The 72089-nt window shown below is 32.8% G+C and overlaps 3 protein-coding genes, 1 long non-coding RNA gene and 1 pseudogene across 13 annotated transcripts in view; 1 reads left to right on the top strand and 4 right to left on the bottom strand.

The window, feature by feature from the left end:
• LOC102629920 (disease resistance protein At4g27190-like) overlaps window positions 1-938 on the bottom strand; it is a 4964-nt gene extending 4026 nt beyond the window's left edge. The window contains exons 1-2 of one of the 4 annotated variants that reach the window (XM_006471072.4): window positions 771-932; window positions 1-474 (exon numbers count right to left, since the gene is read on the bottom strand). The exon at window positions 1-474 is cut by the window's left edge and continues 2356 nt beyond it. In XM_006471072.4, coding sequence (XP_006471135.2) covers window positions 1-470 — 470 coding nt within the window. In that variant the 5' untranslated portion in view covers window positions 471-474; window positions 771-932. The other 3 variants (XM_006471073.4, XM_052441893.1, XM_006471074.4) reach the window with 3 other exon arrangements.
• A 3857-nt stretch (window positions 939-4795) lies between these two features.
• On the bottom strand, window positions 4796-11652 carry LOC102629256 (probable disease resistance protein At4g27220). 7 transcript variants are annotated; one of them, XM_052440947.1, is made up of 7 exons: window positions 11410-11652; window positions 8323-11215; window positions 7702-8177; window positions 7114-7558; window positions 6935-7004; window positions 5384-5956; window positions 4796-5047 (listed from the first exon to the last, which is right to left on the bottom strand). In XM_052440947.1, the coding sequence occupies exons 2-3, from the start codon at window positions 11128-11130 to the stop codon at window positions 7755-7757; spliced, it is 3231 nt and encodes a 1076-aa protein (XP_052296907.1). In that variant the 5' UTR covers window positions 11131-11215; window positions 11410-11652; the 3' UTR covers window positions 4796-5047; window positions 5384-5956; window positions 6935-7004; window positions 7114-7558; window positions 7702-7754. The 7 variants fall into 7 exon arrangements, with proteins under 7 accessions (XP_052296907.1, XP_052296906.1, XP_052296908.1 ...); XM_052440946.1 differs by having other exon boundaries at window positions 5384-5945; XM_052440948.1 differs by having other exon boundaries at window positions 5384-5931.
• A 12844-nt stretch (window positions 11653-24496) lies between these two features.
• LOC127902169 (uncharacterized) lies at window positions 24497-25789 on the top strand. Its single transcript, XR_008054706.1, has 3 exons — window positions 24497-24809; window positions 25536-25608; window positions 25735-25789. It is a non-coding gene; the product is annotated as an uncharacterized LOC127902169 (long non-coding RNA).
• Window positions 25790-27976: 2187 nt separating this feature from the next.
• On the bottom strand, window positions 27977-30262 carry LOC127902192 (uncharacterized). Its single transcript, XM_052441010.1, has 2 exons — window positions 29854-30262; window positions 27977-28392 (listed from the first exon to the last, which is right to left on the bottom strand). Exons 1-2 carry the CDS (start codon window positions 30260-30262, stop codon window positions 27977-27979), a joined length of 825 nt encoding a protein of 274 aa, XP_052296970.1.
• A 25575-nt stretch (window positions 30263-55837) lies between these two features.
• LOC102628975 (tetrahydroberberine oxidase-like) lies at window positions 55838-58057 on the bottom strand (annotated as a pseudogene).
• Window positions 58058-72089: the final 14032 nt, after the last annotated feature.

Here is a 72089-nt window from a genome sequence, read left to right as displayed (position 1 = left end):
CTTGAAGGAAAGTGCACGTACCCTCTGACACTGAAGCGTTCCATGGTCTCTGGATCAGGACGGTGGCCAACATTCTGTCTTTGCAAGATAATATTCCCCTCTCTTGCCGCCTTCGCTGCCTCTTTGCTGAGCCTGTAACGAGTCATCATCTTAGAGCACAAATCTTTGAAAGTACAGCGCTTCTTGTTAGCTTCGTCTTCACCTTCATCTTCAACCACGGCGTTTCCTACTCGTTTAGTCCATTCATCAAACTTGGTAAGCCATTCCTGAACATCTGAAAAAATATCGTCCCCTTGTCTGTCTGCATGCTTGACTGCTTGTTCCACCCTTTCTCCTACGTTTTTCAGCTCCTTCACATTGCTCTGGTACTTGCACACATAAGATATCTCTTCGCGAATGGGATCGAACAATAATTCTACAACTTTTGATGCAATGCCTGAAACAGCTGCGCCGCCTAATTCTTCTGCCATCGCCCTGTTCTTTATGATTTTGTTTTTTTTTTTTTTTAAGTTTAACAAATTAAGGCAAAATGGAAAACAAGAAACAACCCACTGTATATTGATTAGTTGTAGACTAAGCAAAGATCCAAAACAACCCAAGAAGAATGAAAAGTTTTCACTAACAGAATATAGATTTTTTAAAAAATGAAATTACGAATACTACTGGCTATTTAACATTTTAAGCGAAATCAAATCAGAAACAGGAGTTACAGAAATAGAACAATTAATTGGAAATAATAATAACTTCAAAAAAGATTAAAGCAGGTGCACCTGGGGAATCAGATTGAACGAAGAACTGTTTAAAGATTTGATTGCTTCTAAAATTTTGATACTTTAGGACGGCTGATGAGCATGGGAGAATAAGTTTTACAAGAGTCAACTCCAAGTCATTCTTATTGATTTCTCTCTCCGTCGGTCACCAGTCACTACTAACTTTTTTATTTATCTAATATACTTTATCACTTACAAATCTTTTTTTTTTTAATTTTTTATTTCATTTTGGGAATTTTTTCCCTCGCAAATATAAAATTTACTCCAATTTACATCTACGCGACTCACATACAGAGGAGCAGTCCCAGCATTTCGTACCCACGCGAGTGGTGATATTTAGCGGGGAGGATGGGTCAATTTCTCCAACTTATAAAATCAGTTACTCCGGACATCATAATTTTTATGATATTATTTTTAATTTTTTATAAATTTTTTTAATTTATATCTATTATTAATTGAAAAAATCATATAAATTAAATTAAAATTAAAATTTAATTACTAAAAATAATAAATATAGGTATCATTGTGAATAAAAAATTAATAATAAGATATTTTTCTAACACTTTTTATTATTTTAAATATTTTTGTAATAAAAAAATATTTTATTTCTGAGATCAAATATTAAGTAAATGACCAATTTAATCCTTTTTTTATGTCAAGAGAATTATTAGATATTATGAAAATAATAGAGGGTAAGTAAAATATATTAATCTCAATAAAGAGAAAGCTCGCAATCCCTCATATTTAATGGCTCATTTTATATCATCAACTTATACGGGAAAATTTGTGCTGAGCCAATAGAAATGGCCTATGATGCTTTGTCAAATAACAGGGCAGTGGGTCTTATAATGGGAACCATTGGTGGATTCCTACTTAGCTCAGGTTTCACCTAAAAAAACTGAGCCTATGCCCAAAAGCTCGAAAAATGTTTAGAAAAAATTTAAAGATATATATTATTTTAATTAAAATACAGCATTTAACATGTATTTAATTCGCCCATAATATATATTTAAAGTTTTAATTAATTTAATCCCAACTTTTAAAGCCTAATTTCACCCAAAAAAATAAATTTTATGAACTATTAAATTTGTAAAACATAATGAAACAAATTTTTTTAAAATATAGAATTAAAATTCAGGCTTTTTTGCGTGTCTTGGAAAAAGCTCGACCTGAATTGGGCCAACAAAAGACATGCTAGGGCTAGGCTTGGGCATTGCCAAGCTCAGACCAAGCTTGACATTTTGCCTTCCCAGTCCAATTGTATGAACTAATACTCTGCCAAATGATAGAATATTCATAAGCCAACTTTGTTTGGACTAGCCTACACAAGCTTTTCTCCAACCTAATTAATCTTTTTTTTGCTAATATTTATTTTATCTTTATATAAAATTACTTAAAAATAAAAGAATTAATAATTTTTAAGTACACTCACATTATAACTAAATTCCACAATAATATCTAATTTAGGTAGTCTGATTTTATAAACCCTAATTTTTTAATTTACCAATTTAATCCCTTGCCATTTTTCAATTTAAAAAATGAACACAAAATTTTCTTACCATATTTTAACCAAATATACGCTTTTTGCACCCAAATACCCGTTAACCACGCAAAACACAAAACAAAGAGGCATTTCTCCAATCACATAAGCTCATTCCCTACCATTGATAACATCATTGATGAAGAGCAAGAAATTGAAGAATTCTCGTTTGGAATTAAATTTATATATTTAGAAATATTTTAATTAATTTGTATTATAATTTAATTTAGTTGCCTATTTTGAGTTTATTGTTTAAACATTACTTATTTAAGTTGCATTTCTAATTTTGGCATGAGCCTTGTTAAAATATATTTTCTAGTCATATTAGGATATGGGATAAATTGTAGTTAGTATAAATAAGTGTCTTTATAACTTTTACAGAAAAAATTAGAGCTGACAAAATTTGACATTACGCGATTATCCGACATGAACACAGCATGAATAAATAAGTATGGATCGTCAAATTTGACACAATTATTAAATGGGTCGGGGTTGGGTCGACATGATTAAAGTTAAAGTTTTTGACCCATTTTCTCAATCAATGATATGATTATATTTTCTATTCCAAATTAATTTGCAAGTTTTTATTATCAAAACTCAAATATTGAACATGACTCTTTTTTTTTTTTAAGGAAGGATAAACATATGTACATTATTTTATTTATAGAGTTTTATATAAATTTAAAAATTCAATAGTGTAAATGTGTAAAATATTGGAGTGTATATATGTGTGTGTGTGTGTGTGTGTGTGTGTATAGTGTGGGCGTTCTCATTTATTTTTCATGCGGACACATTTTAAAATTGCGGGGTTTAAGAGAGTTAGTTTTTTAACTCTTAAAAACTGCATGGTTTTATAGTGCATTCAATAACTAACTGTTTTAAACCGCACGGTTTAAAAGTGTGTCCGCATTAAAAAAAATGCAGATGTCCGCACCTGAGAACCACCGATCGTTTAGGAAAGAGGGACAAAGCAAGTAGAGGCAAAGATACCACCATCTATACAATATTCGTTTCAACAACAAAGGCCTACGTAGAGATGGGTCAAGCAAAAGTGAGGAAGGTTGAAGAGAAACTTCGCCAATTCCATTGAAGTTGACCCAGAAAAAGGGAGTTTCAGTAGCATCTGGAGGATAAGCGTCAGAGCAGAGGCGGAAGTATTTGAATCATATTCAATTGACCCAGTGGAAATGCAGTATGTATATATGTATCTATCTATTTATCTATATACATATGTACAATGTACAAATGTTTGATGTAAATTTTGTTATATATATAGACATTAAATAGGCTATTGCGCAACCTATTTATTTTTCAGTATCGCATTTGCATTTTAATATTTTGATACGATTATTAAATAGGTCGTGTTTGGGTCAACATAAATTTAACACAACACGAACACGACCTAATGACCTATTTTACTAGCTCTGGACAAGATATTTGTTATTGATTATTTCTTTAGAATAAACTCTTAGCATGAGTTATATTCTTCTTATTTTTCGGTATTTTGTAAAATCAACAAGTTTTAATATCCTAGGTTAATCAATACTGAATTTATGTTCTTTCTTTATTCTATATCCTCACAAATCAACGAATATTGAAAATATTGCTATATCAAGTTTCACTACAAAACATTTTTTCTTTTTTGGTAAAACCACACTACATCAATCGCTAATCATAGTGCAACCAACACAAACTTCACACTCTCCGTTTGGTTTATAATTATTTAATTGATTGTTTGATTGTGACAGGAACTATTAAAAGAGACTTACCAAAAAATGAATGATGTATGAATTTGACAAATTGAAGTAGAAAATCACTGTTCTTTTGTTGGACTTGTATAAATCTTTATTGATACATGTTCGACAAAAAGATTAGCACTTGCGAACTACCAAAGATCTTAGTAAACTCATTCGAAAACCCAAGTCACTCATTTGTAATGTTTAGAGACCATATTTTTAGGTGCAATTTACTTGAGGGCAATGGCAGCGAGCTTTTTCCAATTTAGGGATGGCAATGAACTTGCTGCCATCATCCACCGCCATCACCCACAATTTCTTTGGGCAATGGGCAATATCACCGGCAACGACATTCATGGCCCAAAGTTTAGCTGCAGCGAATATGGTGATGGATGCCATCACCTTGGCAATAGCCTTGTTGCCCTAACAATGGGGTGACGATGACGTCCATCGCTCATATTCTCTGCAGCCAAACTTTACGCAATGAATGTTGTCGTCCGCAAGATGATGCCCATCGCCCATGGGTGACAACTTCCATGTTAGGCCAATTGCCTGGGTGACAGCCCTCATCCCCCAGGCAACGGTCAAATCCATTCAATCAAATTTCCATTCCATGTTTAATAGCCATCAACCATCTCACGTTGCTTACAAGTCTCAATTTTCCTAGAAAATTATTGCCGTTGATTTTCCAATACTGGCCTAATACTTTCAAATAATTATAAACAAAATTTTATGGAATGGCAACAAACTTACGAAAAACAACTCTTAGAGGCAATTTATCAGACAGCTAGCGTGCCAATATTTTATACCACCATTGTTGTGAACAACTGCTTCTATGGTAAAAAATCCAGCACTCAAAGTAGTCTCAGACCTCAAACAGATCAACAAATTTAAAGAAAATGGAAAGGAAAAAATGTTAAGACTTATAATTGCTAGCTGCTGACTCTCACATTTCCATGCGGCCTATGTTCTCAAGCCATAGTCACTTGTCGTACGAAGTCCTGCATGAAGGAAACAAGTAGCCTTATAAGCTGCCATCGAAAGAATTCTTGTTGGTCAGGTTTCATAATAAGGGTTGGAGGTAATGTGGGCATTGATGGTGTGATTAGGGATTGGGTATTTTTTGTTTTTGTTGTTTTTTTTTTTTTTAATTTAAGGTAATCCAGTCCAAAATGTGTGTATGTGTTTATAATTGTAAGACTCAATCCTCGGGTTTAGAACCCTATTCATTATAGAATAACAAATCTGAGAACAAGTATAAAAAGAAAACCGCACAACTGAGATTTGAGAGGGAAATGATGCACGGCAAATTTTGTGAATATTTAATAAATACATACCATTTCCTTGAACAATCGTTGTGTGGTATCATTGAGGTTGCCTTCCCAACACTGATCCTCATCTTCATCTGACTGTTGCAATCTTTGCAGATGTGGTGTTTGTCTTCCAGAAAAAAATTTATCATCTTTGGGCATTCTCTGACAATCAAACGTTCCCAAGGATGGGATAAGAGCATAATTCCCCAAAGAAAAGACTTGGCAAACAGTGAAGTTCCAAATACTTCAGTGACTGGAAACAATACGATCCTTCTTTACCTCTAGTCCAACCTGGCTCTACGACTTTTCCTATCCTTTTGCAATCAATTATAAGCATTCTTGTAAGTTTCACCAGAATTGCAGCAGTTGAAAGCGTCGCCAAATTCATCAGCTCATCATACCTTGATCCTTCAATTGTTGTCAGATTTTGAAAAGACACTGAGGACAGCAATAACTCTGCGGCATTCTGATATTTCTAGAGTTCTCAAAATTTGAAAAATCTTGCAGGACTGAGAATTTTCTTTAGCAGATGCAACAACTCAGGCAATTGAGACAGCTTCAACTCTTCTAGACTGGAGAATGCAAACTGCAATCAACCTAAGTATTAAATGTAAAAATATAGCTTGTGTTCAAGTCAGTATCTGATTCCCGGATTCCAAGTAAGTTTGAATCATATAATTGTTATATGAACATAGCAATTCATAAAAAGTTTGAATCATATAATTGTTATGTCAAGATAGCAAATCATAAATAAGTCAGAAAATGTCTAGTAGAGAATATTTTAAATCTGAAATGCATCCAAGTCAGAATATGTATAGAAGAATATTTTAAATCCGAGATTGATCTAGTTAAATATTTTGAAACCACTGCATGTCCATGAGGGAAAAAAAGAATGCATTTAGCATTTGTAAACAGAGAAGATTTGCATGTTTGTATTATTCAACTATTTTACTGTCATTTTTCAGTTCAATGCTAGTTTTTTTTTTTTTTTTTATAATACTCTCAATAAATCCTTCCGAAAAAAAAAATTGATAAAAGACAACAACCAAACTTAAAAACAAACAATAACAACAACATGAAAGCCAGACAAAACCAACCCAAACCCCTTTTCACGTGTTTTCAAATATATATAATGAACATTTTTCTGAAAACAATACTGCCTCGTTCAAACGGATTACTATGAATATTTGTGAAGCACTATTCCTAGGCTTGTGTAAAGAATTCTGTTGAATTAAAAAGTGGCAGTAAGTTATGACACTGTGCTCAATCCTTTATAAAGTTTGAACTTGTTCAGTCAAAATGCAACTAATAGAGAAAAATTTTTAATTTGAGATTAATATTATTTTTTTAAAATACATTAGTTTCCGAAAGATGTTCCAGCATCAAGGTTTTCAACTGAAAATAGGGGACTTTGATTGTAAGATTAATCAAAAGAACTTCAATTATTTTGTATGTTGTTCAATCATGTTTGAAACATTGTTAATTTGAATGCACTCAAAATTTGCAGAGATGTGAACTAGGGATTTTACTATCAGCATTCATATGGATCATAAGGACCTAAGGATATAGAATTACCTGTCATGATGCAATATTTTATTTTGGAGAACACTACCTAGTACTTCTGAAAAAATATGTTTGCCATTACCTAGATTAAGTAAAATATATTCAGCAAGTAAAATATATTACACGTGCTTCATTTGTAATACATGATGATAATTGGGGTATTTTCAGAAGAGAATAATATGAAGTCAGACCTTATCAACCAAGAACAAGGAATATTGGCCCTCTTGGTGAGATCCCTAGGCTCAGAGCTTCCGAAGCAAATATTTACAGTTTGTCACATCTCCTCTAACCTTTTTAACACGAGCCACTGAAACATGCATTCCTGAGCAGAATTTTTAAGTCTTGGTAGCCATTCCAGCAAGGTTAAATGAGGAAACATAACCAGGGATATCCACTGGGTATTTAGGGCTTACTGACTTATCTCTTCCAGTGAATCACACCAAATTACCAACAAATGCTCCAAAACTTTCATATTTCTCAGTGTATCAGCTGGAAAATACATTCTGCAGACTATAACAGTGTCTTATATCCAAGTAATTTGCTAAAAGAATCCAAAGCAAGCTCCCAGTTGTCCCATTTATTTCTCAAGATTTTCACTGCTCCAATCGTTAATGCCTCAAAACTAGGGAATCCAACCTGGAGACAAGAATTCAATATTAATTGCCTTAGTTAATAATTTAAGCATCACTAATGTATAACTGGCAACAATAATAAAGATATCTATTTCGCAAGGAAAATATGACATAATAGATTAAAACCGGTCTGCAAGAAAAATCCACCTTGTCATCAAAGAGAGGTTGCATTTCAGTAATGTGGATGTTGTCTTCCATGCTCACTTCTGCACATTTACAACCAGAGATGAATCTTCCAGATTAGGGCAATCATCAATAAAAAGTTCAACCAAAGAGGGGAATTGAACAGAATTTCCAGTGGCAAATCTTGTTAGTTTTGGAAGACCATTGAGCTCCAGGAAGACCAGTCTAGGAAAAACCATTTCAGTCATCTTTGCCTCTTTTGCTAACCCAGTGTCGTTGACTACCCCTTCCATTGACACACAGTCACGTATCTTAAGTTCTTTGAGTTGCACCAGACTATTAACCATAGAAGACGAACACAGAAATTTTAAACCCCCACAGCAATCCACTATCAAATTTGTCAAATTTTGGCAGCCAGAAGTTGCCAGAAAACAATCTGGCCATATCTTTTTGATGTTTGTTGAGAACAATTCCAACTTCTCCAGGCATGAAAATATGACCTGCATGCCAAAATGGTTCTTTTTTTCATTCATAAGTTGATACTTTTTTTTGTGAAGTTGAAAAAAAAAAAAGAGATAAGAGAAACAGAAACTAATTGTGGGCAAATATATAACTTCCTCTAACCACAAAACATCAACAACATACCTTATCATTGAAGAGTGCCTCATCACAATCATCATCTCCAACGAGTTTGGTAGTAGTTGCTGTCTCAAGGTTGAGTCCTAAACTAGTAAGCTTTGGAACTTTGCGTAGTGCTAGGGAATGCAAATGAGTAAAGATAATTCTTCTAGCACTTTCATTAGCGGGAACGTGCTTTTCACTTTCCACACCAACAAGCATTTCTAGGTTATTGCAATCAGTCACTTCTATTTCTTGAAGATTCAATAGGTTTTTGGCAATAGAGAATGAGAAGAGATGCTTCAATTTACCACAATTTTGAACTTTAATGATACTTAAGGATCTGAAAGAACAATCTTCTGTGAGTTGTCCATGGCATAACTTCTCCAAGTTGATTAAATTATGAAGAGACAATGATTCCAGCAAAGGAAAGGCATTACAAGCAGCCCCTTCCACTGAACTGACAATATATAAAATCTCAAAAGCATTTTGTACAAGGAGATGCTTCAATCGTGGGAAACCTTCCCCATCTAATTCATGAAGAACATTCTGAAAGCCATTCAGCTTATCTAGATGGAGATCTTCAGTCCTCCTCAACAGCATTTTAATCCCATGTTCCAAGTACATGGGATTATCAAGTTTGAGCTTCAATGTTCTTGAGGTTTCATACTTTCCAGTCCAGCTCCACACATCTCCTAAAAATATTTTATATCTTTCCAACCCCACAGAGAACAATTCCCGTGGCATTACTTGAGCATCTAGAATATGCATCTCTAAAGTGGTTAGTCTTGACAATTGATTTAGCTCGGCAAGACTGGCATTATTCTGTCCTTCGATCTCCCAGTGAGTGAAGCTATTTCCCATGTATAGTTCTTCTAATCGAGGCAGGTTTGATATAACATTTGGTCTGATTGATTTAAGTTTTGAACAGTTGCTCAAGTCTAGCAACTTCAAACGAGTTAACTGTCCAATTTCTTCCGGCAACTGCTCAATATGAGAATTCCGAAAGCTAAGAATCACCAATTTCTTTAGAGCTCCAACAGTTGCTACATCTCCTAGTACGCAGCATTCAAAAGACAATGTTTGAAGGTTAATTAAGCAACCAAGTGTTGAAGGTAATGAGGGGAAATGAAATCCATTCAATGACAAAACTTGCAGACTTGGCACCCCTTCAAAAAAGAGGTCTGGGATTACTAAAGAGAGTTTTTTTGAAAACAAAAAAAATAACTTGAGTTTTGGACATTCCAGCCTTTCAGGAAGCTCTTGAATATCTCTACAAGGAAGAGAAATAGCAATTGGATCTTTTTGCGTCAAATCTTCGAGCACTTCCTTCAAGTCAGAAACATTTTGTATATTAAACATATGTTTATCTCTGGCAGTCGATACAGCAATGTCATGAATGACGTCATGCATTTTCACATCATCTTTATTGTCACCATCTAACAACAAACACGAAGCTTGTAGATCATCAATCAAATGATGCATCCTGCTCCTTGCTTCTTCCAATGAGAAAACATCTGAAAATAAATCCAAACCCATGGCACACCTCAACAAGTCATCAATAGGTATTCGACTACCATCATTTAATAAACTACAGAGTAGAAACAATGACTGAGCTTCCAGGCTTTTCAAAAAGTTATAACTCAATTTAACACTAGAGTACACAGTTGAATCTAATCCAGAGATATCACGATGATTGGAACTCCTTAGTTGAAGCAAGGCATCCTTCCAAACGAAAAGACTCTTATTTCTCAGTGCTGTAGCAACTGTTGTAATTGCAACAGGCAAACCTCCACATTCTCGAGCTATCTTAATTGCTAGATTTTGAAAATCCAAAGGTCCTTCAAAAACACCTGACATCTTCTCAAACAACTGCACTGCTTCTTGATCGGATAAAACATTAATCAAGAAATTCTTCTGAGAATTCATCTCATTGTACAATAAATCTTTTCTTCTAGAAGTCAACAACATTGCGCATCGCCTCCGATCATCCTTTATTTCATTCTGATAGTTTTTATAAGGAATTCCAACAGCATCAAGATCAAGTCTATTCCAAACATCATCTAATATTACCAGAACCCTAGATGCTTTCAACCTTTGGCGTAGTAGATGAGCTCTCTCAGAAACATCCTCATGTTCGCCCAAAAACAGCCCTAACGCACCAGCAATTTCATTTTGAATTGCTTTATAGTCTGGCTTCTGACTTACCACAACCATAACCACCTCATCAAACAACTTGTCTTCCATCACCCGCCTTGCAACTTGTTTGACCAGTGTGGTTTTGCCCACACCACCAATCCCGTAGATCCCAATCACATTGATATTATCATCCTTCAACGCCTCCATAATATCCTGAAAAGTTGGCATTCTTGATTCAAACTGCTCGTAGCCTCTAAGGTGCAGGGTTTCTGTCCACTCTGGAGCAGGAGTGTAGGAAGTCGTATTAAAGTTACCTTTTGCCAAGAGATCAGAACCTTCTCTTGCTGCCTTACCTGCTTGCTTGCTCAGATTGTAACGCTTGAACAAATTTGGGCACAACCCTAAGAAACAGGGTTTCTTGGCTTCACTTTCATCGGCAAGAATGGCTTCTACATTTTCAGTGAATCTATCCACGTGACTTAGCCAGCACTTAACATCCTCATAAACCTCTTCCCCTTTTCTCATAGCATAGTCAACGGCAGAGCGCACGTCTTCTTTTTCATATTTCAGCCTCGTAAGTACTTGACTCAGCTCTTCCACATAGCTCTGGTGATGGGACACATAAGATATCTTCCTGCGAATGGGACCGACCAATTTCTCTGCAACGGCAGAAACAGAAAGAGCAACAATTTCCATCGTTTTTTTTTCTAATTTGTTTTTGGGTTTAACAAACTAAGCCGGCAACAAGCAAACCAGATAGTGCTCTTGACTTACAAAAGATCTGAAAGAAAAGTTAAACGACAAGTATTTGAGCAACAGATCACAAGTTGAGATAAATTAATATCAGAAATAATCCTAATAAGTTTTTAAGAAAAGAAAAATTGAGAATAATTATCTGGAAAGAAAATTATGATAATAAGATCAGAAACAGATATTTCAAACAACCAAAACAATAAAAATTTCCCAAAAGCTTACCTGATGAGAAAACTGATTGATTGCAGAGCTATTTATCGATCAGCGGATGGCGATTCAAGAAGATTTTCGTTTCCCTTCTCAAAGAAAAGAGTTGGATGAAAATGGTAGGGATAAAAAGAGTCAACACCAAGTCATTCTTTTGCGTTTCTCTCTCCGTCGGTCTGCCTCTTTCCCTCTCTCCACGCCATCCCCACCATTTAAATTTAATAAAAATCGACAAAAATTACATTAACAAATGTAATGCATACTAATGATAGAGATTTAATATGCGCTTCTTATTTTATAATTTAATATCTCAATTATATGGGACCCATTTGACGGCGGGGCCCGGCTCAAACTGATTCTGCGAGCGCCTGTCTTGTAATTCTGCATCGGAGTGAGGGTATTTTAGTAATTTAGATAGTCGATAAAGTAAAAGCGAGCCACCGTACTCACTGTAGAGATAAGGAAGGACCCTGTCGCTCGTAAGACTTGGAAAGATGCCACGACAACGGTAAAATACCCTCAGCTTATTTTATTTATTAAATAATAAATTTTATAATTAATAAATATTATTAAAATATTCGGCAAACCTTTGAATTATATGCATTTTTTTTAGTAGGCAAGTATATATAGATATATATTTAAAATTCTAGTAAATATTATATTATAATTAAAGAAAAGTAATAGATAATTGGAAATCACTTGAGATAGTAATAGTATGTTGATAAACAGGGAACTCGAAACTCAAGTGCTACAAGTCGTTTAGAGGATTCAATCTCAGCTGACTTGTCGCTTGGGGAGTTCTTCAGAGTAAAACCGACATCCTCTCTTCCGTCATTCAACCTTTAAGTAATACACGTGGTTTACACGTGTGATGAAGCTGAAATCTCATTAGCTCAAGAACGACGTCTGTGATTGCCGTTTCAAGCTCACTTATGCCAACTTGTGACAAGCACGTGAGAGAGGAGTTTCTTGGTTAGATTTGGCGGGAGGGGTAGTTAGTGTAACAACCCAGAAACAGAGGTTAAAAGGTGCAGGCTCTGTCATCGTCTACACACGAATTGGGAAACATTGAGAGTAGAGAGAAGATAGAGAGAGAAATGGGTTAACAAGTTCTTGTTCTCTGTAAATCAATTTCTATTCTTGTATTGTTTTGTGATCTCAATTAGTGAAAGACTGTTGCTTTGTTTCCAGTGGATGTAAGCACCACTTCTTGGTGCTGAACCACTTATACTTGGTGTCGTAATTGTTTCTTTAAAGCTTTGATTCGTGTGTGTGTTTGTTGCTGGATAATCTGTGTTAATCATTCTTAAACCATCGATACATAACTAGAGTCTTGGGGAGAATTTGGTTAGTCTTTTCAAAGCCAAATTCACAACAAATTGGTATCAGAGCTTTCTGTTCTGTATCAAGGTTCAAGAAATGACTAACAAGGTGGATCTTGAGAAGTTCACGGGTCAGAATGATTTCAATATGTGGAGGATCAAGATGGAAGCATTGTTAATCACACAAGGTCTGGGAGATGCCATTGATCCAATCATCAAGAGTGAAAATGCAGAAGCTTCTTCTTCAAGAACTCCAGAACAGATGGCTGAGATTGACAAAAAGGCAAGAAGCACCATCATCCTCAGTCTTGGTGACTCAGTGATAAGAGAAGTTGCCAAGGAAAAGACTGTTGCTGGGCTCTGGGCAAAATTGGAACAATTGTATATGACAAAGTCTTTAGCAAACAGACTCTACATTAAGAAAAAGATGTTCTCACTGAGGATGATCGAAGGAGCATCACTTGATGAACACATAGATGAGTTTAATAAGGTTTGTGATGAACTGGAAACAATTGATGAAGGACTGAGTGATGAGAGCAAGGCTTTGCTGTTAATTAGTTCTTTACCAAAATCCTATGAACATTTTGTGGATGCCTTGTTATATGGAAGGCAATCACTCTCCTTGGAAGAGGTTAAATCTGCTCTTGGTACCAAGAAGTTAAAAGACAAACAAGACAACCCAGAGAGTGAATCAAGTGAAGGGCTAATGGCAAGAGGCAGATCTGAAAAAAAGGAGTACAAAGGAAAGAAGCAAGGAAGATCAAAGTCAAAGCAAAAACACTTGAAGTGTTTTCACTGCCACAAAGAAGGGCATTTCAAGAGGGATTGCCCTGAGAGAAAAACAAAGCAAAATGAATCAAAAGACACATCTGGAAATGCAACAATAGCCACATAAGAAACCAGTTTTGAGACAGCTGAAGTCCTCATTGCCACAAAAGAAAAAACTCAAGGTTAGTGGATACTAGACTCTGGATGTACTTTTCATATGAGTCCAAATAGAAATTACTTTACTACATATCAGTCCTGTGATGGGGGTATGGTGCTCATGGGAAATAATTCAGTTTGTAAAGTAGTTGGGATTGGGACTGTAAGCCTAAAGATGTATGATGGCATGGTTAGAGAACTAACTCAGGTTAGGCATGTTCCTGAACTTAAGAGGAATTTGATATCTATTGGCATGCTTGATCAAACTGGATGTGTCATTAAGGCTGAAAATGGGACATTGAAAGTTGTAAGAGGCTCAATAGTCATAATGAAAGGTACCAAACAAAATGGTTTGTATGTGTTGAATGGACATACAACTGTTGGAGAGGCAAGTGTCACTGAGAAGTGTGAAGATAAAGCAAGACTATGGCACTTGAGGTTGGGGCACATGAGTGAGAGAGGACTGAAGGAGTTTCAAAAGAATGGGGTGTTTGGAAGTGACAAGCTAAGCTCTTTGGGGTTCTGTGAAGACTGTATCCTAGGGAAGGCTTCCAGGCTCAAGTTTGAATCTGCAGTTCATTCTACCAAAGAGAAGCTTGCATATATACACTCTGATCTGTGGGGACCTGCACAAGTAGATTCTCTTGGTGGCTGTAGGTATTTTTTATCCTTCATAGATGACTATTCAAAGATGGTTTGGGTGTATGTACTCAAAACAAAAGATGAAGTTTTGGAGAGGTTTAAGAGGTGCAAAATTCTGGTAGAAACACAGACAAATTTGAAAGTAAAAGCTCTAAGAACAGATAATGGATTGGAATTCCGCAACAAAGAGTTTGGAGACTTCTGTGAAAGACATGGGATTATGAGGCACAAAATAGTCATACACACACCTAAGCAAAATGGTCTTGCTGAGAGGATGAACAGAACCTTAATGGACAAGGTGAGGTGTATGCTGCTATACTCAAAGCTGCCTAAGTTACTCTAGGCAGAGGCCTTAAATACAACATGTTACTTGGTAAACAGAAGTCCATCTACAACAATAGAATGCAAAACACCTATTGAGCTATGGTTTGGAAGGGTTGCAGATTACTCTAAATTGAGGATTTTTGGCTGTGTTGCTTATGCACATGTCAAACAAGGCAAATTGGAGCCAAGGGCTTTAAGGTGCAGGTTTCTGGGATACCCTAATGGAGTCAAAGGCTATAGGCTATGGTGCATTGATCTTAAGCCACCAAAATGCATTATCAGCAGGGATGTAACTTTCAATGAGTCAGAAATCTTGAACAAATCTAAAGCCACTGAATCCAAAGATTATAGATCAGAAACAAGACCTGGGAGTGTTCAGTTTGAGGTGGAGTCCCATGAACAAGATAGGACTGAATCAGAAACTGAGGAAGATACAGGAAGGGTTGCTGATGGATCTGATAGTGTTTAGGAGTCAGAGCCAGTTGAGAATGAAAATAACTCTTATTAGTTGGTCAGGGATAGAAAGAGGAGAGTTGTAAGACCACCTAAGAGGTATGTAGTAGCAGATTTGATAGCTTATGCATTAACAGCTGCACAAGAGGTAAATGAGGAAGAGCTAAGAACCTATAAAGAAGCTATAAACAGTAGGGATAAGCTGAAATGGAAGAAGGCTATGGATGAGGAAATTGAATCACTGATGAAAAATGGAACTTGGAAGTTGATAGTTAGACCAAAGAAAAGGAAGACTGTTAGCTGCAAATGGATCTTCAAAATTAAAGAAGGAATATATGATGCTGAACCTAGTAGGTTTAAAGCTAGGCTGGTAGCAAGAGGTTTCACACAAAGAGAGGGGATTGATTTCAAGGAAATCTTCTCTCCAGTTGTGAAACATGCCTCCATCAAAGTCATATGGAGGGTTAAAACAGGAAGGGCACAAGCTGGTGGGGTATGTTGACTTAGACTTCGCTGGAGATATTGATAAAAGGAGGTCTCAGACAGGTTTTATATTCACTTTGGGAGGCTGCACTGTGAACTGGAAAGCTACTCTGCAAAATGTGGTAGCTTTGTCCACAACTGAAGCCGAATATACAGCAGCTGCAGAAGCTTTTAAGGAAGCTATCTGGTTAAAGGGAATGGTCTCAGAGTTAGGAGCAAAACAAGAAACAGTTGAAGTATATTGTGATAGCCAGAGTGCAATATATTTGAGTAAAAACCAGACCCATCATGAAAGAACAAAACATATCGATGTAAAGCTGCATTTTGTTAGACTTGAAGTTTCAAAGGGAACTGTGAAGATGCTCAAGGTTCACACTGATCAAAATCCAGCTGATATGTTGACTAAAGCTGTGCCATCTGCCAAGCTTAACTTTTGTTTGAGCTTAGCTAGAATTTGCAGTTTCTGATCAGCTGCAAAGGAAAGGGAATGAAGTAAACAGGAGTAGCTAGAGTTCTGAGTTCAAGGTGGAGATTGATAAATAGTGAACTCGAAACTCAAGTGCTACAAGTCGTTTCGAGGATTCAATCTCAGCCGACTTGTCGCTTGGGGAGTTCTTCAGAGTAAAACCGACATCCTCTCTTCCGTCATTCAACCTTTAAGTAATACATGTGGTTTGCACGTGTGATGAAGCTGAAATCTCATTAGCTTAAGAATGACGTCTGTGATTGCCGTTTCAAGCTCACTTATGCCAACTTGTGACAAGCACGTGAGAGAGGAGTTTCTTGGTTAGATTTGGCAGGAAGGGTAGTTAGTGTAACAACCCAGAAACAGAGGTTAAAAGGTGCAGGCTCTGTCATCGTCTACACACGAATTGGGAAACACTGAGAGTAGAGAGAAGATAGAGAGAGAAAGGGGTTAACAAGTTCTTGTTCTCTGTAAATCAATTTCTATTCTTGTATTGTTTTGTGATCTCAATTAGTGAAAGACTGTTGCTTTGTTTCCAGTGGATGTAAGCACCACTTCTTGGTGCTGAACCACTTATACTTGGTGTCGTAATTGTTTCTTTAAAGCTTTGATTCGTGTGTGTGTTTGTTGCTGGATAATCTGTGTTAATCATTCTTAAACCATCGATACATAACTAGAGTCTTGAGGAGAATTTGGTTAGTCTTTTCAAAGCCAAATTCACAACATATGTTAATTTTTAAAACAAGAATAATTGAAAAAGAAAATAGTCCCTGACTTTTGCGGAAAAGACACATGCACCCCTCATTTGCAAGTAAAATGACTTATGCACCTCGTCTGTTTACTTTCTGTTAAGTAAGCTGTTAAAACGACTTTTAATCTACACAATGACTTTTATACCCTCTATCCCTCGATTGAAAATCATTTATTAGAAGTTGATTTTTTTTAATAAAAGAAGTTATATATTTACATGATTCTTTATATATTTAATGCCTTTTATTTTATTTTAGATAACGATGTGAGATTTATACTAATTTATTACCTAGTATTGTATAAAATAAATTAGTGCAAATATATCTCAGTAATTGTTTGTCTTTTTTTATAATATTGAATCAAATAAATGAGTTTAAACAAAACATATAATTTTCAAGAACAAAATAAAAACAAATCAATTGATATAATAATCACTAAAATATATACTTTTTAATTTAAAAAATCTACTTTCTTTTTAATTAAAAAAATCAACTTTAGACAGATATTTGTCAATTGAGGATATAAAGGTCATTGTACATGTCAAAGCCAATTAAAACATTTTATTAAAGTTAGCTAATGGGCTGCGGATAAGTCCTTTTCTAAAAATTATGAAGTGCATTTATCATTTTCGTTAAAGTTTGGCGGTGTATATTTTATTAAAACATATATCTTTTAATCAAATATATTTTTACTCTAAATCCACCTTACTTTTAAAAAATAATTATAAAAATTCATATAATTTCTAAAACTAAAGAAGAATTTTAGAAAATTAATTAATTAAATATATCTCAATTTATTTTTTGTCTTAATTTTTTTATTGTATTTGACTACTTAATTTGATTATATTACTCTAGGTAAAAGTACCGAAAATTTATTTTAACTTTAATTTTTATTTTTATACAAAATTCATTGTTTCTAAATGATGTATCAATACTGCCTTATTAGTATGATTATTAATTTTTAACTAAACTAATATAATGTCTATGACAATACTCATGTAAATTATTTCACTATTAAATTTATGCCAGTCACATGTGGGGTATTGAAATTATTAGATTTCATTTAAATATATTAGATTGTAGTTTACAAAATTAAATACCTAAACTATTAGATATAAAAAAACATATTTTTTCGAGCAATTTGGTCACTTTATGTCATAAGGGTAAAGTAATCAAGTAAAACTTATGCTAAAGCAATCTCAATGGCTAGAGATGATTAAAGAAATCTAAGAGAGGAAAAAGTTATAATAAGAATTTAAATAATTAATTGTTCAATTTTTTTTGTTGATTTGTAATTATTACAAATAATGATAGTTTATTGTAAATATTTTTTAGAAACGGGGCAGCATTACACAAATAGTGGAGTAAAAATATACCCACCTGTAAAAAATATTTAAATTGAAAATCCATTTTTTTTCCATAAAAAGCTAAGGGTGGATAGTAGTTAAATAATTTTTTAATATATACATTTCTTAAGTTTAAAATTGGAAATTTTAAAGTGACAAAACATTTGATATTTTCATTTTATTTATTGTACATAATAAGGATAAGCACATCTACACCCTTAAGATTTACTCAAATATATATAAAGACTCTAAAAAGTTTCATAAATTATTTTACTTGCCTTCTTTTACTATCATATGCTTTAACTATACTAAGCCAAAATTGATTTAAAAGTTTTATAATGATTACAAATTTACATTTGTAATCAATTAAATTGTCTAACAAATTATACTAATGTTAAAATAATTTCGTTTAATTTTTAAAATAATTAAAAAAGTATATTTTTAGTTATTTTATTTATTTTAATATTAATGATAGGGATCACAATAATTGAGTTATAATTAATATGATATTTTATTAGTTATGAAATTTACTATCGAATAAATGAACGACACATGACACAGAACAGTTGAGACTCCATGTAAGAGTCTCCAATCATTATTGTTATTTTAATATTGTTTTTGTGTTTATTATAAAATTTTAAAATCAATCTATGGGTCAACATCTTTTAATATTAATATTAAGAATAATACTATACTTTCGAGGATCCAACTATGATGCAACTGTGGTATCATACTACAGTTACTTTCAGTCATTGGATTCAATTATGGTGAGAGATCCAATAACTGGGTGCAATTGTGGTATGGTGACACAGTTGCATAGCTAAGTCCTACTTTCTAACTAATATTCCAATATTTTTATTCCAACTGCTAAGTGGGTCCATAAGATGGAAAATTGAAATGGAATTATTTATTACTCCATTTAACCATATAATAGATAGACGTAATCTCTTTTGAAATGATAATAAATACAATACTACTTGGAAAATGAAATATTACTCTAATATTAATCTGTCTAATAGGTTAATAATATTAAAATAATTTTATTTGGTATTCAAAATAATTTAAAAATTATATATTATTTTATATTGTATTTACTGCTTTGACGTCAAATCTTTTGAGTTACTATAGTTAAATGATATAATAATAAAAAATAGGACTTATATGATTATTTATGAAATTATGGAGGCTTACGCATACGTTTAGACAAAGCTTTGGATCTAGTTATCTTTTTGCCTATAGACTAATGTGACTGACAAATTTTAAAACGAACTTTTTTTTTTAGAGTTTATTTTTACTATTTTGATTTTTTTATAATTTTCTAATACCTCATGATAAAAAATCTTTTAAAAAATAAATATATCTATTGCCATATAAATTTTCTTTTAGTTACCATTTATCCACTCAATCCCACTTCAAATTATTTCGGAATGATGTGCTTTAAAGAGGTACCTTTGAGGATTGACTCATTTATCAAAGAACTTCAACAATTTTAAAACAATTCTATGTTACATAAGATCAACATGACTTAGGCCTCTATTTAAAATTGGAAATCACATTAATAGAATTCATATATCGATGGCACCATAATTTTATAAGGAAAAATGATAAAGAAACCGAAGGAAGGCAGAAGGAAGTAGAATGAATTATTAAATTGTATGGTCTCAGTGTTAATTGATTATTTTGTCTTTTTCTTCTTAAGCCATGTGGTTTTATATTTAATTCTATCTTCCTTTTGTCTGTTTTTTCTGTTTAAATATCATCACTCATTTATGTGAAATAATATATTTACAAACTCTTATACAAATTATTTTTATTCAAATTGAAGTGGCATAACATGGTTGTTTGAATAAAATTATCACATGATCCACATAATTTATCATGTATAAAAATAATTTGTACAAAAGTTTATAATTATTTCATTAATTTTATTACGGAATATGGATTTAAAAAAAAATCAATTGGTATCAAGTAAGAAATCGATATATTGGTTTTCTCTCACAACTTTATCATTTCTTTTGTTCTTTGGGGGTAATCATCCTAAAAGTTTTGGGCTTATTTTATTATTTATAAAGTAAGGCACATATTTATTTAGACCAAATAATTATATTTCATATTAAAATAAGGAGTAGTGATATTTGATCTCTTATTATATCTTATCAGTTCTTACTTTTTAATTAATGAATTATATTTACCTCTTTACAAGTAAGGCACATGTTTATTTATAAAGTAAGGCACGTGTTTATATAGCCCAAATAATTATATTTCGTATTAAAATGTTGGCCCTCTTGGTGAGATCCCCGGGCTCAGAACTTCCGAAGCAAATATTTGCAGTTTGTCACATCTCCTCTAACCTTTTTAACACGAGCCACTGAAACATGCATTCCTGAGCGGAATTTTTAAGTCTTGGTAGCCATTCCAGCAAGGTTAAATGAGGAAACATAACCAGGGATATGCACTGGGTATTTAGGGCTTACTGACTTATCTCTTCCAGTGAATCACACCAAATTACCAACAAATGCCCCAAACCTTTCATATTTCTCAGTGTATCAGCTGGAAAATATATTCTGCAGATTAGAACAGTGTCTTATATCCAATTTGCTAAAAGAATCCAAAGCAAGCTCCCAGTTGTCCCATATATTTCTCAAGATTTTCACTGCTCCAAACGTTAATGCCTCCAAACTAGGGAATCCAACCTGGAGACAAGAATTCAATATTAATTGCCCTAGTTAATAATTTAAGCATCACTAATGTATAACTGGCAACAATAATAACGATACCTATTTCGCAAGGAAAATATGACATAATAGATTAAAACCGGTCTGCAAGAAAAAATCCACCTTTTCATCAATGAGAGGTTGCATTTGAGTGCTGTGGATGTTGTCTTCCATGCTCACTTCAGCACATTTACAACCAGAGATGAATCTTCCAGATTAGGGCAATCATCAATAAAAAGTTCAACCAAAGAGGGGAATTGAACGGAATTTCCAGTGGCAAATCTTGTTAGTTTTGGAAGGCCATTGAGCTCCAGGAAGACCAGTCTAGGAAAAACCATTTCAGTCATCTTTGCCTCTTTTGCTAACCCAGTGTCGTTGACTAACCCTTCCATTGACACACAGTCGCGTATCTTAAGTTCTTTGAGTTGCACCAGATTATTAACCATAGACGACGAAAACAGAAATTTTAAACGCCCACAGCAATCCACTATCAAATTTGTCAAAGTTTGGCAGCCAGAAGTTGCCAGAAAACAATCTGGCCATATCTTTTTGATGTTTGTTGAGAATAATCCCAACTTCTCCAGGCATGAAATTATGACCTGCATGCCAAAACAGTTCTTTTTTTCATTCATAAGTTGATACTTTTTTCTGTGAATTAAAAAGGAAAAAATCAGAGAAACAGAAACTAATTGTGGGCAAATATATAATTTCCTCCAGCCACAAAACATCAAGAACATACCTTATCATTGAAGAGTGCCTCATCACAATCATCATCTCCAACGATTTCGGAAGTAGTAGTTGCTGTCTCAAGGTTGAGTCCTAAACTAGTAAGCTTTGGAACTTCGCGTAGTGCTAGGGAATGCAATTGAGTAAAGTTAATAATCCTTCTAACACTTTCATGAGCGGGAACATGGTTTTCACTTTCCACACCAACAAGCATTTCTAGGTTATTGCAATCAGTCACTTTCTTGAAGATTCAATAGGTTTTTGGCAATAGAGAATGAGAAGAGATGCTTCAATTTACCACAATTTTGAACTTTAATGATACTCAAGGATCTGAAAGAACAATCGTCTGTGAGTTTTCCATGGCATAGCTTCTCCAAGTTGATTAAATTATGAAGAGACAATGATTCCAGCAAAGGAAAGGCATTCAAGCAGCCCCTTCCACTGAACTGACAATATATAAAATCTCAGAAGCATTTTGTACAAGGAGATGCTTCAATCGTGGGAAACCTTCCCCATCTAATTCATGAAGAACATTCTGAAGGCCATTCAGCTTATCTAGATGGAGATCTTCAGTTCTCCTCAACAGCATTTTAATCCCATGTTCCAAGTACATGCGATTATCAAGTTTGAGCTTCAATGTTCTTGAGGTTTCATACTTTCCAGTCCAGCTCCACACATCTCCCAAAAATATTTTATTTCTTTCCAACCCCAGAGAGAACAATTCCCGTGGCATCACTTGGGCATCTAGAATAAGCATCTCTAAAGTAGTTAGTCTTGACAATTGATTTAGCTCGGCAAGACTGGCATTATTCTGCCCTTCGACCTCCCAGTGAGTGAAGCTATTTCCCATGTATAGTTCTTCTAATCGAGGCAGGTTTGATATAACATTTGGTCTGATTGATTTAAGTTTTGAACAGGTGCTCAAGTCTAGCAACTTCAGACGAGTTAACTGTCCAATTTCTTCAGGCAACTGCTCAATATGAGAATTCCGAAAGCTAAAAATCACCAATTTCTTTAGAACTCCAACTGTTGCTACATCTCCTAGTAAGCAGCGTTCAAAAGACAATGTTCAAAGGTTAATTAACCAACCAAGTGTTGAAGGTAATGAGGGGAAATGAAATCCATTCAATGACAAAACTTGCAGACTTGGCACCCCTTCAAAAAAGAGGTCTGGGATTACTAAAGAGAGTTTTTCTGAAAACAAAAAAAATAACTTGAGTTTTGGACATTCCAGCTTTTCAGGAAGCTCTTGAATATCTCTACAAGGATGAGAAATAGCAATTGGATCTTTTTGCATCAAATCTTCGAACACTTCCCTCAAGTCAGAAATAATTTGGATATTAAACATATGTTTATCTCTGGCAGTGGATACAGCAATGTCATGAACGACGTCATGCATTTTCACATCATCTTTATTGTCACCATCTAACAACAAACACGAAGCTTGTAAAGAGATTGATAATTGAATGAACTCATCGTTTCCATTAGGATCAACACGTATAAATAATACAATTAATCAAAACATAAAGCACTAACTTCCTCCTATATTTCAGCAATAATCAAGCTGACCTATTCTTAAGATATACTAACAGAAATATCCTCAAGATTACATTCAAAAAACAAAAAACCAATTTGAATTGTAGAGGCTATTATACACCAGCAGTTTGCGGACGCTGTTATACACTAGCAGTTGTGACAGCTTTTATATGCCCCCTCAAGATAGGCCACGAGTAGAGAGATCAATCTTGTCCCGTAAAAGCAAGAATTGAGAAGTGGGCAGTGGCTTGGTGAGAAGATCGGCAAGCTGATCAGCAGATGAGACATGAGCTACTCGAAATAGACCTGATTGAACTTGATCTCTGATAAAATGATAATCAACAGCAACGTGTTTCATGCCAGAGTGAAAAATAGGATTGGAACTTAACTGGGTAGCACCAACATTATCACAAAAGACCATTGGAGAATTTGTTAAGCCAATACCAAGCTCTGAAAGAAGAGAGCAAACCCAGCAAAGTTCAGTAGCAGTGGCAGCAATAGAATGATACTCTGCTTCGGTGGATGAACGAGCAACAGTTTGTTGCTTCTTCGAATGCTTCTTCGAACTCCAAGAGACAAGGTTCCGCCCAAGGTAAACAAGATAAGCGCTGGTGGAAGAGTAATCGTCTTTATTACTAGCCCAATCCGCATCTGAAAAGGCATGAAGTGAATCAGAGAAGCCATGAAGAGTGAGGGGAGAATCACGATAAAGAAGCTGCCCCTTGTCTAGTGTGCCACTCAAATAACGCAATATACGCTTAACAAGAACCCAATGCTCTATGGTAGGTTGATGCATAAATTGGGCCATTCTATTGACTGCAAAAGAGATGTCTGGGCGTGTTAAGGAAAGATACTGCAGGCTACCAACTGCTGCGTGATATGGTGTCACCACAAGAAAATATACTATTGGCTACAAATTCTATTGCAACAAAACTTACTTTATTGCTAAAATTAATATCTTGCAACAAAAATTAGTCTTTATCGCTATAGCTAAACAAATTTTGTTCTTCTTAATGATGTGGAATAGGCAAAAAAATTAGAATATATGGCAACAAAATATTTCTTGCCCTACGCTATGTTTGGCAACAAAAGTGTTCTTGTTGCCTAACAAGCTTAATGAAAGCAAAATCTATTTCGTTGCTCAAGTTTTTCCACAACAAACACTTGAATCAGTTGCAACAAATAAAATATTGCAAAAAGTTGTGATTAGCGAGAAAATTTGTTTTGAGCTCTCAGAGTTTTTTGCAAGGAGATTAATTTTGTTGCGCAAAGGTTAACAAAAATATTAAATTTTCTAATATTGATAATAGCAAATTGTTGCACTAAAGAAAGAAGTGAAACGACGTTGTTTCACACCTTTATTAGTATTTCAACCTCTTTTTTCCCCAAGTGTTAAGTCCACACTCACTCCTTACTCTAAAACTTCTCTCTCTCGAATGTAGCTCACTCCTCACTGACAATGACAACCCTCACTGTCGTTGGCTCGCCGTTGACCCACCGCAGTCTTTCTTTGCCACAGCGGAATCAAATTCAGTCCTAAATCGAAACCAAAACCTTACCTGTCGACGACAGCCGAAATCCTAGCCATCAAGAATCCCTGAAAGCCACACTCATTTGCAAGCAAGCTTTACCTATTTCTCAGCGATTTCTAGCAAGTGATGGTGAGCTTCGCCGTTATCTCAACTATCTTCGACACGAGCTTCAAAGTTCTCATCTCTTTTAAACCCTACGTATGATTTTTTTTTTGTGGGTTTCAATTTTTTTTTTTGCATTATTGTTTTGTTTGATTGTTTCTCTTACTCGATTTGTGATTATAAATCTATATATAGTATAGGATGTTGTTCCGACTCTTGCATTAATGATATATTTTTTACATATGGGTTTTGCATTCCATGTGTTTGTTAAAGGTTCTATTACATTTCTGGGTAATCTTGTGTTTTAGTATTACAATAATTCATTATAGAATTTTCTCATTTATTAAATTTTAGAAACATTTCTTGAGCTGCTTTATTAATCGGCTAAATTGACCGAGACAGGGATGAGTAGAACAGTGAGGCCGGAACTGATAGCTTTATACGAATGAACTTTTCCGTTTTAGGATTCAAGAAATTTATAAATCTAGTTAATAATGTTCGTTTGGGCTTTTAATGATAGGATTACATTTTATTCTAAAATTCAGCCTTCTTTTGGATTGAAAAGTCTTGTACAACTTGTGACAATTGATTAAGTTGCTACTCAAGTAATGCCCTGTGTTTGCATTTTGGCTCGTAATGCTTGATCCTTCAATGGGAATGAAAAGAATATTGAAAAATTGCTGCAAAATCTAATTAATATTATCTGCAAAAGTTTCTTGAATAATTTGCGGAGTGAATCTCTTAATCGTCATTAGTAATTTAGTTAACTGCAGACTTTGAAGTTTGCAATTATTTATTCATTTAATATAATTTTTTCACTAGTGCAACATCAGGTGGAATTCTTAATAAAGCTATTGAAGCAGAGGAAAAGACGCATGGAGACTTCTTAAGGCTGGTGATGTTTCTTTCTTGTTCCTTTGATGCTCTTGTTGGTGTTTATTCACAATCCTGTTAGTCTTAAAATATATTTCAAAAATTTTGATAAATCTTCTCATTTGTTTGTTAGGACTATACATACCAGAACATATAAAGGGCTACTTGGAATTGTCAGTCAAGACAAAAACTTATTTTTGATAAGTGCGTATAAGATATTATGAAGAATACAAGTGGTTGTTATTAATAGACTTATTTCGAGTCACTTATTTCAGCAAGACAAAAGGTTGGGTGAATGAGGTGGCACACTTATGCCTTAATACAAATTAATTCCATGACCAATGGATTAAATTTCAACTGTTTAATTAATAAAATTCTTTTTTTTCCTTCATTTACTAACGAAGCTTTATGTATAGGACCAAATGGTAGAGATACAACAACAGCAACAAACCAATCCTGAAGAAGCAAAACCACTAACTCAAAGGGAAATATGCATTGAAGTACTTGGAAAGAAATCATGCTGTTTTCGAGGACTTGGCAACGGACCACGCCCAACTTCAAACCATGGTGTTGATACTTTTGAGGCTAACAGATTACATGGTATTATATCTTCACAACAAAGTAGATTGGATTCACAAGATGTTGAGCTTCAAGAGCAAAAGAAGACTATTGATCAATTGGAGTCCAGATTGTCCCAATTTGAGGGTATGATGCAGCAATTTTTTTCTTCTCAAGGATCCGCTTTTCGCTTTACAGATTCAGCTACTCAATGATTACTCATTTCAATGATGTCCTTAGAGTATCTTGAACTTGTTAGTATTTTGAATTGGTCATCACTTGATCTTAAAGTCAGTTTTGTATATATATATATATATATATATATATATAGCTTGGATACTGAATGAGCCTTTAACTTTTAAATTAGTTCAATGACATTAATGATATTTTTTGTTAGATTTCTCAACATATATTTCTAGTTATTATTGTCATGGTGGATTGGTGGGGAAAAAAATTGGTATCTTTCCCAACGAACTTGGTTTGCTTCATTTTATACCATGATATTATTAAAAAAAAATTGTAGTATTTTTAACGACAAAATTGATTTGTTTCTAAAAATATTTAAATATTCATTGCAAATTTGTAAAATATTCAACATAAAGAAATAAAGTAGTTTTGTTGCCTAAAATGATCTTAGCTAACAAACACCTTTGTTGGTACGCGTTTTTTTTATGAAATGTACTTTATTTCTTAGCAGCAAATTAGTTTTGTAATAAATAACTATATAGAAACAAAATAATTTTGTTGCGTAAAATTGTTTAGCGCAACAAAAAAGTTTGTTGCTAAATTATTTTCTAAACAAGTTGAAGACTTCTTCACAACGAATCTGTTTTGTTTCGAAAGAAAGTTTGAGGCGAGAAATGCTTTGATATGTTGTTAAACATAGAGGGCGACAGTGCTAGGCCGACGACTGGGCCGACAAGCTTGTTTTTGTAGCAATAACCTATGGCAACAAAATTGGCACTTTAGGCAACAAAATCTTTTTGTTGCAAAAAGCCATTTCTGTTGTAGTGTGTGGGGTCTGAGAGAGGCGCGCCTGAGGTTAAAGAGATGGCTGCTGAGCTGGTTGATAGGGGAGTGAGAACAAGTTTTGCATTATCCATATTAGTTCGTTGGAGTAAGTCCTGAATGTATCTTATTTGGGAGAGCAGAATGCCAAGGCGGTGAGGAACAACTTCAACTCCAAGAAAATAAGAGAATGAACCAAGATCTTTAAGAGAGAAACGTTGAGCAATACATTCAACAAATTGTGAAATAAGAGCATCATTGCTGCCAGTTACGACAATATCATCAACATACACAAGAAGATGCAGAACATGATTGCTGCTGTGACGAACAAAAAAAGAGGTATCTGAGTGTGAATTTTTGAAACCAGAAGCTAGTAGAAACTGACGCAATTCAAGATACTAAGCCCAGGGAGCTTGTTTGAGACCATAGATGGCTTTATGAAGTTTACAGACATATGAGGGATGATCATGGTCTACAAAACCTGGTGGTTGAGCCATAAAGACATTTTCAGAGAGCCTACCTTGAAGAAAGATATTATTGACATCCAATTGACGGAGAGACCAACCATTACTTACTGTTATACTAAGCAGAAGTCTCACTGTGGTAGGCTTGACAACTAGATTAAAAGTTTCATGATAGTCCACACCCGGTCTTTGATGAAATTCATTGGCTACAAGGCGAGCTTTGAACCTGTCAATAGAACCATCAGAGTGTCTTTTAATTCAGAAAATCCATTTGCAACCAACCAGATTAGAGATGCCATCAGGAGGAACTAGTTCCCATGTTCCATTACGAACAAGTGCATCATACTCTTCGGACACAGCTTAACGCCAATTATGGTCTTTGAGAGCTTGTGATATAGATGTAGGAGCAACATTTTGGGAAGTTGGTTTGTGAGTGTGAAGGTTGAGTTTTTGAATCGGTTTGGTAATGTTATTCTTGGCTCGGGTAGTCATGCTGTATTGAGAGGGAGGTGGAACTGGGATGTCTAGTTTGGTGGTTGGATGGGAAGGTGGAGGAGATGGTTGGCGGGCAGGTGGAGTTTGCTGTGGGGATGGCTCAGCTAGTTGTGAAGTAGCATCGGGCAGAGATAATCCTTGAGAGCTAGCTGCAGATAGAGTGTTGGCTGCCAGCTGGAGTGATGTGGGAATGGAAACAGTAAGTACAGGAGGAATCCAAGTGGATATGGTAGTAGAAGTGGGATGTGGAAGAGTGGTGTTTATTGAGGTGTATGGAAAGACTGATTCAACAAATTGAACATGGCGAGAAACATAGATTTTTTAGGTAGATGCGCAGAGATAAGCACTTTGAGACAAAGAGTACCCAAGAAACACATAAGGTTTAGATCGTTGATTACGTTTATGTGAGGTATATGGGCGAAGCCAAGGATAACACAAACACCCGAAAACTTTTAATTTAGAGTAATTGGGACTTTTGTGGAAAATTAATTCATAGGGGGAGGATAATTTTAGAGTGGTGGTTGGAAGCCTATTAATGAGGTAGACAACAATAGCAAAGGCGTGAGGCCATAAGGTGATTGGAAGTGAAACATGGGAGAGTAAGGTGAGGCTAGTTTCCACGATATGGCGATGTCTTCGTTCAGAGTAGCCATTGTGTTAAGGTGTATGCGGTGGAGTGGTTAAGTGGGAAATGCCGTGGAGGGAAAGATAATCTTTGAGTGCCATATATTTGCCCCCATTATCAGAGTAGAGAGTGATAATTTTTTTTGAAAAATAATTTTCCACAATGGTTTTGTAACGTTTAAAGACTTCTTGAACTTCAGATTTTCTTTTGAGGGGGTATAACCATATGTATTTTGTGAAATGATCAACAAAAATAACATAATATTTGAAACCATCTTGTGACGAAATTGGAGAAGTTCACACATCAGAAAAAATTATTTCAAGTGGCTGTGTTGAGTGAAGAGAAGAAATGGAGAAAGGCAACTTATGACTTTTATTGTTAAGACAAGCATTATAGGAAAATTCTTTTGATAAAGGTGAAGAGGAATCTAACTGATAACTAGAAATAATATGTTTTAAAATGGGAAAAGCTGGATGGCCTAAGCGATGATGCCAAGTTGATGATGTGGTTTTGACATGAGAGAATGCTAGAATTGGGGAAGATCCAAGTTGTGCAGCTGGCCACTCATACACTTCATCTTTAGTGTTGCCCGTCAAAAAAATTACCCCCGTACGAAGATCCTTCACATGAAAAGAAAATGGTAAAAATTGAACAGAGGCATTATTAGAGATGCAAAATTGAGAGATAGAAATTAAGTTCTTTTTCATGGTTGGGACACAAAGAACATCATTCAAGGTAAAAGTGGTGGTTGATGTTCGAAGAGAAGTAGAACCGATGTGAGATATGGATAAACTTGTACCATCGCCGATCATAACATCATCTGATCCGGTGTATGGTGCATTAAGAGACAAGTTGTTTAAGTTAGTAGTGATATGATGAGAGGCTCCACTATTTAGCAGCCATGACAGATTGTTGGTGGTAGTATTGGCAGCATAGTGAGCCCGTGGCTGCCAAGGTGTGGCAGAGTTAGTTACTGGTAGAGCACTTGCAGTGGATGATTAGATTGGTACAAGCTGAAAGGATGGACAGCGCTTGGCGGTGTGACCTTGAATGCCACAGATTTGGCAATATCCCTAGTATAGACGGGGTGGAGGGCGATTGCTGCGAGTTAAAGTACCTGAGTTGGTGGCCATAGGAGGATAGCCAGGGTTGGTTGTAGGTGGAAGCAAACTTGTGTTACCCGTAGAGGATAAGTGGTTGGGACGCCAGTTGGGGTTGTTCTTGTGTGGCCGCCAGTTGGTGTTTATGGGAGTGGTCTTGTTTGTAGGATTAGCAGTAATGGGAAGATGTATATCAGATTTGGTGGTGGCTGAGAGAGAGGCTTCAAAGGATAAGAGTTTCTCATGAAGTTCATCAAAGGATATGGAGGTGTCACGGGCTTTAACAGCACGGACAAGCTCTTTGTAGTCATCACCTAGTATATCCAAGATCTTCTCTATCAGATCTTCTTCCTCCATTGGGGCCCTTAGTATGGCCAGTTCATCTGTACGAGCTTTGACAGAGTGAAGAAAATCAGTGACTGTCATTGTGCCTTTAGTGGAATTTTTTAGAAGGTTCTTGATTGTTTGATGCGACCACAGGATGGTTTGGCATACGTATTTGCTAGAACAGTCCATGCTTCACTGGAGGTATTGGCACGAGCAATAAATGAAATGATGGTAGGTGGGAAAGAACCTATGAGAGCATTTAGGATTAATTGATCTTGGCAAAGCCAGAGGGTGTAGGCAGGATTTGGTGTGGCAACATTGTTTGTAGTTATAGTTTTGGGTGGACATGGTTTGGATCCATCAATGTATCCAAGCAGATCATAGCCAATGAAAAGTGTTTCAAATTGAATTTTCCAAGAGAGATAGTTGGAGGAGGTAAGTTTGAGAGGAGCTTGTGTAGCTGTGTTGATTGTGAGGAGTTGAGATTCATTGGTGGCGGGGAGAATAGATGTGCCGTTTAGAGTAGTCATCACGGGATGTAAAAGGGAAAAGAGAAAAAAAAAATTAGCAGGGAAAAAGGGGCTGCTCTGATACCATAAAGAGATTGATAATTGAATGAACTCATCTTTTCCATTAGGATCAACACGTATAAATAATACAATGAATCAAAATATAAAGCACTAACTTTCTCCTATATTTCAGCAATAATCAAGCTGACCTATTCTTAAGATATACTAATAGAAATATCCTCATAATTACATTCAAAAAATAAAAACCCAATTTGAATTGTAGAGGCTGTTATACACCAGCAGTTGTGACAATTTTTATAGCTTGTAGATTATCAATCAAACGATGCATCCTGCTCCTTGCTTCTTCCAATGAGAAAACATATGAAAATAAATCCAAACCCATGGCACACCTCAACAAGTCATCAATAGGTATTCGACTACCATCGTTTAATAAACTACAGAGTAGAAACAATGACTGAGCTTTATGGCTTTTCAAAAAGTTATAACTCAATTTAACACTAGAGTACACAATTGAATCTATTCCAGAGATATCATGATGATTAGAACTCCTTCTTAGTTGAAGTAAGGAGTCTTTCCAAATGAAAAGACGCTTATTTCTCAGTGCTTTAGCAACTGTTGTAATCGCAACAGGCAAACCTCCACATTCTCAAGCTCTCTTAATTGCTAGATTTTGAAAATCCAAAGGTCCTTCAAAAACACCTGCCATCTTCTCAAACAACTGCACTGCTTCTTGATCGGATAAAACATTAATCAAGAAATTCTTCTTAGAATTCATCTCATTGTACTGTAAATTTTTTCTTCTGAAAGAAAATGAGATGAAGTTGTTTGGCTACTGAGAAAATAGATTTAAAGTTCAGGAAATGCTTAACGAATTTAATTTCTCAACAACTTAACTAATGATATCAGTACAACAGCTATTTATACACATTTCTTAATCATGATTTCACCTTTAACTAATCTAAAAGCTAATCGTTATTAAGCTAACTAATCTTCAGTACAATGCACCATGTGCTTATAACAAATTTTAACTAATTTGCTGAGCTGTCAGCTGAGCTGGCACTGCTAGTACACTTACTCTGTATTTTCTTTATCTTAACTTTCTCCTTCTTCTGTTCAGCATAATGAACTACTCTAACAATTTTTAGAAGTCAACAACATTGCACATCGCCTCCAATCATCCTTTATTTCATTCTAATAGATTTTATAAGTATTGAGTGTCTGGTGAAGCAAATCAGAGCTGATCAATATGACATTTGGTGTTCACGTTTTGGAGCTAGTGTGGTCTAAGGCGAAACGACATGGAAAATGGCATTTTGACCGGTTTTTTAACTACTTGCTGAAATGACATGATGAAATGCTGTTTCAGCTTTAATAAGTTACAAGCCCTACACGTGCACAAACCAGGTCGTTAGAGTCTTTTATTTTATGTGCATATCACGTGAGCTTCTGGGCTTCGTTAAGTCAGTTGCAGAGCTGTTGAAAATAGCTGGTTCTAGTGTAACAAACAGAGGGTGGTTGTGAGCTATATAGAGAGAAGTTAGGATCACTTCTGGATTCTTCTTGATCTATGAGTAGTGCTGTGTAAAACTCTGTAGTTCTTCTTAATAATCAATAAAAGCTGATCATATTGTTCCTTCGTGGATGTAGGCTAATGCAAATAAGTTGAACCAAGTTAAATCATCTTGTTCTCGATTCTTTCATTACTTTTCTTGATTTTCATCTTCGTTTCTATTTGATTAAAATTGATTAGATTAAATCCTGATCCAATTTTTTAAGCATCTTGTTTGGTTTGATTCAAAGATCTTGGGTTGTAATTTGGGGTTGCTTGAGTTCTTGAGCACATCAATTGCAACAATTGGTATCAGAGCCTGGTCTTGAAAATCATATCTAAGTATAGTAACAACGAAAATTTATCTGAAAAAGTTTAATTGGAAGAATGACTTTAATATGTAGAAGGTGAAAATAGGGGCTTTGTTGATAACATAGGGGCTGGGAGATGCAATTGAACCTGTTACTAAGAAAGAAGGAAAAGAAGCTTTATCATAAAAAACACATGCGTAGGCTGCTAAGATCGACAAGAAAGTTAGAAGCACCATCATCTTGAGTCTTGGTGACTCTGTTATAAGAGAGGTTGCCAAGGAGAGAACAGTTGCTGAGCTTTAGGCAAAGCTTGAAAAATTATACATGACAAAGTCTCTAGCAAAAAGGTTGTATATCAAGAAGAAGATGTTTACCTTAAAAATGGTTGAGGGATCCTCTCTTGATGATCATATTAATGAGTTCTATAAAGTTTGTGACACTTTAGAGACGCTAGATGAAGGGTTGGATGATGAAGGTAAGGCCTTGCTTCTGGTGAGTTCATTGCCACAATCATACTCCAATTTTGTAGATGCCCTCATGTATGGTAGACAGACTTTATCTTTAGATGAAGTTAAGGTAGCCTTAAATACAAGGGGATATGGAAAATGGTGAAGGTTTATTTGTACAAGGTAAAACCAACAAGAGTGATGGAAAAAAAATAGAAATCAGAAAAGAACAAGACAAAGCCTTAGAATTTAAGGTGTTTCTAATGTCATAAGGAGGGGCACTTTAAAAAAGATTGCCCTAAGAAGAAGAAGAATAAGAAGTGTCAGCACAGTGATGTAACAATAATTGGAAAAGAGGGATATGAGTCAGCCGGAGTCTGTGTGGCCACTGAAGACATGCAAAGAGGTAAATGGATTCTTGAATCAGGATATACCTATCATATGTTCCTTTACAAGAATTATTTTCTGAATACCAAGAAATTGATAGAGGGAAGGTAACGATGGGAAACAATGCAGTATGTAGAGTCATAGGTATGGGAAATGTGAGTCTTCAACTGCATGATGGGATCATCTGGGATATTAAACAAGTTAGGTATGTTCCTGATCTAAAAGGGAACTTGATTTCTCTTGGAGTTATTGATCAGATTGGGTTTAATATTAAGCTTGAATCTGGAAGGCTGATGATTACTGATGGATCCAAAATGGTAATAAAAGTTACTAAGAGGAATTAAGTATATGTCTTGGATGGGAAAGCTATTACAGGTTTGTTTAGTGTCTCTGTTGGGTTTAAAAAAGATAAAACCAAACTTTGGCTCTTGAGACTTCGGCATGTGAGTGTTAAAGGTTTAATGTAGCTGCAGAAACATGGGTTACTTGGAGATTAAAAGATCTCAGAACTGGATTTCTGTGAAGATTGTGTTTTAGGAAAGTCAACTAGGAATAGTTTTAAAAGTTCATTTCACACTACCAGTGGAATATTGGACTTTCAGATCTTTGGGGACCTGGTCAAACAGTTTCACTAGGTGGTAATAGTTATTTTCTATCAATAATAGACGACTTCTCAAGGAGAGTTTGGGTTTATGTGTTGAAGCACAAGGACTAGGTGTTTGAAAAATTTAGAGAATGGAAGTCGTTGGTTGAGAATCAGACTGGAAGAAAGGTAAAGAAACTTAGGACTGATAATGGTCTTGAGTTTTGTAATCAACAATTTGACAGCTACTATGCAAATGAAGGCATAGCAAGGCATAAAATAGTGAGGTTGATAGCTTAGCAAAATGAGTTAGCAGAGAGAATGAATAAGACTTTGATGGATAAAGTTAGATGTATGTTGGTTCAATCACAACTCCCTAAGAGTTTGTACGCAGAAACTCTTCTAACTACATGTTACTTGGTAAATCTCAGTCCTTTTATTGCTCTGGATTATAAAACCCCATTTGAACTGTGGCATGGTAAACCAACAAGCTATGATAGTTTGAAGGAATTTGGTTGCCCTGCATATGCACATGTTAGTCAAGGTAAATTGGCACCTAGAGCTCTCAAAGGACAGTTTATTGGGTACCCTAAAGGAGTCAAGGGTTATAAATTATGGTGTACTGATCTCAAACCACTAAGATGTATCATTAGTAGAGATGTGATGTTCAATGAAGGGGTTGTATTGGAAAATGAGAGACCTGATGAAGACAGTCAACAAAGGGTTGAGGAAAGACCTAATACTCGGTTTGAAGTGGAGCAAATCATTTACAAGTCATCAGAAGATGATGGAAATTCTGAATACAGTATTGCTGATCAGGAAGAATCGAAGGAAACTCAAACACAACATCAACAATAAACTCAGTTTCAGAATTATTAGTTAGCTAAGGACACGAAGAAGAGAGAAACAAAACCCCCACAGAGATTTGGATATGCTGATTTAATAGCATATGCACTTGCTGCATCATATGGAGTTGAAGTACATGAACCAAAGAACTACCTTAAAGTAATCTAGAGTCCCTATAAATCATAATGACAGAAAGCTATGGATGAAGAGATAGCATTATTTCACAAAAACAATACATGAGAACTGATGAAGAAACCTAACAACAGAAAAACAATGGGTTACTAATGGATTTTCAGGATTAAAGGACTCACAACTACTGAACCTAGGAGATTCAAAGCTATGTTAGTAGCAAAGGGATATACTCAAAGAGATAGAGTGGATTTCAAGGAAGTATTCTCACATGTGGTCAGACATGCTTCAATAAAGGTGTTATTGACATTAACTGCAGTGAATGACATGGAGCTTGATCAGCTGGAGGTCAAGATTGCATTTCTAAATGGGAGACTGGAAGATGAGATTTTGATGACTCAACGTGAGGGGTATACTGATCCTAGGAAGCCTAATTATGTTTGCTGGTTGAAAAGGTCACTGTATAGTTTAAAACAGTCCCAAGGCAATGGTATCTCAGGTTTGATGAGTTCATGTTGTCACATAGCTACTTGAGATGTAATTTTGACTGCTGTGTGTACTACAAGCTGGTTAAAACAGATCTCTACATATATCAATTATTATATGTAGATGATATGTTGGTTGCTTGTAAATCCAGGGAAGAAATTGAAGTTCTAAAGTAATTGCTGAATTCAGAGTTTGACATGAAGGATTTGGGACATGCAAAGACAATCCTAGGGATGGAGATCAGGAGGAACAATGAGGAAGGAACCATGTTTCTCACATAGAGGAAGTACTTGGAAAATGTGCTTGAAAACTTTGGGTGGCAAATTGCAAGCCTGTGAAGACCCCACTTGCTGCACATTTTAAGCTTACCAACTTACAATGTCTAAAGTCTAATAAAGAAAATGATGAGATGTCAAAAATTCCTTATGCTAATGTTGTAAGGTGTATGATGTATGCAATGGTCTTGACTAGGCCTGATATATCACATGCTCTCAATGTTGTAAATAGGTATATGGTTTCACTTGGACAGGACCATTGGAGAGTTGTAAAGTGGGTATTGAGGTACTTGAAAGGCACACTCGAGTATGATATAGTTTATGGTAGATCAGATGAGAAAGGCAAAAGGATGTGTGGCTTTGTTAATATTGATTTTGCTGGAGACTTAGATAGAAGAAGATCATTAACAGGCTATATGTATATGTTTAATGGCTGTTTGATCGACTGGAAAGCAAGCCTACAACATGTTGTTGCTCTTTCAAAAATAAAGCAATTGATTTTTTACAACGATGCGGTCAAGATTGCTCACTTTGAGCTAGCTAAGAAACAGGGGCGAAGCCAGAAAAAAATTTTTGGGTGGGCTAAATTTTTTCCAAGCCGGAATGTTATCTCAATTAAGAATATAGATCTTAAAGAAAATTTCATTAATACATAAGACAATATATCATATCCAAGAATCAATTCAATTACAATTATACACTATTTAAGTTGTGCCTTACCATGTTTTCGAGAATTAAACTCAACTATTATCGAATTTGATTAGATGGTTCTATAAATTCTCATTCAATGTAGATAACCATACAATTCAATAGAAACTTTTTCTCCATCTTATTTTAAAGTAGTATCTATACTAATTTAGTCCTTGTAGTCGAAATAGGAGATAGCTATAAAAGAAGTTAAAAGAAGCAATCACAAATTCACTAACAAAAGTTGTACAACCATTAGTCTCACACATTGACACTATCTAGAAGCCAAACAAAAGTTTAATTAACAAATTAAATTTATATATATTATACTTAATTGAATATATGATTTATCTCTATCAATAATTAATTTAAAAATGTGAATTCTAGAATTCAATGGCTAAATTATCTTCATTTGACCTAACAATAACTTAATCTTACACAATCAAATTGGAACAAGAATTGATCCTTTGTCTTTACTACTTTATTTTTAATAAATATATTGTAAATGACTAAATAAAAAATAATTTATTATCTATTCTTACAGGGAAGAATACGAAGAGCTAGCCAAGAAAAGAAGCTCCCTTTTTTCTTTTATTTATATGAATGGCAAAATTATAAATTAATAGTGGTACAATTGTAAATAAAATAATGGCAGTTTTGTAAACTTTGCATTTAACATTTTTGTTCATTTTTCAAAAATTTGGACGGGCTGTAGCCCACCCTAGCCCACACGTAGCCTCGCCACTGCTAAGAAATAATGTGATGTAGAACAGAGCAAGTGCAGGTTTGAATGTAGAGTCACGCCTTTGTATATGTCACCAGAATCAATGAAGGGTTTATCCATTTCTCTTGCTAGCATTTTGTGTCCACTCAGATAATTCTTCCCTGCTATTGAAATCCTAATCAAACACAATTATAGTTCGTCCATTAGAAAAACTTCTAAGTAATAAAAAATTAAAAGAAATTAAGGTTTATGAAATTAGATTATATAAATTATTATGGGGCTGTACTTAAAAAATAGTTATCTTTTTAAATCATTTCATATAAGGACAAAATAGGTGTTATAATAAGTCATTAATGAGGGCGGCTCAAATATCACCACTCTTAAATAAATTGTGATGTCTAGTTTACATATTAATTAGGCAGGATTGCTAATTTTCTCTCAACTGAAATCAATGTCTACCCCATACTATTTTTATAATATCCAAAAATCTCCTAAGATCATAAAATTTAAAGAAAAAGAAGAGTAAGGTCATTTACTTGATAATCTATTTTAGGAATATAAAATATATATTTCTTATATGAAAAATATTCACAAAATAACAAAAATAAAAGAAAAATATCTAATTATTAATTTTTTATTCACACTGAAACATATATTTTTATTTTTTAGTAGTTAAAATTTTTATTTTTATTTTTATGATTTATCTAATTTATAATAAATATGAATAAAAGTCCACTACCTTTTTTATGACATCATCAAACACTAGATTACCAAATAATCATGATTAAATGTAGTATTGAAAACATAAGCGGTTTTCTAAATGTGAAATATATTAATAGCATTTGTAGCCGGCAGGGATCTTTGTGCAGCCATCGGAGCTACGTATATCAATTGTTTGATAAAGAAATCGAGCACTCACAGCCACAGGTTGTAAGGTCAATCGACATTAAGGTGATGTGACTTTTAAATCGAAGGCGTAGCAAATGAAAAGATATAATTATATAAAAAAAATTGACTGTGTGTAGTAAATTTAACTTTTAATTAATATTATTGAGAAAACTAATAAAGTGTGTAGTAAATTTTTTATCAAGCAACTGTTTCGTAAAGTAAACTTTTCTGAAAGGCATAGCGACTAATGTTTATAGGCATGGTGACTAATGTTTACAAAGGTGACCTTTATTTTTATCATTTTATCTTCAAATGTATCAATTGTTGGCGTGACTTGATTTTTATGTTCGTCGTTTTAGTTTACTTAACGAATAGAAAGTCGTTAATCTCTCTCTTTTCAATTTTTAATCAAGTAATTGAAACTTTGTTTATCACCCAAATCAATACTTATTCTCGCGACAAAAAGCACATTCATCTTTGACATCTCTCCCTTTAAATTTACTCAATTTTCTAGGTTTTGCGGCTTTGTGAACGTCCTCGTGCTGTCAATGCTTCTGCAACTGTGTCTCTGTGATCTTTTCTGTCTTTCTTTATGATCTCAGAGTTGTATAACGCACTGCATACAACATCTAATGTGACACTGTCTTTCTCATGAAACAAAGTGGTAGTGAGATGATTATATTCATCAGGAAGAGAATTTAGTAGCAATAATGCTTTATCTTTATCTTCAAATTTCTCATCCAAATTTAGCAAATCTGCTAATATCTTGTTGAATGAGTTTACATGGTCATTCATCGACATGCCAGGTGTTGTGCAAATTTTATTGAACGCGCAAGTGCACGAATCTATTGTAGTATAGATCAATGGTGACGAGTGTCGATCCCACGAGGAGGTGGATTTTAATTGTGTAGAATTAATTTTCTAAATAGGTGGTTGGATTTGTGGTGAAAATGATTTGGATTATCCTAAAATTCAAATTAAAATGGCAAGAATAAATTGAAGTGAAAATCTATTAAATTGACGTACTTGGGTATCTGGATCCGCATCAACATGCACCATGGGCTAAATATTCCTTATTAATGCCAATTAAATCATGAGGGGGGAATCCATACCTCATGAACCACACTCTAATCAATATGGTGCTAAGAGCTTATCGTGCCAAATAATAATAACATTGTACTAGAGAGCCGGTGAAACCAATGCGGTATCTAGACAAAATTATTATTATTTGTCGACGAGAAGTCAAAACATCCACAAAAACTAGAGGGGAAGAGAAAATAAATTTACCAAATAAAGCCCATGACACATGTTGAGACTTCACCTTCAACCCAAGCTTGAAAGAAAATTAGCCACTCATAATTGAAATAGGGGCAAAATGGGAATTTATTAAAATACGTAGAAAATACAAGATAGAGAGGGAATTACAGAAAATGGAGTCCAAAAATGGATTCAGAACTATCAAATTAGGGGGGGAGAGCCCCCTTTTTATAGATACATTGAGTAAATCATGGTCATCGGATTAAAAACATTTCGGACGCTCAGGATTGTGCCACGTCATCAGTCAACAGTACGCGGTTTGACCATGCGGTTGAACAGTAACACGGTTTGACCCAGCTTGAACAGTGATGCGGTTTGGTTGAAAATAATCATGTGTAATGCATATACCGTACGCGCAATTTTTGGTCCACTAACATGCTGCCACGTCACCAATCAATAGTGCATAAGAATTTTAATCCAACAGGATCGTGACACCTCATCAGTCAATGCTACATCATCGATCCGTCTATGTGAACAGTGTCATGAACAGTGTCGTGAACAGTACCGTACATGTGAACAGTAATATTTTTCCTTTTATGCTCCTCCTAAGGTTTTCGACCGTCCTGAGTTCAAAAGTGATATCCGTTTTGCCGTCTGATTTCTCATTCATTGTGAAATGACTATGATACCCCTAAAATACATAAAATACATAATTATAATACAACACACATAATTAAATGACAAGAAACTTAAATTCATAAAAGTAAGGGTGTTAGTAAAACTTGAAGTGTAAAATGACGATTTTCTCCTTTATAAATATACATTTTCTAACACTCAACACAGTCCCCAACCAGCTTATTACTAGTCCCTAGCAAATAAAGCGAAAACAAAATTCAAATCTAAAATGATTTTTTTTTTTAGCAATCATGTTTATTCAATCAGACTAATGATAGCAATCAAATAAAAGTATAAGCATTATCTTCAGTCTAAAGAAACATCACACCCACATCAACCATCCACATGAATTAGCCAGTAGACTTTGTCATAGCTACTTTCAAGAATGACATGTTAAACCCTAAAATCTCACTGGAAATAGTGACACTCTCACAAAGAAATTAAACCAAAAAAAAAAAAAAAATAGTCACTTCAATGAATGGTAATTGAGAGAGAAAATAATAAATAAGTGATATCACATACTCTCACCAAGATGAAAGAAATATGCATTTAGCTTAGAAATAATACGATCTCAAGTCAAACAAAAATTCTATTCAACCCAATTTATTTATCTTTTTTTTTTATTATGCACCACTACATCTTTTTAGCCCATATAACTAGCTTCTACTTCAAACTATAGTTCTCTAAAATCAAGAAGAACTTTTATTAGGACGTAACGTAGGCTAAGGACATGGCTAACAAAGAAGGGAAATAAGGAAAACAAAGTGTATGTTTGAGAAAAATGCAGAGAATTTTTTTTTTTTTGGAAGTTGCAAGGTGGATTTCACATATTATTGTTATTTGTTTTTGAAACAACAATTTTTTGTTTTTGTTTTTTTTGCTTTTGTTTGGCACAACATCACTGAACAAAATAATTATTTACATTTTTCTCAAACAAAAATAGGTGATGGAACTTATAAGACATCGGGTAATACTCCAAATCGGAGTGGGTCAAGATGATAAGTTGACAAAGAAAATGTTTTTTTTGTGTTTTTTTTAAAGGCTCAAAAGGGTTAACTATGGATATTTCACAAAAGGGATGACTAGAAAGGCTCAAACGAATCAAAGATGGCATTTCCATCATTTTTTAAGGCTCTAAATAATCTTCCATATCTACTAGTTAGATGGGCCTCCAAATGTAGCAACACACATTTTTTTCCTTTTTTTTAGCAACACACATTTTTTTCCTTTTTTTTCTCTTTTTTTAATTTTACAAATTTTTTTTAAGGGTTAACTCAAAAGAAATCTAGAGATCGTGTATAAAATAATAAACTGCTAAGCTGTATAAAGAATGGGCAAAAAAGTTACTCTCCAAGAAAAATAATAGGCTCAAAAACTCACTTGGTATTTATTATGACATGTTCATTCCTTCAAGCAACTCATATTTGTCTCCGACATCAACATGTAGAGTAGTAAACATGGCGTAACATCACTTAAGACCAAAGATAATACAAATACTAAAATTTGAAATTCTTCATGTCATCCAATGTTAAAACAAATCACACAATTTTTATTTTTTTTTCAAACAACATTCTACCCCCCAACCTATTCTAAACATGAAAGGAAAATATGCATGTAGAAATGTGAAAATGATGCAGAAAAACTAATTAGAAAAGTTACACTTAAAATGATAGAAAAAGAAAATGGTTTTTTTTTTAACTTAAGAAGATGCGCTTCTAGAGGCATTACACTCCATATTTAGCCATCTTCGACTAAAAAATTTGAAAGTGTATATTTATAAAGGAGAAATTAGAAAGAAGAAGAAAAATGAATATCAAAGTTTAATAAAGAAAAAGAAAATGTCTGAATTTTTTTTGTTTTTTTAATTTTTTAATTTTTTATTTCAAATGATGAAGATGCGTTTCTAGAGTCACTACACTCCATATTCAGCCATCTTCAACACAAAAAGTTAGCAACAGTTAGTTTCTACAACAAAAAATCAGTAAAAACTTAACCAAGATTCCATAATTGTCAACTATTCCCTCCCCCCAACCAGAACGAAACATTGTCCTCAATGTTTGAAAGGAAAGAAGTAGAGTTTAGAAGACATCACCTGGGTGGTGCAATACAGAAGAAAATATTTACAGGCGGAGAGTTAAATCTAATTTGTACTTCTTACTGCGGCTACTATTACCATCATTATTTGGACGCTCCAACACAAACGTCCAGGGGTCTGGCTTCGGTCTATAAGCTTGTAATAGATCAAGTAGTTCATTAGCAGCGTGAGCACAAATAAAAATTATTTTTTCGCATTGGAAGGAATGAAATAGTTTTTTATTTCTTGGTTAAGAAATGTGATAAAGCCATTATAAAAGTTATTGACATTTAACAAACCGATGGGTTTATGGTGAATGTACAGATGGGCCAAAGATGCTAGTGTGATAAGTGTCTCTAGAGTTGCAAGATCTCCTGGAAGGAAAATAAAAGCATCAGCATGATTAAGCATTTCAGTTATTCTTTCTTGCATACCTAAGACGACTAACTCTTCTCCAGTCGATGAGTCAGACAAACTGCCCAAAGGTTTTAGGGCTCTTGGGATGATGCCTAACACTTGGCTCCACTAATAAAAGCAGCTTCTGAGACCAATTTTGATAACCCTCGGTTACCTCCTCCATACACCAAGTGTAATTTTCTCTCTGCTATGCTTCGACCAAGATCTATGGCTGCCTCAACGAACTCTTTATGTTTGCCATAGTTAAATCCAGAAAGCACACAAATGTTCTTGAATTGTCTATTGGGATTAGCTGCCATTGGGATACTTCTAAAAAATAATTTGTGAGTGCTTGACAAAAAATCATATTTAAGAATCTTGGTGACAGTGGGTCACAGCTGTGTATGAGGTAGCATGTCAATGTCAATTAATGTGTAAAGCACATGGCTCGAGAGTAAAAAAGGAAACAGTAAAAAGAAAAAGAAACAAGGGTAATATAAAATTATTAAAGACAATAAAGCAAATGATAAAACAACAGTGAAATAAAATAACAGTGGAGTAAAAAGAAATTTACAGGTAGTTGCGACTGTGACTCACATCTTCCTCTGGTTTTATGTCCAAAAACGGCTTGAACGCCCTTTATAGGTTGAGGATAGGCTTCCCATCCAGTTTTCTTATAAACTGGCAAACGGGGTCGTTTATAGTCAGATTCCTGAGACTATATCGTGCATGCTTTTTCTGGAATAATGGCCATAACTGGAGAATCGCTCCTTGCACAGATGCACTGGGATGCGTTTTAAGAGACAAAAGGATATCATCCAATAACTCCTTATTCAAGTCATCCCTAATGAATTGAATCTTATCTTCCCTGTTGTCAGACATCATTCCTAAAGAACATGGTTTTTTATCACAACTCATTCTACCACACTTATGACAATCAATAGAAATTCTTCGATCTCTTCGTTTTCTTGCATAATTTCCTTTACCACGACCAGGCATGTATGCAATAAATTTTGGAGGTAACTCACCTGCCAATCGTACTTTATCCTCGATTAACCAACAGATGTCAGCAGGTATGTCATTCCTCATGAGCAATCGCATGCGTTCGAACCAAGCTTTATAGATTGTAAGGAGGGCATTCAGAGGAAGTGAATGGAATCGCTTGTGAAGCTTTGCTAGAATCTCGTTTCTGTCCATACCTTTGCCTCAGAATATCAGTTATTATGAGCAACTGAAGTAACCAACTTGATTGTCACGGAGTACCGTTATCCGCCACTTCACTGGGGTAACAAACTAAAGCACACAAACAGAAAACCAAATGAAAACACACAAAGAAAATTAAAATCGCCCTCTTATTGAATTTACCTCAAGCTCCAACTGGATGTTGTAGACACCTCTCTCAATGTCTCTGAGTTGGCTTTCTAAATCCTCAACATAGGATACTAACTCTGGTGGTTGCAAATCCCAGATACGATGTGTCTTACAAAATCGAATCTGCCTTTTGAGATGAGATTTTACACGTTGAAGTGGTTTAAGAATGTTCAGGAGGAACTGTTTAGCTATGACACTCATGATTAACAATGATAAGAGAAAACTTAATGGTTAAACAAACACACTTATGCAAAAATATTTTTAATTAGCAAAAGAATAATAAAAAGAGAAAAAATCAAATCACCGAAAAGAAAGAAAAAAAAACTCAATTCAAGTCTGGTGGGTCACTCAAATTTATTTCGGTGTCTTCTCCATGTGGTTGGTACTCTAGATATGGCTTTAATCTTTGACCATTAACTTTAAACGTGACACCGTTCTTTGGGTCCTTAATTTCAATTGCCCCATGTGGAAAACAATATGAACAATAAAGGGGCCAGACCATCGAGAGCGTAACTTACCTGGGGATAGGTGCAAGCGAGAATTGAATAACAACACTTTCTGACCTGGAGTGAAAGAGTTTCTCATAATTTGCTTGTCATGAAAGACTTTCGTTCGTTGCTTGTAAATCTTGGCATTTTCGTATGCATCATTACGAATTTCCTCAAGTTCTGCTAGATGTAATCTTCTTTCTGAGTTGGCTTGCTGCATGTCAAAGTTGAATTTCTTGATGGCCCAATATGCACGATGCTCGAGTTCCACAGGTAGGTGGCAAGCTTTTCCATACACTAGCCTGTAGGGTGACATCCCAATCGGGGTCTTGAAAGCCGTTCTATATGCCCATAATGCATCATCAAGTCTTAATGACCAATCTTTTCTGTCTGGCCTCATTGTCTTTTCTAATATGTGCTTTATTTCATGATTAGAGATCTCAACTTGGCCACTGGTTTGCGGATGATATGAGGTCGCCACTTTGTGAGTGATTGAATACTTTATCAAAAGAGTTTTGGATGCTTTGTTACAAAAGTGGGCACCACCATCACTGATTATCACTCGAGGGAATCCAAAGCGTGAAACAATGTTGCTTTTCAAAAATCCTATCGCCACCTTGTGATCATTGGTTCTACATGGAATTACTTCTACCCATTTCGATACGTAGTCAACAGTAACCAATATGTATTGATGGCCAAAAGAAGGGGGAAAGGGTCTCATGAAGTCGATACCCCATACATCAAAAATCTCAACCACTAAAATTGGATTTAGTGGCATTATGTTCCTTCGTGTAATGCTCCCCATTCGTTGACACCTATCACATGAAGAACAGAAAGTGTAAGCATCTCGAAATATAGTTGGCCAATAGAAACCACATTGTAAAACTTTAGTCGCTGTTTTTTTAGCACTGAAATGGCCTCCACAAGCTTGTTCATGAAAGAATGAAAGAATATTCTGAATTTCTCTTTCTGGGACACATCGTCTAACAATTTGATCTGCACAATACTTGAACAAATATGGGTTATCCTAAAAGAAATTCTTTATTTCTGCAAAAAATTTGGCCTTGTCTTGCTTGGGCCAATGCTCTGGAAGTTGACCTGTAACAAGATAATTCACGATGTCAGCATACCATGGTAATACTTCCACACTCATCAATTGTTCATCTGGAAACGACTCATTCAATGGTAATGATTTCATAATTGTGTCAGAATGGAGGCGAGAGAGATGGTCAGCCACAACATTCTCTGTGCCTTTCTTATCTTTGAATTCCAAGTCAAATTCCTGCAAAAGTAACACCCAACGAATTAGTCTAGCTTTTACATCTTTCTTTGTGAGAAGATATTTAAGAGCAACATGATCTATGAACACAATTATTTTACAACCAATGAGATAAGATCGAAATTTCTCTAATGCAAACACTACTGCTAGCATTTCTTTTTCAGTAGTTGAATAATTCAACTGGGCATCATTGCAATTCATACTAGCATAGTAAATAACATGGGGAATTCGATAAACTCTTTGTCTTAAAACTGTTCCTACTGTATAATCAGATGCATCACACATGAGCTCGAATGGTAAGCTCCAATTTGGGGTCTGAATGATGGGTGATGATGTCAACAATTGCTTTAATTTTTCAAATGCCACAAGACATGAATCATCAAAGATAAAAGGTACATCCTTAGCAAGTAGATTGTATAAGGGTCTAGAAACTTTGCTAAAATCTTTAATGAAACGTCTATAGAAACCAATATGCCCAAGGAAAGATCTTACTTCTCTGACTGTTTGGGGTGGAGGAAGATTAGAAATGAGATCCACCTTGGCTTTGTCAACCTTAATACCTTTGCTCGAAATGATGTGACCGAGAACAATACCTTGTTTTACCATAAAATGACACTTTTTCTAATTTAAGACTAAGTTCTTCTCGATACATCTCTACAAAACTAGTGTTAGATGATGTAAACATTGATCAAACGAGTCACCAAAAACAGAAAAGTCATTCATAAAGACTTCAAGAAATCGTTCAACCATATCAGAAAAAATGCTTAACATGCATCGTTGAAATGTAGTAGGTGCATTACATAATCCAAATGGCATCCTCCTATATGCAAAAGTGCCAAAAGGGCAAGTGAAAGTGATTTTCTCTTGATCTTTTGGTGCTATGAGAATCTGATTATATCCTGAGTAGCCTTCTAGAAAGCAATAAAATTCATGGCCTGATAATCTATCAAACATTTGATCGATAAATGGTAAAGGAAAATGGTCTTTACGTGTGACAGAATTCAACTTTCTATAATCAATGCATACACGTCATCCTGTAGTTACTCTAATGGGTATCAATTCATTATCAGTATTGGTAACTACTGTGACTCTTGACTTTTTGGGGACAACTTGTACAGGACTGACCCATGAACTATCAGAAATTGGATAAATGATACCTGCGTCTAATAGCTTAAGGACTTCAGTTCTAACAACTTCTTTCATGTTAGGATTTAACCGACGTTGCATTTCCCTAATAGGTTTAGCATTTTCATCAAGGTGAATGTAGTGCATGCAGTCCACTGGGTTTATACCTTTTCTGTCTGCTATAGTCCATCATAGTGCTCCTTTGTGCTCTTTTAAAACATCCAACAACTTACCTTTTTGTTCTTCATTTAGGGAGGATGAGATGATTACCGGCAGAGTACTTTCTTCTCCCAAAAATGCATATTCCAAAGTGTTGGGTAATGGTTTGAGCTCGAGTTTCGGTGGTGATTCTGATGATGGGATGATTTTCTTCTCTGATGGTGCTAGTTGTTCAACCCTTGACTTCCATTTATTAGTGTCCATGGATGGTGCTAAGTCAAGCAAGGCGTTGACCTCATCGACCGATCTGTCAATATCAAAATCCAAACCAAAGTGAGTTAAACATGTTTGTAAAAGATCATCACTAAGGTTTGAAAGAAAAGTGTCATTAACTAATGCTTCAATTAAATCCACATCAACAATTCCATCATCTGCATTGTGAGGTTGTTTGGCAATGTTGAAGATGTTTAGCTCCATAGTCATGTTGCCAAAGGACAACTGCATATTTCCAGTCTTGCATTGAATGTGAGCATCCGCAGTTGCTAAGAAAGGTCGGCCTAGAATAATGGGGATGTGCTTCCTTGAATCCTATATTGGTTGAGTGTCAATTATAATGAAATTAATAGGAAAATAAAACTTGTCTACCTAGATAAGCACGTCCTCCACAATACCACGAGGTATTTTTGTGGACCGATCTGCAAGCTGTAACATCACTGGAGTTGGGTGTAATTCTCCCAGTCCAAGTTTCACAAATACAGAGTAAGGCAACATATTTACACTAGCTCCTAAATCCAACAAAGCATTCTCAATTGTGTGGTTCCCTATACTACATGAGATAGTGGGGGAGCTTGGGTCTTTGCATTTTAGGGGAATTTTGTGTTAGAGTATAGAACTAACATTTTCTGTTAAAAATGTCTTCTTTTGAACGTGAATGTTTCTCTTTTTAGTACAAAGGTCTTTAAGAAACTTGGCATAAGATGAAACTTGATTTATAGCATCAAGTAAAGGGATGTTAACACTTACCTATTTGAAAATTTCAAGAATCTCACCTGTGGATTTTCCCTTCTTTCCTTTAGCTAACCTCTGTGGAAATGGAGCCTTGGGAACATATTCTCGTGGGTTGGTTTCTTCTTTCTCTTCCGATGGTGAGTCTTCAACATTCACAGGTATAATTTGATTTTCTTTTGTCACCGGCATCTCCACTTTGTTGTCAACTTGTTTTTCTTTTCGTAAGGTCATGACTACTTTGACTTCTCCATGCTACTGTGGTGAACTGGTACTTGCTTCATGTACTCCTTTAGGATTAGGCACTGGTTGACTTGGAAATTTACCTTTCTCAACAGTCATTGCCAAGGTCTGAACTGAAGAAGCAAATTGTCCCACCATCTTCTCGAGGCTTGAAACTGATTGGGCTTGTGAGTTGAAGCCTGCTCTCAACTCATTTCGTAGTCCATCAATGGTGCGATTCTGTTGCTCAATCGTGGAGTGAGTAAGATTTTTGAGATTCTGGAATGAATCCTCCCATGGTCTGGGTTGAGAGTAGTTCTGGTTTTGATTGTATTGTCTAAATGGGGGCTGAGAGGCTTCAAGAACTTGAGGAATTTTGTTGCATTTGTGGAGCTGGAGCTGCTGGTCTATTCTGTTGGAATCCTTGAGACCATGAAAAGTTGGGGTGGTCTCTCCATCTAGGGTTATACGTGTTGGAGTATGGGTTGTAATTTGATGGTTTTCTCATTACACCTATGGCATTGGCTTGATCTGAGTATAAGTCATGGTCATGTGGTTTTGTTGATTTAGCAGTCGATAACGATGCTATTTGTCGAGCAAGACCTTCAACCATCTCCTTGACTTCTTTGATTCCCCAAGTTGACTTGCCAATGTGAACCTCATTCACTCCTTTAATTCTTCTAGTATTCCTGAGTGATCGACTCCATTGTTAGGAATTATCCGCTTGTCGCTGGAAGAATTCCTAAATCTCTGATGCACTTTTTGACATTAGCTCTCCTTCACTTGTTGCCATTAGTCATTCTTGCACATTCGGCAATAATCCCTCCAAAAAGTGTTGGCATTGGTGTCATTTCTCGTACCCATGATGTGGACACTTCAAGAGTAGCCCATTGAATCGCTCACATGTTTAGAAAAACTACTCGTCTTCTCTCTGGGTAAACTCTGAAATTTCCCTGCGAATAGCATTTGTTTTATGCACTGGGAAATATTTATTCAAAAATTTAGTTACCATTTGTTCCCATGATGTAATGCTATTAGCAGGCAATGTATTAAGCCATGAACGAGCTCTATCCTTTAAAGAAAATGGGAATAATCTGAGTTTCACATCATCGTCTGAAAAATTCTCGTATTTAAAAGTTTGACAAATGGCATGAAAATCATTCAGATGATTATATGGGTCCTCATTTTCTAGGCTATAAAATGTTGGGAGACAATTTAGCACACTAGGTTTTAGTTCAAAACTCCTAGCAGCTACATTTGGGTATCTTATACATGATGTGCTCAAATTAGCTAAAGGACTAAAATAGTCCTTAAATGGTCTCTCCTGTGGTGCTTGTAAATCCATTCCAAATTTATTTTTAACGTGCTTGTGTGTGCGAAGTGTTTTTTTCTAGTTCAAGGTCTATAGGTTCAAGATTAGGTAATAATGACCTACGACCATGCATGCAAAGAGTAAAAAATAAATGGGAACAAAACGAATAAAAATAAAGAAAAAGGAGAAATTACGATACTAACCTTATCGCGCTGTTATAACCTTACTATAAAAATACACAAAAAAAATACGTGAAATAAATTAACTAAAAAAATTAGTAAGATAAACAAAAATTACAAAAAAAAATAACTTGAAAATTAAATTACAGAATTTTAAAAAAGAGAAAAAGAAAAGAAATACTAACCTCTAAATGCAGATTCACTTTTTTTTTAATAAAAAAATACAAGAAAACAAATAAAAGAATTTATTCACAAAAATTAATTCTACGAATTAAAATTACTTACCTCCCCGGCAACGGCGCCAAAAACTTGTTGTGCAAATTTTATTGAACTCGCAAGTGCACGAATCTATTGTAGTATAGATCAATGGTGACGAGTGTCGATCCTACGAGGAGGTGGATTTTAATTGTGTGTAGAATTAATTTTCTAAATGGCTGGTTGGATTTGTGGTGAAAATGATTTGGATTATCCTAAAATTCGAATTAAAATGGCAAGAATAAATTGAAGTGAAAATCTATTAAATTGATGTACTTGGATATCGGGATCCTCATCAACATGCACCATGGGCTAAATATTCCTTATTAATGCCAATTAAATCATGAGGGGGGAATCCACACTTCATAAACCACACTCTAATCAATATAGTGCTAAGGGCTTATCGTGCCAAATAATAATAATCTTGTACTAGAGAGCCGGTGAAACCAAGGCGGTATCTAGACAAAATTATTATTATTTGTCGACGAGAAGTCAAAACATCCACAAAACTAGAGGGGAAGAGAAAATAAATTTACCAAATAAAGCCCATGACACATGTTGAGACTTCACCTTCAACCCAAGCTTGAAAGAAAATTAGCCACTCATAATTGAACTAGGGGCAAAATGGGAATTTATTAAAATACGTAGAAAATACAAGATAGAGAGAGAATTATAGAAAATGGAGTCCAAAAATGGATCCAGAGCTACCAAATTAGGGGGGGGAGAGCCCCTTTTTTATAGATACATTGAGTAAATCATGGCCATCGGATCAAAAATATTTCGGACGCTCAGGATTGTGCCACGTCATCAGTCAACAGTACGCGGTTTGACCATGCGGTTGAACAGTAACACGGTTTGACCCGGCTTGAACAGTGATGCGGTTTGGTTGAAAATAATCATGTGTAATGCATATACCGTACGCGCAATTTTTGGTCCACTAACATTCTGCCACGTCACCAATCAACAGTGCATAAGAATTTTAATCTAACAAGATCGTGAGACCTCATCAGTCAATGCTACATCATCGGTCAATGCCACATCATCGATCCGTCTATGTGAACAGTGTCATGAACAGTGTCGTAAACAGTACCGTACATGTGAACAATACCATTTTTCCTTTTATGCTCTTCCTAAGGTTTTCGACCGTCCTGAGTTCAAAAGTGATGTTCGTTTTGCCGTCTGATTTCTCATTCATTGTGAAATGACTATGATGCCCCTAAAATACATAAAATACTTAATTATAATACAACACACATAATTAAATGACAAGAAACTTAAATACATAAAAGTAAGGGTGTTAGTAAAACTTGAAGTGTAAAATGACGATTTTCCCCTTTATAAATATACATTTTCTAACACTCAACACCAGGTGCATATGTGAATCAATAGAGTTTTTTTCTTCATATAAAGCATATTTTCAAGGCTTTTCTTCATGTACTTTTCTTCCAGTGCCTCCTACAATTTCTTTGCTGATGTATCTCTCATGACAGAGTATTTCTAAACTTTAGCCAGACGTACGTGAATGGTACCACATAGGGATGGCAATTGTACCCGCAAACCCGCCCAAACCCACCCGCCAAAACCCGCCCGTTGCGAGCGGGTTTAGTATTATAAATTAAAACCCGCACATAGATGCGGGTGGGTTTGGTATTAACCTTATATCCGGTGGATACCTGCATGGATATCCACCAAACCTGCAATATTTTTTTCAAATATTTTTAATTTAATTTTAATCTAAAAATGTATAAAGAAAATAATGTCATTAATTAAATTACCAAATAGCCAAAGGATCAAAGTTGTGTATGTGTGTATGTGGCCTATATTCTATTCTAAAGTCATAATCTAAAGAAAACTAAAGGCATTTTCCTTCGAATTAGTATTTGAAAATATTAATCTTAATTATTATTATAGGCATTGTGTTGGATGGGTGCTTATGGTGGTGAATGAAATGAATATCTTCTCTTGGAGCCTGTTTTAAATGATAATATGAAATGTAATTATTATTTTTAGATACTAGTATGTGTTTTTTAAATGGATTTGTGTAATTTATACTTAAATTTGAGAATTTGTGTTGAATTGATGTGGAAATTTTAATTTTTCATTTACATTATTTAAATATAAAATTGAGTATGTTATATGGAATTTGAGGTTATTATTATAAATTTATATATTAAACATTTGTGATTTTAAATACGGAAACCCGCAAAAAATCCGCCGGATACCATTGCGGGTTTGGTAATTATTAAAACCCGCTGCGGGTGGGTTTTTGTAAAAAAATTAAAACCCGCTGCGGGTTGCGGGTGGGTTTGGTAATTTAAATTTTGTGCGGGTTTGGGTTTGGTAATGGCAAACCCGCTGCGGGCGGTGCCCATTGCCATCCCTAGTACCACATGCCTGTCTATTGATCTTTATCCACTCCTTATCATCCATCATGTCAGACTTTTCTTCAAAACCAACGTCCAACTCTTGCTGACATAAGACATCCAACACCTCACATTGCCATATATCAAAATTATTGGTACCCTCGAATTTCTCCACTTCAAACTTTGCATTAGTCACAGTAGTTCTTGCTGATGAAGACGACGACGATGCCTCTTCCATCCTTTTTATCTCAAATGATCAGTGTCTTCAATAACTATTTACACTTGAAAAACAGCCTTTATGATGCTTATTTCGCGTGAATAAATGCACCAGGAAAGTTCACAGGAGAATGGAGGGGTCGCAGCGGTCCCACTTAAAACCCAAACTCCTAGGCTCTTATCGTCTTGTTGAAAAAACTTTCCTAGACATGCAAAAATACACACTACGTATAATAGATTGTCTTCCAAGTATAAATGGCCGTCTCCACCGTATCAATGAATAGTACTGTATACGTGAACAATACCATATTTGTGAATAGTTCCGTATACGTGAACAATGTCATATGCCCCAAACACGAACTTTCGGCTCTGATATTAATTGTTGCGGAAGCGCGGGTTGAGCAATTACTAATATTTTGGTAATTGCGACTTTTGGAGAAATGTAGATGTGGCAAATAAAAAATGCAAAGAAAATAGGGCACAATAATTTATGTGGTTCGGCGTAATGCCTACGTCCACAGGTAAAGACTATAAGATAATTTTACTAATAATGAGAATTTACAAAAGTGGAAAAAACTCTCAACACCTAAAACCTCAATACACTCAAATGGAATCTCACTAGAACACTCAAGTGGAACCTCTCTCAAATCTCTCAAATTGCTTCACTTGCAATTACTCTCTCAAATCTCTCAAATTGCTTCACTTGCAATTGCTCTCTACTTCTCTCAAATTGGGATGCACTAACAAATGAGGAATTGCCTTCTATTTATAGGAAAAATGAGGTGCATTATTGCACCAACCCCAACAAAATTGTCAACAAAATTAGACACCTTTTCCAAAATTTGTGAACAATTTTGGCTCCAATGCATGTGTATGCAAGTTGGTCAATTGATGCATTTTGAATGTATTTGAATTATGAATTGAATTTTTCAACAGTTAAAACACTTTGCTTGAAGCTCACTGTTCTTTGGGGACAACATTCCATTTGTTGTTTGAATTTTGGTCCCTTTTCTCCTTTCAATACCAATGAACCAAATATTTTGTTTATTAATAAGTAAATTTTTAATTCATACCATTAAAATTAATTAATAAATGAATTTGAATATAACCACTAGAAAAATACGAGTAAACAAGAATGAATTAGAATAAACCAAATTCACACATATATGTTTATATGTATTATTATTATTATTTTTTGCGTCCAATTAGGAATGAAAATTATAAAGAGGATACCCTTTTACGTAACCAACTTGTAATTGATCACATTTTGCGAAAAAAAAGGAGAAGAAAGAGAATTACATTTTTTTTAAAATAAGCATACCACTCTAAGGTGGGGGGTTAGGCGGGACCCCTACCTATCATTTATAAAAGATAATGAAAGATACAAGGAGGGGGACAAAAACCAAAACCTCCAATCAAGAGAAAAAAATACAACAGAAAAAGAAAAGATTAAGGCATAGCCTAACATGAGAATCATAATAAAATGACTAATGAAGACGTTGATAATATGTCTTACGATACTTACGGCCGGTAAGTAATTTAAATCCCTTTTTTGATTGACCAACAATGCTAAAATCGGGACTTAAGTCTATTCTCTCAGAATTCTCAGGAGCAGATAAAAAGTGTTCGTTATTCGCCAGGTGTTCGTCAGAACTATCATCATTATCAGTATGAGAATTGTAATGCCTAAAATCTGTGCTAGATGCTCGATGAAGATGTGGATTATACTCACCAATGCTCCGCAGGGGAGACAAGCTTTGATCACAAGGTTCCTTAGAATCATGAGTTGTGTCATCTTGGGCAATCGGCTCCTGAACGGATGTAGAATTTGTAACGTTAGGCCGGTTCTCCGAAGGTTTGGTGATCGGAGACCCCGCGTCTGCAATCTGCTTAGTGATGGAAGGCTCAGGCCGAGGAGTATCTGACGGTTGTGGAGTATTTGACGGTAGAACTTCTGACTTCTTACCATCTTCTACTCTAGTCTGCCGATTCCCACTAGGTCGCTGGGGACAGAGCCCCGGATTGGCCACGTAACATGTCTCAATGGTATGGCCAAGGTGCTTGTAGGAAGCACAGTAGAGTGGGATTTTCTCAAAAATTACATTTTGCCAAAATCTAGAATCTCCCACCCCGATTCGTATCCTTGGCAAAGGAGGTTGGGTAACATCATACTCCACTAATACCCGAGCTACAGAAGGGCGAGCTAAAGAGGCAGTAGCTTGGTCAATTCGCAATGGCTTACCAATAGCTGATGCAATAGAAAATAATGCTTCCCTACAGTCCATGAAGTGGACAGGCAAGTAAGGAAATGAGATCCGTACTGGAACTATAGGGGACTCCTCGGAGCACCGAAAATCGGTGGTCCATTTAAAAATTCTCATGGCACTCCCATTAATGTGCCATGTCTGCCTAACCCATAGGCGGGAATAGTCATCATCGACGTCCAATTGAATTAACACGTGTCGATTATCTAGTAAAGACACCTTAAAAGTTCCCTTCAATCTCAAAGAAGTAAAAAATTTACGAATTAATTCCATGCTAGGTCTATTATAAGAAAATTTACCAATGTCAACTTGAAGGGAATGGCCATCGCTTCAATTTCCGCAACGGAGAATTGCACGTTAGGCTCTCCCCCGAAAGAAGTAATGGTCTTGATTGGAACCATCGAGCTAGTTGGGCCGATCATAATATCCATAAACGATTTTTTATTGGTTCTCTTTTGATTCGAATTGGGGACGGAATTCAAAATTGAGGCATAAGATGGTGCGGATGTGGGCGGTGTAGCATTTTGAGTCAACGAGGTAAATTGGGGATTATTAGAAATGAGTGTTGAGGGCATTCGGGAGGGCTGGTTGTTGGGGTCAGAAATGGATTGGGCTTGGGATTGATTAGTGGGAAAGGCTAATGGGAGTATGGGACAAGGGGAAGGCTAGTGGGAAACACAGATGGGGGACACAAATCATGTGCAGCCGAAAGTGGTTCATGTGCATGTGGAGCAACATAGCTGCTGCACGCGTGAAGACTTTTGGACTGGGATGTTTGCTCATGGCTGCTGCACGCGTGGAGACTTTTGGGCTGGGATGTTTGCTGATCTTGACTGGATTCGGTGGTGTTTGCTTGCATGGGGAGCTGACAATCGGCGGTCAGCAGCTGCAGCTGGCTGTGAACACTGTTCCGAGTGCATGCGTGTGAGACTTTTTGGCTCGTGGGGGTTGTTTGTGTAGGATATGGCTCGTGGAGAATTACATATTTAATTAGTTGATTGTTGACAATCAATCCAATAACTTTTATTTGGCTCATGCACGAAAAATTCATGCTAAAAACTCTTGGAAAGTAGAAATTGTTTAGCAATACAATAACCTACATGCATCAGACCCACAGGTATGCATTAAAGCTCATGCCGAAAGCAGAAATTATTATTATTTTTCAAACCAAACTTTGAAATCTTTATTAAATAAAAAAGATTAGATACATCTAGTCAGGGGACGTAATGAGCACGATGCATACGCTATGAAAGCATATATCAAAGAAAGAGACAGCAGAAATTATTTAGCAATACAATAATCACACATATGTATCTGACCGTGTACTATGTTTATTAACTAGCAAGGGAAGCTGTGGACATGCTCACAGTTCATCTTTCAACAAGTTGAAAGGGGGAATGCTTTGTTCATTTCTGAAGAAATTTTCGGGATCCACCATAGTTTTCACATGCACCAGCCTGTAGAAATTGTTCTTGAAATACTTTTTGCCCCAAACGCCTGCTTCCTGAACGCTTGTGTCGCCCAGTTTGTTGTTTGTTCCAATGTCAAGATCCCTGTAATTGATATAAGCTGTTCGAGGATTTTTGGCTACATAAGGAGTCATATAATTGAACAACTTGTTGAGCATATTTTTGTGCCTTTGAGATGCTTCATCAGTTGCATCTTGCCAATCCGCATAGTATAAAAGTGTGTATATGTTGCCAGCTCTATGTGGGAATGGAATTTCAGACTCTGAAGTCTCACTCATTTTTCCACCATAAGGGAAAAACACTAGAAGGCCGTAGGTTCGTGGATCCTCCTTATAAAATAAATCATATAATCCTTCAAAAGCTTCTTTAGGAATTGGCTCCATCACATAGTCTGCTTTTCCTTTGAAGAACCTTTTGATAAATCTATCATGAATCAATATATTTGCATTAACTGACTCTCTAATCTCGAATCCATTAATGTAAACAACGGATTCAATAAAGCTCATTTCTCTGCAGTCTTCTTTTGTCAATCCGAGCTCTGGGAAGCTCTCCTGCATCAATGGAAGCAGCCTGTCAACCCCACCAAGAAACAGGGATGTGAATAAACAGACCATACTAGAATTCGCTCTATATAAGAAGGGTGAGATGAATAAATCTTCATGGACCCTATCTGCAATGTATTGCCATTTGTGAAGTAGCATTGTTGCATTTTGTTCTAACGTTCTTGGGACGGCAAATACAGTCACAGTTGACGGAACATCGACTAGCTCTATTTTCCATGAAATAATGATTCCAAAGCTAGGTCCTCCACCACCGCGAATAGCCCAAAATAGATCTTCTCCCATTCATTCTCTATTCAAAAATCTGCCTGAAAATAATTAAAACTGCAAAGATGTAAATGAAGTGATTGATTGTGTCCATAGAGGACTGGAAAATGATTTTCAAACAGCTTGCTTTCATTAGTTAATCTTACGAGTACAAATCCCGAAAAGGTAATTTAAGGCTAAGAAACTAGAGTTGAGCTTCTCACACTTCAAAAGTCCTAACAACACTCCTACGTGAAGTTTACAATTTTAACCTAAATGGAAATTACAATAAAATAAAGGTATATACAAATATAATTCACGCATAATTTCTTCTTATCTAAAACATTTAAGTCTTATGCCTATAGTGACCTTACTGTATTTTTTCAATATTGTTTTTTCAAAATTTCTCACCTTTGGCGTCAATCATGTGAGCATCAACTATGTGATCAGCAGCAACACCGTATTTACGCAACAAGGCACCATAGCCACCGCCACTAAAATGTCCACCAACAGCCACACCAGGGCAAGTTCCTACCGGGAATGCTAACAGATTTTGACTCTTCTCAGCAATTCTATAATTAAGCTGCCCGACGGTGGCACCAGATTGAACCCATGCTGTTTTTGCTTCTGCATTAACACTGATTTCACTAAAATTTATCAAATCAACAATGATGAAAGGAACATCAGAAATAGAGGAAAGACCCTCAAGATCATGACCTCCACTTCGCACTCTAATTTGCAGACCGCTTTTTTTGGAGCATTTAATGGCTGCTTGAATTTCGGACACGTGAAATGGGGTGATGATGAATGGAGGTTTCTGGTTTGTGGGTGTTGAGAAAACAAGATTTTGTATTGAAGACTTCAATACTGATGAATATGAAGAGTTGTTTTGGGTGTAAATCACTTTAGAAATGGTGTCAGATTGTAGAGAAAGACATTTGAGAAAATTTTCATGATTTTCAGCTGCTAAAGCCACCCCAAGAAATAACAATAAAAGAGAAGAAACAAATGAGATAATGCTTGGGCAGAACAAGCCGTGAGGCTTCATTTCTTTTGATGTTACTGACAGTTCCACTGAGATGAACAAAAGACAATAACCTACACACACACACACACACACACAAATCAACAGTATATTTAAGAATAAAGAGTTAATCACTATGTGTGAATTCGCGATTGGATTAGGAATCAACATTTCTCAAAAACTAATTAAAAACGTGTTTATTTATAGGCAGAGGAGGAATCAATGTCTCTTTCAAATTATTTAGCAGGTTTGATCGAGTGTTTTTTAAGTAAATTTCATTTACTGATCACTTTAATTCTAATTATGAGAGGAGACTAAAAGTATTTATTTAACTTTACCCACCATTCTTACCTTAAAAAAAAAATGTCTCCTTCAAATTAAATAATTTGGGTCATTCTATAATGCCGTAATTAAAATTACGGCATCAATGTCGTAATAGATGTGGATCGTTAGATTTAAATGAAAAATCTCCATCATTAATTGTAAATAAATAGGTAACCTGTTACCTAAGTAGCAGGTAATTACCCCTTTTTGTTCAAGTTGCATGTTACATTTACTAGTTTTATGTGTGATTTAAAATATTAATGTGTTATTTACCACTTAATGTCGAATTACAAGTTTTATCCAAAATTTACAAGTTTTTGTTTTGTTTACAATTCTAAAGATCAATTTACAACTTTATCATTAATTTACCTACTTTTCCATCAATTTACTATTTTTATGTGTGGTTTACAAATTGTTCGTTTCATTTTACACTTATTGGGGTCCGCCTATGTTGCAACAGTTGCAACATACAACAACTTTTGTCCTTTTATTTTTTATTACACTACACTACCTTATATTTTCTGCAAAATTCAATAGCCACTAAAAGTTACAAACTTTTACATATAAGTCCATTTTTGGGATGAAATGGCATTTGAAAAGAATTTTAATTTTATTATTATTATTATTATTATCATTATCATTATCATTATTATTATATAAGATTATTGCTATTAAATTTTATTATTTTTATTTATTTTCATTATTATTATTTATGATTATTATTGTCGTTATTATTATTATTATTATTATTAAAATTTATTACTTTTATTATTTTAATTGTTATTATACCGTAATTAATTCATTATTATTAATATTTATCTTGTTATGATTAAAATTATTGTTATTATTAAAATATATTAACTTTATTATTTTAATTATTATTAATTATTGTATTAACTTTATTATTTTAATTATTATTAATTATTGTTGTTATTATTTTTATTAATAATAATATTATTAAAACTTATTAATAATTTTTATTATTTTAATTATTATCATTATTAATATTATTATTTCAGTTAATTTTGTTGTTGTTGTTATTATTATTACTGTTAAATTTTATTAATGTTTGTTTTAATTAACATTATTGTCATAATTATTATTTTTAGTTTTATTATTATTGTTGTTTTAATTATAATAAATACAAATAATACTAGGGACACAATTAACAAAGGGTGTTTTAATAACTTATAATAGTTTATTCCAATTATAAAATAAAGTAAACACATCAATGGGAATGTTGTTCATTCCGATTCCGATTTCTATAGCTCAAATAAATAACTTATTCTTATTTAAATTCCTTATTATGATTCTAGCTCATTTTGATTTTTATTTAATAAATGCACCATAAGAATATGTTTAGAACATAGTATTGTATGTTGTTATAATATTGTTCACATTAATTTATTACTTACCTATGTTTGGAAGTTTTGAAAACTAGATTGTGATCAAGTATATAATTCACTACAATGTGCTAACTTTTGCCTTAATTGAAACATTAAATATATTTAAATTATGTTTTTATTTTTACTATAATAATTATAATATTAAAAATAAATTATATTATAATATTATTTTATTATATCATTTTATATTTATATATTAATAATTAATATAAGAATAATAATTAAATATAATTAATAAATTTAAATAATGAAAGTAGATCTAGAAATGATAGTAATAATTAAAAAATTATCAAATATTTATGAATTTGTGGAATAAATAAACGTATTTATCTTTCTGAAGTTAGGGCACAAACATAGGCTTTATTTTATATCTAACGGGTTATGGCTCTTATAAACGAGTATTGAATTATGCATTGTAATTGCCTAATATCAATAATAAAAGTGCTCTTAAAATTTCACACTTCTTACTTATTCATATCATTTAACAACTAAGCCAATAAATAAAATAATAATTATTATATTTTTTCCTGACATTTAAAAAATAAGAGGGATTGCAATGAAAATAACCTAAATAAATACATCCCCGTCGTTGGATTTATTTTTGCCATTCTTGCCTTGGATCCAATGGTGACAAAAGTAGTCGTATGTTGCAACTGTTGGAACATAGGCGGCCCCCACTTATTGTCAATTTACAATATTTATGTCATTTTTCTAATTTTTTATTTTGTTTACTATTTTCTCTTCTAATTTACAAATTCATCATCAATTTATTAGTTTTATTTGTGATTTACACATTTTTTATTTCATTTTACAGTTATTGTCAATTTACAAGTTTTAAGTCATTTTTTTAAAGTTTTTATTTTGTTTACACTTTTTTCTTCTAATTTACAACTCCATCGTAACATTTTCATCAATTTACTACTTTTATGTGTTGTTTACACATTTTTTGTTTCATTTTACACTTAATGTTAATTTACACGTTTTAAGTCATTTTTAAAAATTTTTGTTTTGTTTACACTTTTTTTCTTCTAATTTACAACTCTATAATTTGTTTACACACTTTCCATCAATTTACTAGTTTTATGTGTGGTTTACACATTTTTTTATTTACAAGTTCTTCTCGTAATTTACAACTCCATCGTTAATTTACTCAATTTTCGATCAATTTACTAGTTTTATGTGTGGTTTGCACATTTTTTGTTTAATTTCACACTTAATGTCAATTTACAAGTTCTATATTATTTTTCTAAATTTCTATTTTGTTTACACTTTTTTCTTCTAATTTACAACTCCATCATTAATTTACTCACATTTCAATCAATTTATTGAATTTATGTGTGGTTTACACATTTTTTGTTTCATTTTACGCTTATTGTCAATTTACAAGATTCATGTCATTTTTCTAATTTTTTGTTTTGTTTACTCTTTTCTCTTCTAATTTACAACTTCATTATTAATTTACCCGCTTTTCCATCAATTTACTAGTTTTATGTGTGATTTACACATTTTTTTGTTTAATTTCATACTTAATGTCAATTTACAAGTTCTATGTTATTTTTCTAAATTTTTGTTTTGTTTATTATTTTTTCTTCTAATTTACAACTCCATCATTAATTTACCCACGCTTCATCAATTTAATAGTTTTATGTGTGATTTACACGTTTTTTGTTTCATTTTACATTTATTGTCAATTTACAAGTTTTAAATGATTTTTCCAAGTTTTTGTTTTGTTTGCACCTTTTTTTTTTAATTTACAACTCCATCATTAATTTACCCAATTTTTCATCAATTTACTAGTTATATGTATGGTACACATTTTTTGTTTCATTTTACATTTATTGTCAATTTACACGTTTTAAGTTATTTTTCTAAGTTTTTGTTTTGTTGACCATTTTTTCTTCTAATTTATAACTCCATCATTTGTTTATCATCTTTTCCATTAATTTAATAGTTTTATGTGTGGTTTACACATTTTTTATTTCATTTTACGCTTAATGTCAATTTACAAGTTTTAAGTCATTTTTCAAAGTTTTTTTGTTTTATTTACATGTTCTTATCGCAATTTACAACTTCATCATTAATTTACCCAATTTTCCATCAATGTGGTTTACACATTTTTTTGTTTAATTTCACACTCAATGTCAATTTACAAGTTCTATATTATTTTTCTAAATTTTTGTTTTGTTTACTCTTTTTTCTTCTAATTTACAACTCCATCATTAATTTACTCATTTCCCCATCAATTTACTAAATTTATGTGTGGTTTACACATCTTTTATTTCATTTTACACTTATTGTCAATTTACAAGATTCGTGTCATTTTTTTAATTTTTTGTTTCATTTTACACTTATTTTCAATTTACAAGATTCATGTTATTTTTCTAATTTTTTATTTTGTTTGCTCTTTTTTTCTTCTAATTTACAACTCCATAATTAATTTACCCACGTTTCCATCAATTTACTAGTTTTATGTGTGATGTACACGTTTTTTATTTCATTTTACATTTATTGTCAATTTACAAGTTTTAAATAATTTTTTCAAGTTTTTGTTTTGTTTACACATTTTGTTTTCTAATTTACAACTCCATCATTAATTTACCCAATTTTCCATCAATTTACTAGTTTTATGTGTGGTACACATTTTTTATTTCATTTTACATTTATTGTCAATTTACACGTTTTTAGTTATTTTTCTAAGTTTTTGTTTTGTTTACCATTTTTTCTTCTGATTTATAACTCCATCATTTGTTTATCATCTTTTCCATTCATTTACTAATTATATGTGTAGTTTACACATTTCTTGTTTCATTTTACACTTAATGTCAATTTACAAGTTTTAAGTCATTTTTTAAAGTTTTTGTTTTATTTACAAGTTCTTATAGCAATTTACAACTTCATCATTCATTTTATTATATCATTTTATATTTATATATTAATAATTAATATAAGAATAATAATTAAATATAATTAATAAATTTAAATAATGAAAGTAGATCTAGAAATGATAGTAATAATTAAAAAATTATCAAATATTTATGAATTTGTGGAATAAATAAACGTATTTATCTTTCTGAAGTTAGGGCACAAACATAGGCTTTATTTTATATCTAACGGGTTATGGCTCTTATAAACGAGTATTGAATTATGCATTGTAATTGCCTAATATCAATAATAAAAGTGCTCTTAAAATTTCACACTTCTTACTTATTCATATCATTTAACAACTAAGCCAATAAATAAAATAATAATTATTATATTTTTTCCTGACATTTAAAAAATAAGAGGGATTGCAATGAAAATAACCTAAATAAATGCATCCCCGTCGTTGGATTTATTTTTGCCATTCTTGCCTTGGATCCAATGGTGACAAAAGTAGTCGTATGTTGCAACTGTTGCAACATAGGCGGCCCCCACTTATTGTCAATTTACAATATTTATGTCATTTTTCTAATTTTTTATTTTGTTTACTATTTTCTCTTCTAATTTACAAATTCATCATCAATTTATTAGTTTTATTTGTGATTTACACATTTTTTATTTCATTTTACAGTTATTGTCAATTTACAAGTTTTAAGTCATTTTTTTAAAGTTTTTATTTTGTTTACACTTTTTTCTTCTAATTTACAACTCCATCGTAACATTTTCATCAATTTACTACTTTTATGTGTTGTTTACACATTTTTTGTTTCATTTTACACTTAATGTTAATTTACACGTTTTAAGTCATTTTTAAAAATTTTTGTTTTGTTTACACTTTTTTTCTTCTAATTTACAACTCTATAATTTGTTTACACACTTTCCATCAATTTACTAGTTTTATGTGTGGTTTACACATTTTTTTATTTACAAGTTCTTCTCGTAATTTACAACTCCATCGTTAATTTACTCAATTTTCGATCAATTTACTAGTTTTATGTGTGGTTTGCACATTTTTTGTTTAATTTCACACTTAATGTCAATTTACAAGTTCTATATTATTTTTCTAAATTTCTATTTTGTTTACACTTTTTTCTTCTAATTTACAACTCCATCATTAATTTACTCACATTTCAATCAATTTATTGAATTTATGTGTGGTTTACACATTTTTTGTTTCATTTTACGCTTATTGTCAATTTACAAGATTCATGTCATTTTTCTAATTTTTTGTTTTGTTTACTCTTTTCTCTTCTAATTTACAACTTCATTATTAATTTACCCGCTTTTCCATCAATTTACTAGTTTTATGTGTGATTTACACATTTTTTTGTTTAATTTCATAGTTAATGTCAATTTACAAGTTCTATGTTATTTTTCTAAATTTTTGTTTTGTTTATTATTTTTTCTTCTAATTTACAACTCCATCATTAATTTACCCACGCTTCATCAATTTAATAGTTTTATGTGTGATTTACACGTTTTTTGTTTCATTTTACATTTATTGTCAATTTACAAGTTTTAAATGATTTTTCCAAGTTTTTGTTTTGTTTGCACCTTTTTTTTTTAATTTACAACTCCATCATTAATTTACCCAATTTTTCATCAATTTACTAGTTATATGTATGGTACACATTTTTTGTTTCATTTTACATTTATTGTCAATTTACACGTTTTAAGTTATTTTTCTAAGTTTTTGTTTTGTTGACCATTTTTTCTTCTAATTTATAACTCCATCATTTGTTTATCATCTTTTCCATTAATTTAATAGTTTTATGTGTGGTTTACACATTTTTTATTTCATTTTACGCTTAATGTCAATTTACAAGTTTTAAGTCATTTTTCAAAGTTTTTTTGTTTTATTTACATGTTCTTATCGCAATTTACAACTTCATCATTAATTTACCCAATTTTCCATCAATGTGGTTTACACATTTTTTTGTTTAATTTCACACTCAATGTCAATTTACAAGTTCTATATTATTTTTCTAAATTTTTGTTTTGTTTACTCTTTTTTCTTCTAATTTACAACTCCATCATTAATTTACTCATTTCCCCATCAATTTACTAAATTTATGTGTGGTTTACACATCTTTTATTTCATTTTACACTTATTGTCAATTTACAAGATTCGTGTCATTTTTTTAATTTTTTGTTTCATTTTACACTTATTTTCAATTTACAAGATTCATGTTATTTTTCTAATTTTTTATTTTGTTTGCTCTTTTTTTCTTCTAATTTACAACTCCATAATTAATTTACCCACGTTTCCATCAATTTACTAGTTTTATGTGTGATGTACACGTTTTTTATTTCATTTTACATTTATTGTCAATTTACAAGTTTTAAATAATTTTTTCAAGTTTTTGTTTTGTTTACACATTTTGTTTTCTAATTTACAACTCCATCATTAATTTACCCAATTTTCCATCAATTTACTAGTTTTATGTGTGGTACACATTTTTTATTTCATTTTACATTTATTGTCAATTTACACGTTTTTAGTTATTTTTCTAAGTTTTTGTTTTGTTTACCATTTTTTCTTCTGATTTATAACTCCATCATTTGTTTATCATCTTTTCCATTCATTTACTAATTATATGTGTAGTTTACACATTTCTTGTTTCATTTTACACTTAATGTCAATTTACAAGTTTTAAGTCATTTTTTAAAGTTTTTGTTTTATTTACAAGTTCTTATAGCAATTTACAACTTCATCATTCATTTTATTATATCATTTTATATTTATATATTAATAATTAATATAAGAATAATAATTAAATATAATTAATAAATTTAAATAATGAAAGTAGATCTAGAAATGATAGTAATAATTAAAAAATTATCAAATATTTATGAATTTGTGGAATAAATAAACGTATTTATCTTTCTGAAGTTAGGGCACAAACATAGGCTTTATTTTATATCTAACGGGTTATGGCTCTTATAAACGAGTATTGAATTATGCATTGTAATTGCCTAATATCAATAATAAAAGTGCTCTTAAAATTTCACACTTCTTACTTATTCATATCATTTAACAACTAAGCCAATAAATAAAATAATAATTATTATATTTTTTCCTGACATTTAAAAAATAAGAGGGATTGCAATGAAAATAACCTAAATAAATGCATCCCCGTCGTTGGATTTATTTTTGCCATTCTTGCCTTGGATCCAATGGTGACAAAAGTAGTCGTATGTTGCAACTGTTGCAACATAGGCGGCCCCCACTTATTGTCAATTTACAATATTTATGTCATTTTTCTAATTTTTTATTTTGTTTACTATTTTCTCTTCTAATTTACAAATTCATCATCAATTTATTAGTTTTATTTGTGATTTACACATTTTTTATTTCATTTTACAGTTATTGTCAATTTACAAGTTTTAAGTCATTTTTTTAAAGTTTTTATTTTGTTTACACTTTTTTCTTCTAATTTACAACTCCATCGTAACATTTTCATCAATTTACTACTTTTATGTGTTGTTTACACATTTTTTGTTTCATTTTACACTTAATGTTAATTTACACGTTTTAAGTCATTTTTAAAAATTTTTGTTTTGTTTACACTTTTTTTCTTCTAATTTACAACTCTATAATTTGTTTACACACTTTCCATCAATTTACTAGTTTTATGTGTGGTTTACACATTTTTTTATTTACAAGTTCTTCTCGTAATTTACAACTCCATCGTTAATTTACTCAATTTTCGATCAATTTACTAGTTTTATGTGTGGTTTGCACATTTTTTGTTTAATTTCACACTTAATGTCAATTTACAAGTTCTATATTATTTTTCTAAATTTCTATTTTGTTTACACTTTTTTCTTCTAATTTACAACTCCATCATTAATTTACTCACATTTCAATCAATTTATTGAATTTATGTGTGGTTTACACATTTTTTGTTTCATTTTACGCTTATTGTCAATTTACAAGATTCATGTCATTTTTCTAATTTTTTGTTTTGTTTACTCTTTTCTCTTCTAATTTACAACTTCATTATTAATTTACCCGCTTTTCCATCAATTTACTAGTTTTATGTGTGATTTACACATTTTTTTGTTTAATTTCATAGTTAATGTCAATTTACAAGTTCTATGTTATTTTTCTAAATTTTTGTTTTGTTTATTATTTTTTCTTCTAATTTACAACTCCATCATTAATTTACCCACGCTTCATCAATTTAATAGTTTTATGTGTGATTTACACGTTTTTTGTTTCATTTTACATTTATTGTCAATTTACAAGTTTTAAATGATTTTTCCAAGTTTTTGTTTTGTTTGCACCTTTTTTTTTTAATTTACAACTCCATCATTAATTTACCCAATTTTTCATCAATTTACTAGTTATATGTATGGTACACATTTTTTGTTTCATTTTACATTTATTGTCAATTTACACGTTTTAAGTTATTTTTCTAAGTTTTTGTTTTGTTGACCATTTTTTCTTCTAATTTATAACTCCATCATTTGTTTATCATCTTTTCCATTAATTTAATAGTTTTATGTGTGGTTTACACATTTTTTATTTCATTTTACGCTTAATGTCAATTTACAAGTTTTAAGTCATTTTTCAAAGTTTTTTTGTTTTATTTACATGTTCTTATCGCAATTTACAACTTCATCATTAATTTACCCAATTTTCCATCAATGTGGTTTACACATTTTTTTGTTTAATTTCACACTCAATGTCAATTTACAAGTTCTATATTATTTTTCTAAATTTTTGTTTTGTTTACTCTTTTTTCTTCTAATTTACAACTCCATCATTAATTTACTCATTTCCCCATCAATTTACTAAATTTATGTGTGGTTTACACATCTTTTATTTCATTTTACACTTATTGTCAATTTACAAGATTCGTGTCATTTTTTTAATTTTTTGTTTCATTTTACACTTATTTTCAATTTACAAGATTCATGTTATTTTTCTAATTTTTTATTTTGTTTGCTCTTTTTTTCTTCTAATTTACAACTCCATAATTAATTTACCCACGTTTCCATCAATTTACTAGTTTTATGTGTGATGTACACGTTTTTTATTTCATTTTACATTTATTGTCAATTTACAAGTTTTAAATAATTTTTTCAAGTTTTTGTTTTGTTTACACATTTTGTTTTCTAATTTACAACTCCATCATTAATTTACCCAATTTTCCATCAATTTACTAGTTTTATGTGTGGTACACATTTTTTATTTCATTTTACATTTATTGTCAATTTACACGTTTTTAGTTATTTTTCTAAGTTTTTGTTTTGTTTACCATTTTTTCTTCTGATTTATAACTCCATCATTTGTTTATCATCTTTTCCATTCATTTACTAATTATATGTGTAGTTTACACATTTCTTGTTTCATTTTACACTTAATGTCAATTTACAAGTTTTAAGTCATTTTTTAAAGTTTTTGTTTTATTTACAAGTTCTTATAGCAATTTACAACTTCATCATTCATTTTATTATATCATTTTATATTTATATATTAATAATTAATATAAGAATAATAATTAAATATAATTAATAAATTTAAATAATGAAAGTAGATCTAGAAATGATAGTAATAATTAAAAAATTATCAAATATTTATGAATTTGTGGAATAAATAAACGTATTTATCTTTCTGAAGTTAGGGCACAAACATAGGCTTTATTTTATATCTAACGGGTTATGGCTCTTATAAACGAGTATTGAATTATGCATTGTAATTGCCTAATATCAATAATAAAAGTGCTCTTAAAATTTCACACTTCTTACTTATTCATATCATTTAACAACTAAGCCAATAAATAAAATAATAATTATTATATTTTTTCCTGACATTTAAAAAATAAGAGGGATTGCAATGAAAATAACCTAAATAAATGCATCCCCGTCGTTGGATTTATTTTTGCCATTCTTGCCTTGGATCCAATGGTGACAAAAGTAGTCGTATGTTGCAACTGTTGCAACATAGGCGGCCCCCACTTATTGTCAATTTACAATATTTATGTCATTTTTCTAATTTTTTATTTTGTTTACTATTTTCTCTTCTAATTTACAAATTCATCATCAATTTATTAGTTTTATTTGTGATTTACACATTTTTTATTTCATTTTACAGTTATTGTCAATTTACAAGTTTTAAGTCATTTTTTTAAAGTTTTTATTTTGTTTACACTTTTTTCTTCTAATTTACAACTCCATCGTAACATTTTCATCAATTTACTACTTTTATGTGTGGTTTACACATTTTTTGTTTCATTTTACACTTAATGTTAATTTACACGTTTTAAGTCATTTTTAAAAATTTTTGTTTTGTTTACACTTTTTTTCTTCTAATTTACAACTCTATAATTTGTTTACACACTTTCCATCAATTTACTAGTTTTATGTGTGGTTTACACATTTTTTTATTTACAAGTTCTTCTCGTAATTTACAACTCCATCGTTAATTTACTCAATTTTCGATCAATTTACTAGTTTTATGTGTGGTTTGCACATTTTTTGTTTAATTTCACACTTAATGTCAATTTACAAGTTCTATATTATTTTTCTAAATTTCTATTTTGTTTACACTTTTTTCTTCTAATTTACAACTCCATCATTAATTTACTCACATTTCAATCAATTTATTGAATTTATGTGTGGTTTACACATTTTTTGTTTCATTTTACGCTTATTGTCAATTTACAAGATTCATGTCATTTTTCTAATTTTTTGTTTTGTTTACTCTTTTCTCTTCTAATTTACAACTTCATTATTAATTTACCCGCTTTTCCATCAATTTACTAGTTTTATGTGTGATTTACACATTTTTTTGTTTAATTTCATAGTTAATGTCAATTTACAAGTTCTATGTTATTTTTCTAAATTTTTGTTTTGTTTATTATTTTTTCTTCTAATTTACAACTCCATCATTAATTTACCCACGCTTCATCAATTTAATAGTTTTATGTGTGATTTAGACGTTTTTTGTTTCATTTTACATTTATTGTCAATTTACAAGTTTTAAATGATTTTTCCAAGTTTTTGTTTTGTTTGCACCTTTTTTTTTTAATTTACAACTCCATCATTAATTTACCCAATTTTTCATCAATTTACTAGTTATATGTATGGTACACATTTTTTGTTTCATTTTACATTTATTGTCAATTTACACGTTTTAAGTTATTTTTCTAAGTTTTTGTTTTGTTGACCATTTTTTCTTCTAATTTATAACTCCATCATTTGTTTATCATCTTTTCCATTAATTTAATAGTTTTATGTGTGGTTTACACATTTTTTATTTCATTTTACGCTTAATGTCAATTTACAAGTTTTAAGTCATTTTTCAAAGTTTTTTTGTTTTATTTACATGTTCTTATCGCAATTTACAACTTCATCATTAATTTACCCAATTTTCCATCAATGTGGTTTACACATTTTTTTGTTTAATTTCACACTCAATGTCAATTTACAAGTTCTATATTATTTTTCTAAATTTTTGTTTTGTTTACTCTTTTTTCTTCTAATTTACAACTCCATCATTAATTTACTCATTTCCCCATCAATTTACTAAATTTATGTGTGGTTTACACATCTTTTATTTCATTTTACACTTATTGTCAATTTACAAGATTCGTGTCATTTTTTTAATTTTTTGTTTCATTTTACACTTATTTTCAATTTACAAGATTCATGTTATTTTTCTAATTTTTTATTTTGTTTGCTCTTTTTTTCTTCTAATTTACAACTCCATAATTAATTTACCCACGTTTCCATCAATTTACTAGTTTTATGTGTGATGTACACGTTTTTTATTTCATTTTACATTTATTGTCAATTTACAAGTTTTAAATAATTTTTTCAAGTTTTTGTTTTGTTTACACATTTTGTTTTCTAATTTACAACTCCATCATTAATTTACCCAATTTTCCATCAATTTACTAGTTTTATGTGTGGTACACATTTTTTATTTCATTTTACATTTATTGTCAATTTACACGTTTTTAGTTATTTTTCTAAGTTTTTGTTTTGTTTACCATTTTTTCTTCTGATTTATAACTCCATCATTTGTTTATCATCTTTTCCATTCATTTACTAATTATATGTGTAGTTTACACATTTCTTGTTTCATTTTACACTTAATGTCAATTTACAAGTTTTAAGTCATTTTTTAAAGTTTTTGTTTTATTTACAAGTTCTTATAGCAATTTACAACTTCATCATTCATTTTATTATATCATTTTATATTTATATATTAATAATTAATATAAGAATAATAATTAAATATAATTAATAAATTTAAATAATGAAAGTAGATCTAGAAATGATAGTAATAATTAAAAAATTATCAAATATTTATGAATTTGTGGAATAAATAAACGTATTTATCTTTCTGAAGTTAGGGCACAAACATAGGCTTTATTTTATATCTAACGGGTTATGGCTCTTATAAACGAGTATTGAATTATGCATTGTAATTGCCTAATATCAATAATAAAAGTGCTCTTAAAATTTCACACTTCTTACTTATTCATATCATTTAACAACTAAGCCAATAAATAAAATAATAATTATTATATTTTTTCCTGACATTTAAAAAATAAGAGGGATTGCAATGAAAATAACCTAAATAAATACATCCCCGTCGTTGGATTTATTTTTGCCATTCTTGCCTTGGATCCAATGGTGACAAAAGTAGTCGTATGTTGCAACTGTTGCAACATAGGCGGCCCCCACTTATTGTCAATTTACAATATTTATGTCATTTTTCTAATTTTTTATTTTGTTTACTATTTTCTCTTCTAATTTACAAATTCATCATCAATTTATTAGTTTTATTTGTGATTTACACATTTTTTATTTCATTTTACAGTTATTGTCAATTTACAAGTTTTAAGTCATTTTTTTAAAGTTTTTATTTTGTTTACACTTTTTTCTTCTAATTTACAACTCCATCGTAACATTTTCATCAATTTACTACTTTTATGTGTGGTTTACACATTTTTTGTTTCATTTTACACTTAATGTTAATTTACACGTTTTAAGTCATTTTTAAAAATTTTTGTTTTGTTTACACTTTTTTTCTTCTAATTTACAACTCTATAATTTGTTTACACACTTTCCATCAATTTACTAGTTTTATGTGTGGTTTACACATTTTTTTATTTACAAGTTCTTCTCGTAATTTACAACTCCATCGTTAATTTACTCAATTTTCGATCAATTTACTAGTTTTATGTGTGGTTTGCACATTTTTTGTTTAATTTCACACTTAATGTCAATTTACAAGTTCTATATTATTTTTCTAAATTTCTATTTTGTTTACACTTTTTTCTTCTAATTTACAACTCCATCATTAATTTACTCACATTTCAATCAATTTATTGAATTTATGTGTGGTTTACACATTTTTTGTTTCATTTTACGCTTATTGTCAATTTACAAGATTCATGTCATTTTTCTAATTTTTTGTTTTGTTTACTCTTTTCTCTTCTAATTTACAACTTCATTATTAATTTACCCGCTTTTCC

This window comes from Citrus sinensis, chromosome 5 (genome assembly GCF_022201045.2).
Source record: "Citrus sinensis cultivar Valencia sweet orange chromosome 5, DVS_A1.0, whole genome shotgun sequence".
Classification (NCBI taxonomy): Eukaryota; Viridiplantae; Streptophyta; class Magnoliopsida; order Sapindales; family Rutaceae; genus Citrus; species Citrus sinensis.
The sequence above is the reverse complement of the archived record's forward strand: the minus strand, read 5'-3'. Positions and strand labels throughout refer to the sequence as shown.

Bases quoted from the DNA above. Each gene is read 5' to 3' on its own strand.
- LOC102629256 (XM_052440947.1), bottom strand. From the start codon at position 11,130: ATGGAAATTGTTGCTCTTTCTGTTTCTGCCGTTGCAGAGAAATTGGTC. The intron at 8,178-8,322 runs GTATGTTGTTGA...TTTGGCATGCAG, and splicing joins AGGCACTCTTCAATGATAAG to GTCATATTTTCATGCCTGGA.
- LOC127902192 (XM_052441010.1), bottom strand. From the start codon at position 30,262: ATGACAGTCACTGATTTTCTTCACTCTGTCAAAGCTCGTACAGATGAA. The intron at 28,393-29,853 runs GTACTTTAACTC...TTGTTGAATCAG, and splicing joins TCCTATGGCCACCAACTCAG to TCTTTCCATACACCTCAATA.